Source organism: Nanorana parkeri, unplaced genomic scaffold (genome assembly GCF_000935625.1).
Source record: "Nanorana parkeri isolate BGI_ZX_2015 unplaced genomic scaffold, ASM93562v1 scaffold57, whole genome shotgun sequence".
Taxonomy (NCBI): domain Eukaryota; kingdom Metazoa; phylum Chordata; class Amphibia; order Anura; family Dicroglossidae; genus Nanorana; species Nanorana parkeri.
The window spans coordinates 1,866,807-1,938,895 of NW_017306325.1; positions in this window are offsets into that span (position 1 = coordinate 1,866,807).

Here is a 72,089-nt window from a genome sequence, read left to right on the forward strand (position 1 = left end):
GTCTGTAGCCAGCATTAACACAGATTTTTTTGTTGTTACAGCTGAACTCCAGGGAAAGTTCAAAACTGCACTTGCAGTGGTGACTACCCCAACAGCAAGGGTTAAATGCTTATTTTTGTGTAGGGTACTATTACAAAGCAATCTGCCAAAGGAACGAGGAATAAGGTAAGTAAGACTGTTTTTCAGTGGTAGCCTAGACAAATACGACCATTTAGCCCTTGCAGTTTAGGGGTAGTTGAAATTACCCAAGAACTCAGCTTTGACTCACCCTGTAACAAGTTTCATTACCTGTTGATCACTCCTCTTAGTAGATGTCATGCTTCAATCTGCAGTAAAATCAAACAGGATCAATGTTTAAATTAAATGTTTAAATTCCTAGATTTAGGTGGTGGAGCACAGGACTTTTTTCACTCAAAAGATTGCTATAGTGTTGCATCTCTCTACTACCCAATTAAACCACAAGAGAGTCCCTGGGAGAGCTAGTCTGTATAAAATGAAAATATGAGATTGCCAAGCCATAGGGACCAGTCCATATATGCACATATCCCCCTTCATCTGCACGTATATTTATTGTGCAAGAGGATTCAGGATGGGTGGTTTATCCTGGGTTTTAATTCTTTGTAAGGTATACTTAAATGATAGCCCAGTTAACACCCAAAGCACGTTGGCTGTCAACTCTTGATATCTTTATTGTGACAATTCATATTTAGACAATTGCTATGCCTTGGCACTCATCCTTTCGATCCACACATGCAGTTTTAAAAAAACTTTAAGTTGCAAGGGCAGTAAGGGCAAGGGTAATAAGGGCAAGTAAAATAATAAAAAAGGAATTTATATACTGAATACAGGTAGAGATAAACTAACCATATCTGAGCTCATCTGAACCATGAAAGGAAGCTGTAAGTGCAGCCCAACCAGCTGCAGCCAGGGCATTCCCTGCCTTGCAGCCCCATATATTAAAAAGGGCAGGATGCTGGTGACATCATTGACAATATCATTGACCTAATCATATGACCAGCATCCTGCTGCATTGTTTACATTGGGAATATCACAGCTCAGGTTCAGTCTGAAGCCAAGCATATCCCTAATTACCGGTATTAACCATGTACAGTTCAAATAATGCAATATTGTTCACTATATCATCCTTTAATTGTGACTGGGAGATAAATCCGGGTCCTGAAGCTTCCACAGGGATATAGGATTTAAGGGCCAGCACTGGTACCTGCAGGGAACAGGCAAGAATGGGTTCTACTAAGCCTGCATAAGTCAGAAAAGCTAATGTTTACAATCTGTGAAGAAACTGGAACAGAAAAAAAGGCTGGCTCTTAGAACAAGGAAATGATTTAAAACACACCATAAAAAACTCCTTTAAGAACTGAATGATCATCCTGAGCATCCCAAATGGCCATTAATGCCGTTTCCATCACTTTGCCATTTGAATTTCATAAAACACACATCAATCATTCAGTTGATGAGTAGTGTCTCTTCTCTGCTTTCAGATCAACTTCATACCTGAAAACAGACAATCACTTTGCTGATATGTTACATATTGCTATAATGGGAAGCTGAGAAATGTGCACATCTATTCTTCTGTATCACATGCTCCTCTGTTGCATGATATTGTCCTCTGTTGGAAAGGGTGATAGCAAGGTCAGAATGTGTATTAGATACCTGGTCATAACCGTCACATTTAAACAAATGCTATTCCTTTGCTACGATGGTCTATTGCAGGGGCTCTCAAACTCAATTTAGTCAGGGGCCACTGGACAAATTTTTTAGTCCCGTGGGGGCCGCTACTATATACGGTACCAGTTTTAATGTATGCACATGTTACAAGCGGCAACTGTCACCGATTCAAATTAATGATCGGGTGACAGCTGCTGCATGTAAACGCCTGCACACTGCATGTAATCATATGTGAAAGGATTACATGCAGTTAGGAATCAATCACTATCCCTGGATACACAATTGTGTATCCAGGGATAGTGATTGTTTTTGTAACTGCTTGTAATCATATCACATACGATTACATGCGGTATGCAGGCATGTACATTCAGCGACTGCCACCTGATCATTAACTTGAATGGGTGACAGTTGCTGCATGTAAATGCCAGATTAGGGATTCCTGCTGCAGGAAAACGCATGTTTGTGACACAGGAATCCCTAATCGCACCTGAAATATAGGGGACACCCCTCATTCCAATCCCCCCTGCACACATAATAATACACTCCACCCATTCCAATCTCTCCCCCCCTCCCCGCACACATAATAATACACCCCCGTTCCCATCCCCCCCTCACACATAATAATAAACCCCCCTTCCCATCCCCCCCTCACACATAATAATACACTCCCTCCCCCACCCACACATTTTCCTCCTCCCTCCCAAGCCTCCAGCACACATAATGAACTTTCCCACTCCCTCCTTTCCTTCCAAGCCCCCTCACCTGCTTGCATCTTTGCAGGGAGGAGGCACATCATCATTCCCTGGTGATCCAGTGGTGATTAGTAAGGTCTAGTGCAGACCTTACTAATCATCCATCATTCGGCCAGAGTTCAGAAATGACGGAGCTCCGGCCAGAGCTGACAGGAGCAGCTCAGCGGTCTGCATCTGACAGAGATGCAGACCGTATAGCTGCTCTCGCAAGTCAGGCACGCGGTCCGTGTGCCCGACTTGTCAGCTAGCTGCAGGCCACATAGTACACAAGTCTATTGGCACTTGTATGGTAAGGTAAGGACCTGTCTGTTGATATGCTTTAATGCATGAATGCCACTTAAGTCATTTATATTAGTAATAGGTCATTGTATGCTCTGTGTATTGTGTTCAGAACTTATTATACTGATGGATTTTAGGTGTTTTATTAGATGATACTGTTCACTTTGCAGTTCTGAAAATGAAATACTTGCCATTTGTCTTTCACCGACTTATAGTACATGAATGATTGATTGCTATTAGACAATTAATAACTGCTGTGCTATTAGACAATTTAAATAAGGGTGTCCCTATTTAAAGTACCATAGTACCAGTTCTATCAACACTACACTATGGCCTAAGGACATTAAAGAATCCCCAGTAGATTATCTTTAACTGTTTGATAAACAATGCTCTGCAAAGCAATGAAAACAATGAAGCAGTATCCAAGGGTCTATGGAGAAAATCTGGGAAGATATCAGTGACCCTCTGGGCCAAATTACATAAATGCAACCCCAACAGAACAGGTACCCTCTTTAGCTGTACAGTACATTTGTATAGTCTGGGTGACTGAGGCCAGTTTTGTGTCACTGAAGCTGTCCCAGCAAAATAGTACAGTTAGATAGTCTTCTAAGGTAAACTTGCGTAACATTAGACTATGTTTGTTTGGTATTTTAATATTTTAAAGTGACACTAAAATCAGGAGTTAAATCTTAAAAATGCATTTAAGTACCCTAACTATTAACAAAAATGTATTTTACTCCCATAATAGACTATGATTTCAATACAAATTAGTAAACTAAATGTGAGATTGTAGTCCATCATGGGAGTGAGCTTGGAGCAATGACTACTTTACAAAACACCATGGGCAGCAAAAGTAGCCACCCTCCAGAAGGAAGGGCAGTGCCAGCATCAACTCAGAGATGTTTTGAAGATCTAAAGCTAAGTGATACACAAATAATCTACATTGAGATTGTAGTCCGCCCATCTTGGCAACGAGCTTGGAGTGTGGAAAGAGAGCGCTAGACAGCACAAATTCTGAGATGATGTGAAGATGTACAGCTGAGTGATGCACGAATAAGGTCCAGTACTGTTGATAGATAAAGTACCTAAATACATTCTTAAGATTTAACTCCTCAGTTTTGTGTCACTTTAAGAGAGAGTTTGATTTTTTCCAATTATTCTGAGACTTTTTTTTATTAATTTTTAAACATGATGAATAACTCTTCTCATTACATAAACATAGTCACAAATCCAAACCTGGACATGAGTGTAAGGGACAGGAAACAGATGTTTAGCTAAAATTCTTTCTGCCACATGACTAAAATGACATCATTGAAATGACCTGTGCCATATGTGGATAGTTCACACAAAGTGCATATTCAGAGTTATATATATCATTCCCTGGGTGACAAATGTCTGGTGTGGTAATGTTTCAAAAAAACTATTGTATCAAAATAATACCTATGTTTATGGAAGGCTTTAAAAGTCATTACTGAATTCTGTCACAAGCCAAGCATGAGCTGGTTAAGTGCTAAATTACATACATTTTTAGTTAGCAGTTGCACCAATTCTAGCAGATTATACTGCTGCAAAGTGAAAGTCACCAGTAGCACAGCAAACAACAGAAATATCTGTCTTGCACGAGGATGTCAGAATTCACAAAGAATTAGCAAACTGCTTTTCTATTTGATTCTGCAAAGTCTCTACTTAGTTATTTTTTTCCATTTCAATATGTTTATTAGTTTTTTTTTATTTTTTAATAAAGGGGCACAGCAATGAATTAAGCAACAGTGAAGTACAGTATTATAAAAAAAAGTCACCAAATACAGCAGTCAGAACACATCACTTCAAGGATGCTGTAAATAAATAAACAAAACACTTAAGGCCTTATTCACACAGCTAAGTGTCGGCCTGTACAGATCAGCGCGGCGTGCACGGCCATATCGGGCTGTTTCCGGGAAGCACAGGTGCTTCGTGTGATTGCACGCAGCAGCTTGTTCTTCCCTATGGGAGGACGCGGCCGTACGCCACTGTGAGCTCACCCGAACTGCACATCCATGCGGGTGCGGGTGTCTGTGCTTGGACGCACACAGGATCAATCCTGTCTGTGTACGAGTATGGACACCCCGAACCTGCACGGATGTGCAGCTTGGGTGAGTGTACGGCCGCATACTCCCATAGAGAAGAACAGGCTGCGTACAGTCACACGCAGCACACGTCCTTTCCGAGAACAGCCCTATATAGCCGTGCACGTTGCATGGATCTGTACGGGCCGACTCTAAGCTGTGTGAATGAGGCCTTATTGTTTACTTAATGGGAATGTATTTCATCTTTTACTGCAGTCGTAAAATAGACAGTTGGGGTTTGAACTAAACAGAGAATGTTCTGATAATTTATGTATATTTTCATTAAAGCTCAGATAGGCTTGGCTATGCCAGAAAGTAATACCTACAATAAACTGTAATAAGCTGTTATTTTTAAATCTAAATCACAGTAACAGTGTTTTCCTAATAAGTAGATACAAATAATAACTTTTTAACATTTGCACAGTTTTCTAAATAGAAAATATGCAAAAAAGAAAACAATTCCAAAACAACAAAAGCTGGCCATACACTGTACAAATGTTGTCCTGTTCTTGATAAATTAGCCCTGTCTACACCCTTTTGTCTGGCCTCTTTTGATCAAAAAAATCAAAGGAGAAGGTCAGAAAATGTTCCAGCAGCCAATCAGCTGGGTATTCTGACAAAAGCATGTGTGAGGGAGAGATTTTTCAATCCATGCTGTTTAGTGTGGAAGGAGGAGTCTGTTTTTTTTTTGTTTTGTTCAGCCCACAGGTTAAATGAAAAAAATATAACAGTGTATGGCCAGCTTAATTTTTTTCAATACAAATAACTACTGTAAATACTAAAACAATGTTTTACCTTCTTTAAAATACAAAATATATTGGTAATACTACAAAGATACAAACATCAGCTTATGAGAAGCCTTCTGTTTGAGATGTACCAACAATAAAAGCAATCTTTTTCATTTTTTTCCCACATAATTCACCAGGTCTGCCGTATTTACTTGGGATTAATTCTGAGTAGTAATGAACAGTCATAAACATCAGCAGGGATTCTCTAGAATACTGAAATATCACTGTAAAGTCAAGGCAGCCATTTTATAGGCTAAACATAAATTTATAAATACGTAGGAAGTCAGCTCAGTATGAAAAAAGGGATATCACTGTGTAATGTGCTGTGTATTAATTATAAACCACCTTCCTTACAGTTGCCTCTGATTTCCCAATGTTTTCCATAGTTTTTTAGTTTTGTTCCTTGGATTTGCTTCACTGGTTTTTAAAACTTAAACCATTAAGTTCATATGGTTCGCCATACTACACTGAATCCTTATCACCTTTAAGTTTGTATTGGCTTCAGAAAGTTGATAAAAATCAGTTCAACTCCAAGCGGTGTTTTGCTTTGAGTGGGGAAGGGATAAACCCTCACATTTAATTTTATTGCTATGTGTGGTTTAAATATCCCAGCTGGATGATGTTTCCCAATTAAACAGCATTATCCTTGGCTCATTTTAGGTGTGATAGTATAGAAAATAATGAATAATCAACAGTGTTCATTTGCACCAGCGCTCCTAGGAAAGATTAACTACTCAACATGGAAGGTGCAGAATCAGTACATATGAAAGCAAATCTTACACTGCAGTTCACTCTTTTTACCTCCATTTGCTAAAGGCTAATAGGTTGTTCACTTTGCAAGGGAATTCTTACTTTGTGAGGGAACTTTCCTACATAGAGAATGCGGTGAAAATTCATTTTGCAAAGAAAATAAAAAATAATATTTTTGCAAGCACATGATTGGATGATGGAAGACAGCAGAGCCTTACCTGATTCACTAAGAGAAGGGAAAATGTCCTTGCAAAGTGAACAGCTGATTTGTTTTTACTTTATATCAACTAGGCATGTGCACAACAAAAAAATAGTTTTCAGACGAAACAAATGAAAACGAAAAATGTTTTCATTAGTTTCGTCACAGGAAACTAAATTTTTATGTTTTCGGATTCGGAGGCAATGAGCCTCCAAAGCCGCACACTGAAACCGCAGAACGAGTGGCAGCCGTATCGGCCGCTGGCGCATTCTACGCATGCGCACCACCATTTTGGAGTAGGTATACACCAAGATGGCGGTGCCCGCATGTTCAAGCACCTCCATCTTGGTGTATACCAGAATCTACTCCAAAATGGTGGCGCACATGCGCAGAGCGCAGCGGTGACCGATATGGTCATCACTTGTTCTGCGTATGACGTCACCGTCATGCGACATCGTTTGGTCTGCCTCCAAGATGGTGGCAGCATGCACAAAACGCGCCGGTGGGCCAATATGGCCGCTGGCGTGTTCTGAGAAAGGAATTAAGGAATGCCCAGATATTGTTTTAGTATATTCGGGCATATAATTTCGTTATTTCGGATTCAGACGAACCGCCTAATCAATTGCTTTTTGTTGATTTGCAGGTTCATCCGAATCCGAATGCACATGTCTATTATCAACCCTTATGAGTTATTTGGTACATAAGCAGTTGTTATGGTAACCAGCACGGGTCGCATGGCAAAAACGTTTTTGTGATGCACATTTCTGTGGCATATCTCACAAAGAAAATTAGTCCACTTGTAATCCCAGACTGCTTTGAAATCTTGGAAACACAATAGAAAACAATGGCATTGCCCTTAAACCTAAAGATGTGGATAGTATTTCTTTAGTCCATCATGCAGCAAAAATCTAGGATGCATATATACAGCACCTAACCCCCTTAGCAGCCATGTATTCCACCCTTGACTTAGTCTACTTTCTAACTAAAGTCAATGCTCTGTAGTTTGACAGAGGCCGCTGCACTTGGCCATACAGAAAGACCCTATATAAGCAGAATAAAGTCATGACAAGGTCCAGACAAATGTCCAGACAATGTGTGTATAACATAGCAGCACAATATACTTCATTATTTAACTGTTGTAGGTGGCAGGTGGGAGCAAGGTACATGATGCTTATAGTTCTTAGCAATCCTAGGCATAGATTTAGTAATGCTTTCTCAATAAGATATGCCCCCTTTTTTGGAGCGGCATAAAGGTAGAACCCTGGAATCAAGGTTTTCTTTTTTGGATTTAAAAGTTCTAGTGAGTTTCCAGAATTTCCCATAAACATGATTTCTGAAATGATCTTGGAATGTGTCAAGTTATTGCAAAGAATGTCTGTGCTTTAAAAGCACTGAGATTTTAGGTTGAATGGCAGCAAAGACATCATGTGAACCTGAACAGCCTATATTCCTTACTGCTAAAATAAACTAGAATAGGAATCTTCCAATCTCTATATGAAATACAGTCATGCAATGGTGTAAAGAAAACAGGGGTAATAGCTGGCAGGGAAAGGGAATGAAGCCTACTTTCTGAGCTAGTATACTCATTTTCACCATAACTGTCACACACAAACACAAGGCCTCTCTCTCCTCTTGAAGCAATCCCATCAGATGTGTCCCAGCGGATTGCATCCATGTTTGCAGGATTAAGAAAGATTTGTGCAACAGGTCATGAATGTTCTCTGTTCCATTTAGATGACTTATGATGTCCAAAGGTGGTAAAAACAGTCTGTGAACGGTAGAATTGTACTAACAGGGGATCATAGTGGACAATTCCAAGTGGCTTTGCAATCAGTGACACTGATCAGCCAGCAATTTTATAGATTGTTAATTCCCTTTAGTTGCCCAAATCTATAATCTGTTGACCCCAAAGGCATAGATCAGTTTTACACCAATGTTGCATGAAGATAAATATTTCCAGCTCCAACATGTACAATAATCAAAAAAGACCTATTGATGTTGTCAGAAATTAAGAGTTGTCTTGTGTCCTGTCTATACTACCTGTGTTATCTCAAGGAATCTAATTAGCCCTACTTATCTTGGTATACAGTTTGCAGATTGAACCGTTTAGAGACAACTGGGCAAGGCTGACACCACTCAGTGCAAAAAAATGTTCTGTGTTGTCAGCCCACAACAGAACTTAGGAGCTGAGTGCAGTTCCAGCACATCATAACATGTTCTTCTGTGCTTGCAGGGTCTTTAAAGGGATAAAACATGGGGGGAATGTGCATGTATTGTAGAAAGACACTGCATATCTTTTTTTTATTGCGCCTTGACATGCACTTGAACACAGCTTTTGACTAAACATTAAAATTGTAACACAAACTGACTGTTCACTAACACGTTTATCAGTAATAATATTCTTTTTGTGATAAGTCGTGTAGGGAAATCTCTGTCCCTTGCCACCCCCAACCTCTTCCAGGTATCTCCTCCCATCTATCTAAATCCCCCACATCTTACTATTAGTCAGTAAGTCTCAATTTAACTAATAGAGAGGTGTAGGTGTAGGTGGAGGCAAAGTGCTGATTTACTAGCTTCATTCAGTATATACATAATAGAACATTCCCAGTGTCTGGTCTACCAGTTGCCATCCTTTAACTTTTGCCCTAAGTTGCATCATTCATTTATAGTATAGATCGCTTTAAGACTGTGACTGTCTTTCAGGTTTGATATAAAAACAAAATCGGAATACCTTATTTTAGCATTCCATCCCATTATTTTTGGTTTTGGGAAAGCTAAGCTTAATTAAATTACATGATAAATTATACATTGCTTTATAATTAAAACTAATTTTTAATTTTGATACACAATCTTTCTTTTCTGTTTAATTGCTGGAGTCTACTTTTTTTTCTTCAGTTACATACTGGAACTGAAGATAATTTAACAGCTAGATTTAAAAGCACAGAATACTTTGCAGTTTCATGCGGGAAGTTGACACCTTCTGTTCAGTGAATGTGGCAATTTCTTTTCTTCCATTATTTTTCAAATGAAAAACTGATGGACACACTGGAGTCACACATGTTTATTCCAGTGTCAGAGATTGACTTTATTATTGAACTTTCCTTCTTTCTCCATCAAAAAATGAATGCTGACTGCTGATCCCCTGGTCAGATGAACTTTGTTAATCTAGGGCTTTGCCTTACAAAAATGGTGACATTTCACTACTGAGAAATAGGCTGATGGGCAAATAGATATTTTCTTAGACAGAAATGAGTATTTTAACCAACCTCTTGGTCCCATGTGACATGGGAAGTCATTTTTCTGTAAAAATATTTTTTTTTTTTTGTTGTAAAGTTAATGCAATGGATGTTCTTTTAGACGTGTACTGCCGTTGACCTAATTTGATTGGTTTGCATAAACCATCCTGCATGGAATGTAAAAGCCCCACCTGCTACTAGATGTGTTTAAAGCAAGTGGAGAACAGCGTATTAGATTTGTGCCTAGCACAGTGTACAGAGATGCTGCTGAACAGAGTTTTATACAAATGGATCCATTGCCATAGGTTCCAGTTAACCGTACAAGAACTAAGAGTAATATGTAGTTTCTACTCGTGAAACAGCAATCCACAGCCTTAAGAGAAGGATTATAGAAACATACTGTGCCGCCCCAATGGGGCGTAGACTGTGATATGCATAGCCTCAGTTAATATTTACATTAATATAGATGAGAAGTTATATAGTTATTTCGTTAGATCACTTTTCTATGGATAATTTATGGTTTGTTCATGTGCTGCCATCTAGTGACCTTTTTTGGTAATGCATATGTTTTTCTATATTCCTTTCCTCGCGCGATGACACATTTCCTTTGTATGTAATGCCCCACCCTTCTTCTTGTTGGTCAGTACTTCCTGTGTCATGGCCACAGCTAACAGGCCACATCTAACAAGGACACATGTATTCCACACAGTACGCTAGGGAAGGCATCATCTTTTGATCCGCATAATACTGAAAACCATCCATCTGCTGTATCCTGTTGTCTGATGTTCAGAATAAAGCAACCTTTGTGGATGAACACGGTATTGGTGAGTTCAGCTATCTGACAATGATTGTCCTCAGTGATTGAATCTGCTTATACAGGCCAGGCATAGAGGTCTCACAAGGGATAAATCGCTATCACAACAATCGGAGTCAGAATACATACAGCTTAGAAACATGGAAGACTGATAACAGAATGGTACCAAGTGGCAGAATGAAAAAAAATGCATGTGCCTCCAAGTTTTATTGTGGGGCCTAATCAATAATATGCCCTGACTCCTTTTTTATTACAATTCATTATGAAACTCTGCCTGCATTTCCTGTTGAGAAGACTGACCACTCCAGTCTGCTGCGAGCCGGGCGATGTGTCTCCTCAACACCCCCCATTAATTCTGCAGGGTGCAATTCTGTGATGTTTGATGCCCTGCAAATCCTTCTTCCCTTCATTGCTGGAATAGAAACATTCTAAAGGCAAGTAATGACATCACTCAGATTTCACAGAAGATTTTTTCAGTAAAGGAGTAAGGTAAATGTAAAAAAAATAATGAGGGATTTTTTGAGGGAAACATTAAAAAAAACTTACATGGAGAAGGATCTTAAATTCATTTACTTTTGTTGTTACTACCTCTAGAGGTCTTTCCCAAGTTTTCATTAGGACCTGTTCACACTATATGCATTTTTAAGCAAAAGAACAACACCAGTCACTGCTGGGCACATAGAAAACCATTGTTTACACTCCAATGCGGGTGTGACATGCAGTGCACTGCATAAAAAGACATGCTGCATTTGTTCGCGGCACACAAGACCACACAGTAGTGTGGTGTACTGCGCTGCGGTCCTATTTGCTGCCATACATGTTACAATCCAATTGTACACCTAATATAAAACTTCCCAAGGCAACTTGTAAAGACTCAAATGCATCAAAAATAATTTCACTAAACTAGTGAGTTGATCAATAAATTATCATTTTAGTGGAAAAAAAATATTGGTTTGACCAAATTGACCTTTTTTTGTATCCAATTATCATTTTTGGTTAAAAGATTATTTTAACATGATTAAATGGCTAATCAATCATTTATCTCCATGTGAATATGCAAACAGGTTATCTGTATACAAGATAAATAGTCGGTGCTACTTACCTACCTCATTCCAGCTCCACATCTGTTTCTACAGCACACAACCTCACACATTTCCTGGTTTTACCCTGGGTGTCATGGCCATGTCCAATCAGCACTGCTTCCTTGGACTAAATGGCCTTTTCCTTGTCATAGCCGCATCAGTCAAGGTAGCCTTGATTGCACCAATCCGGGCAGTCTTCTCTGCTTTTGTCATGATAGCAACCAATTAATACAGCCTTCTCCCTCTGACTGGCACATATAAACAAACTCAGCTCACCTTCTGGATTGCTGCCCAAGCAACATTTTTTTAAAAGCTAGCTGTCTCGTGCCACTGGTGAGTAGTTTTCTGTTACCCAGCCTGCCTCATTCTCCTGCTTGATTACTGTTTATTGACCTCTGGTTGTTTCCAGCTGCTTGCCCTGACCCCTGGCTTGCATTCTGGTTACCCACTCTTCTCCAGTGTACCCACAGTCTGCTCCTCTGTTTCAGACCTACTTTCTGGTGTCTTCCTGATTCATATCTACTGTGTTCCATGGTGCCTAAAGTAGAGAGAACCCATAGGTTGCATTGATGGGTCCCTGGTAAATACTGTCTGGCTCCACGCCCCATATTACCAGCTCTCATGTGGGGCCATCCTTGAACTTATTTGCAAGTTCCATTCCATCTTCCAGGTCCTATCTGTTGTGGTCTTTAGTGAGGGGTTGGATACTTCTCAGGTATGCCTATCGCCTCCTCTAGTGTGCCCCATATAGTGTGGCAAGAGGGTCCACATCAACGCTAGTACACCCTGACACTCATAATCAGCATATGTAAGAGCCATCAATTTTCACACTTGATAGATATGAACATAATCATTTAGGCAGGATGGAAGATTTAACCATTTGATGATAGGACTGCTGTACCTGAATGGCTTTCAGTTGATGGTTTCTTCTGCTCTCTGTGCGATATAGATGGTCAGCACTCATCTGAACCACTTACACCTGTGAGATTAGGCTACAGTGGATGGCCACTGTTGATAAGTTTAGTTCACAGGCAAATTTACCCTACTGTCACGTAGCTGTCTGATCAGCTCCTGTTTGGGGTTTGAACCCGGGTCTCTGGCACAGGTTTTTTGTACTGAGAAACTCTCCTTATGGACACTTTGGCTCCACCTGCCAACCAGCTGTAGAAGATCTGTAATTACCTCAGGCTTTAAATACCAGCCACTTCCTGTGCTCTAAGCCTGTTGATTTGGGTTAGTTCCCTGTGTGAGCTGCCTCTGTGTTCTATGCTGCATTTACACTGTGACTCTTGCCTGATTCCTGACTATTCCTCGGCCTGCTGATTTTGTCAAGACCTCAGCCTGCCTCCTGACTACTCTCCTGGATCCCGATTTTGTACCTTGCTGCCAGACTGTTGCCGGCCCTGCCTGCCTGACCACGGCTTCGCCTTATCCTCAGCCTAAGATCCACTTCAGACTCAGCCTACTACAGCGTTTCACCTACACTGATCATATGTATGTGTGCTGGTAGACCTGCATGACCACAATTGCCACCTCTCTCTGATTTACTGACAGTCCTAACATTTTCCTTGTCTCTCAGTTTTAGAGCCGATTGTTTGCATTTTTCCAACAAAGATGTTAAGTACATTGCTGCACTCTGTAGTAGAACATGTCCTTATATGTCCCTGCCTAAATACTCTAATGACAGTGTGGTTCCTGTCACTGAAGACTCAGTACCAATCATTTCCCAGTAGATTCTGCCCATCAGAGATCTAATTCCCTCCCCCTTTTTTTAGTTAACTCCTACTTTTTACTCTTTACATCACCCGTTTCCCCATCTCTCGCTTACCCACCCTTCCCATACATTATATGATCTCCTAATATTTCCTGTAACAAACACCCTCTGACCCAGGATTAGTCAGGGATTGGGAATTCTGCTGCCAAGCTTGTTCTTTCATGGGCTTTAGACGGTAGTATCTAGACGCTGCATCCAAATGTTCCTTATAAAACAGGATGTGCCTTTCCATGGAGTTTTACTAAGGGTTTTTTTTGTGAGCTTGACAGACTGTGTGCAGAGCTGGCCAAAATTGTCAGTCTGTCAGACCTTTTTGTTAAACTTTTTTCCAAATAAATAAAGGTGGTTTGGAAAGCCCTGAAACTGACATGTGCTTAATTGACTGACCTTTTTGTGCCTTTCCATTTGCTGCAAAGCCCTCACATTATCTACATAAAATATCTTTTCAACCCTTGAAAGAAATTCTTGTAAACCCAACCTTACATTTAAATGTCAAGACTTTCTACTTTGTTTGACTTCATTTTGATACTGTTAATATTTCTAAAGAACATTCAATGACATTGTTCTTTTTGTCCAAAATAGTTCAAACAACTTTCTTATTAAACTTATACTTAAATGTATTATTACATGTCACACTTTGTGAATTACTCTTTGTTATTCTTTCACTGTAACATTTAATGTGTTAAGGTGCCCACACACCTTACAATTCATCTGCAGATTTTCTGTGGTCAGATGGAAAAAGTGCAACAGATTGGCCCAGGTGGAGATTACTCCTCCCACACAGTTTAATGTAGATGGAGGAATCTGTTGCACCTTTTCCATCTGACCACAGAAAATCTGCAGATACATTGTAAGGTGTGTGGGCACCTTTACAGTGCAAGAATAACATGCAGCAAACAGAGCACACCTGCTCTGCATGTTATTGATTGATTCAGGTACAGCTGCAGTTTACCAATTCACCCCATTCCATTTAGTCCAATCTGGTGAACCCCCCTTTGCTTGTTTTTTTAAATACAAAATTATTTGGCAAATCAGTCCATGGGATAAGAAAATGTATTGAATGTAGTTGTCAGATGCAACCTTATACACTGTAATATTTGAATGTGTATATTTCTGCAATTTCTTCTTACAGAAGACCTATATCATGAAAACCACGCCCAAAAACATCCAAGGCCAATCTTGTGTCTCTAGCAACCATAATTGCACCAATTCCTGCAGTTTAGCTCCTGTGTGTGGGCTCTTGTGTTTTTCTTAGCATTGTGTAGCCAGACTTTTTGAAAGCAAGTAATAGGAAAAAGGCCTGATACATTTTTCAGCACAGATGGCTCTACTTTAATCCTGGGCTTGATGGAACATTGTATGTATCCGTGAGGCAGCCATGAGGTACATTGACTTAGAAACTTGCCTTTACTGAGGCTAAAGGTGGTGTCTAGGACAACATTCTCACCTTGCCTTATGGTAGAAAGGACCTAGGGTGGTATATTTTAGTAGAATTTAGTAGTCACAGTATTTTTTTTTGTGTGATTTAAATTTTCAGACGTGATAAATTATGGGACCAAAGTTATATGCTTCAAAAATATTGCCTTGCTTTTTAGACTAAAAATAATGTATTAGCGAGGGAGATACTGGAACCATGGAAGACACTTATGATTTAAAATATGTTTGCACAGCTATCCTTTGTACAGAAATTCCTATGCACCCCGCTTGCTTTAAAATTAAATTATTTTATTAACATTGCTATTATTTTCATTATTACTAATACTTTATTAATATTATACTACTACGTATTAATTAATACAGAGCTGCATTCATTTCTTTATATCTGCCAACGTTAAAACCCTTTGGTGCTTTGATAAAAATAGTAATAAAATAAAACCTTTGAGATGTCCCCTAATAGTTCCTGCTGCCGTACCACTAACATTTCAAAGCTTCTAATCCTTGTGTATATTTTCAGTCTGATGAAGGTATGAAGAGTCCTGGAAGAAGGAAGCAAAATAACAGATGGAGAAACAATATGGAATGTTATATTACAGGAGCAAAAACAGCCAGAACCAATGAGTTCAGAAGCAAGAAGAGAATGTCTTTCCAGAATGTAGGTTGTAGGCATGGGTCCAATGTGACAGATGCCATTAAGAGTTACTAAGGACAATGAAGCACAAAACATATGTTTCTAACAGCAAGGTATAAAGCTATTCTTGAAATTATTTACAAAGTAAGTCTTTGTAGTTTAACAGCTATGTTGCACTATTTCTTAAAATATATTTTGAGCATTTTGCAAAGAATTTTAAAAAATTATTTAAACAAAACAATGTTATTTTTCTTCTGCCAAGGCACACTTTTTAAATAATATCTATGGCCAAAAACTAAAAATATGTATTTCTATACTGAATTTCCATACATTCTACCCCACTCCTAATAACCATATAGATCTAGAAGTTTGTAGACTTGCTTCCTAGAAAGTTCAGATGAGACTGATTGATTAGTGCACTCCCTGGGTGGTGTAGCGAATGGTGGCCAGTGTGCTGCTCCTATTCTGATTGGATCGGGGTGTCCAATTGTAAGACCAAACAGCAATAAGAAGAGGGCAGGAGCGCAACAGTCTGGTGCCAGATGTGTGGATGGGGAGTGATGAGTAAATGAGGATGTGTATATCAGGGACATGCGGTCAGGGGAGGCAGAGCCTCGCCTGGTATTATAGAGGAAAAAGCTGTCGGCTTCAAGTCTGAAGCCAACAGCTTTTTCTCCATTCAGATCGGCTTCTATCAGGTTACAGAGCAGGGAAAGCCTCCCCACTATATAACCTGTCATGGACGAAGCGCTGCCTTTTTATTACAGGCAGCGCTGCATCCGGCTATTGATACTGCTTGTGTAACCTAACTATTAAGGCAAGAGCTGTCACAGCCTCTACTCTTTGCTAGAGGCGTGATCTCTGTGGATTGCTTGGACCAATAGCAAAGCACCATTGGTCCAATCTATCCCACCAAAAAAAGAAACACTGAGGCCATCGATCTTGATGCCTCAGCAGTGACGAGCAAGTGAGGGACAGGGAGGCTCCTCCCTGTCTCCTCCATTCCTCCTTCACACTAGCTTGGGGACAGGGGTTCGGCAGGTGGGGGGCTGGGTTTCGGTTAGGATGATTGGCTGCTGGACACCTTCCAGGTTGCGGCCCTCTAGCGCACCAGCACAGACTCAGAAAACTGGTTGCAGCACCAAGGCTCAGGACACAAAGGCAGACAGGGGCAAGACCAGTGCACAAACAGCAGTGCAGGGTAGAGAGGGACACAGGAGCACGAGTCCAAACAACAGTGGGAAGGGAACACAAGGAGACAGCAGAAAGACAGCACAACATGGCTTTCTGGGGATAACAGAGGAGCAGGGCTGCATGGACAAACAGCCACACAGGGAAGATAAACTTACAGGTAAGCAGGATCTCACAGGGAGCACAGGGAATAACAGGAGACACAAGAAACAAAGCAGGTAAATAGCAATCAGCAGGGATCCAGGGCAAATAGTACACATGGGGTATGGTCAAGTGTAAAGGTTGCCGCTCGAACATCAGGCAACAAGTGAGCTGAACGTTTAACACTGAGGTTCAGCCTGGATTGGCAGGAAGCCGAGCACCTGGGACAGGAGGCAAAACCCGGTGCCGGCTCATGGCACAGGGAAGTGTGACAGCAGCAAATTCTACAGCTCCACCAGTTGGCTGAATGTGGTAAATAGAAATATTTATATGCAAAAAAATATATTTACCAAACAAACATTAAATATATTATACAAATATTCAGAAAATGTTAAACCTTTAGTTGTTGACAAAATCATTTGTTTTTGAAAATATATAAAAAAACCGTATACATTCAAGAGCTGGTAAATTCACAAAGTGGTGAGTCACTACTGAACATCAGGCTTTGCAAACTTACTATTATACTATAGCTATTACCAAGACTGAAGATGGTGTCGCACTCCCCAGATAGACTGTAATGCAGTAAAAATAAATCATAATTGGTAGCACAGTTAAAAGCCAGTGACACCATCATTATGACCTTCTGGGAGGTACAGACAAACACATTTCTCTGTAGGAATTTCACCCTTGAATCAGTGACAATGGAGGAGATTCAAGTCACCATGTCCCACCTAAAGCTAAGAGATAAAATGTGGGTAGAGCTGGCCTTTGCTTCATCCCAGCATGGGACAATAATTGGAGTGCTGAGTAACGAAGCACAGATGAGAATCTGCTGTGTAAAATGATGAACTTGAGAATGTGTAATTTAAGTACAAAAAATGTTATTGCGAAAGTAACAATATAGGATATTACAACATACTGTATGTCACAACAGCAAAAACAAGACAAAAAACAATAAGACAATCTAATACAACCATAATAAGAAGAGCTGCAGGGCAACCAGCAGGGATTGTGTACAATAATAAAAGGATAAACACAGAGGAGGAAAAAAGGTAAATATCTGCTCAGGTAAGCCTGCATTGTGCTGCTTTAATGTCTGCTGGGGTAGTGGGATTTGTAGTCCTCTCTAGCTGCTGGTACATTGTGCTGTACCATCAGCTAGAGAGGACTACAAATCCCAGCAATACATTATACACTGTATTAGGGATGCACCGATATTTTTTCGGTATCAAGTACGATACTTATATTTCGGTACTCATCGATACCGAGTACCGACACCGATACCTGCACTTCCGGTAGCATAGAGATGTCTTCCCGGGCAATCAGGAAGCCAGGAAGGCTTCTTGATTGCCCGGGAAGCCAACTCCATTCTGTTTGGCTGGCTGGATGCTGATTGGCCAGGAAGCTGGCTTCCCAGCCAATCGGCATCGAGGCCGGCCAAACAGATCTGACAATATGGTGACACGACCCGCCACCTAATTCCCCTCACATAGATCCGTATCGCATTCATTAACGTACCAGTCCCTCGGCCAGCGCTCTCCAAGTGGGCAGACACCGCTCTCCAAGATCTCCCCACGTCTCCTGTGTACAGCGCCCACGTGATCGGCGCTCAGCCTGCTACTGTGCATGCGCAGACTGCCCAGTGCTCTCATTCAGAAATTCTGTGCATGCACAGTAGCAGGCTGAATGCTGATCACATGAGCTAAGGATCTATGTGAGGGGAATTAGGTACCTGCAGGGTGGGGGTCGTGTCGCTATATTATCAGATTTGTTTGCCCGTCTCCACACTGATTGGTGGGAAGCCGGCTTCCCGGCCAATCAGCATCAAGCCAGCCAAACATCATGGAGCCAGCTTTCCGGCTCCATCTTTCCTCGCGGAACTGCCAGTCAGAGGAAATCTTCCTCTGACCGGAAGTTCTAGTATCGGGAAAGGTATCGGAGCATTTGGGCGAGTATGAGTACTACTAGTAATACTAGTATTGGTATCGGTGCATCCCTACACTGTATGTATAATGTACTATTGCTTGCATTTGTTGCATTCCTATATAGCTGGTGATATTCTAATTGTGCCATATAATCATTATACAGCACACTGCAGAATACCAGCAGCTATATAGGACTACAAATCCTAGCAATAATAAATTATACGGGACAATGGAGAATAATAGCAGCTACAGAGGACTACAAATGCAGCAATAGTACATTATAGTATAATGTACTATTGCTGCAATTTGCTGTATTCTTCTGTAGCTGCCGTTATTCTGTGTTGCGCCGTATAATCATTATACAGCACACTGCAGAATACCAGCAGCTATAGAGGACTACAACTCCCAGCAATAGTACATTATACAGCGCAACACAGAATAACACCAGCTACAGAGGACTACAAATGTATTGTTGTTGCGATTTGCTGTAGTCTTCTATAGCTGGTGTTATTCTGTGGTGTGCCGTATAATCATTATACAGCATACTGCAGAATAACACCAGCTATAGAGGACTACAAATCCCAGCAATAGAACATTATAGTATAATGGACTATTGCTGCAATTTGTTGTATTCCTCTGGGATTCGTTGTCTCCTTTAAGCAGTGGTTCTCAACCTGTGGGTCGCTGTGTGATTTCTGCTGTGCTAGGTGAGAGTCCTCCTCAGCCCTCTCCTAGCACAGCAGTGTCAGTTCTCCCGCCACGCCGCCAGATGTCGCTGCAGTAGCCGCGTCATCCCTAAATTTTACCGTTGGGGTCACCACAACTTGGCAAATGTTACCAAGGGGTCCCGGCCATAGAAAGGTTGAGAAACACAGGTCTAGCGGGTAGCTAAAAAGATAAAGGTGGCCAATTTTCTACTTCTCTTTGAAAGCTCTGTGACAGGTCTACCCAGTAAAAGCCTCCCAGGGGTACTGCACAAAAGAGCAATGTAAAACTGTTCTCAACAAGTTATAGACCCACAGCCACAGCTTTTGCACCTTCAGACATTGCCACCAAAGGTGCCTGAGTGTACCCTGAGCAGGGCATCCACGGAAGCACCGCGGGGAGGCTCTGGGCGCGAACTTGGAGATCCTGTAAGGCATCATATACCAAAAGAATAGCACTTTGTGAGCTTTCTCTTGGGCCAGGATATTGAGAGAACATGTCGCTGCAGAAAGCCAAATACCACCCCAAACTGGCAACTCCGAGGACTCAGATTCAACTCTCAAGCTAAGATGTTTGGAAGCTAGGAAGCCCCCACCGAAGGCACCAAGGCAGTATAAAGCATAGATATGAGCCCAGCTGAATAAGAGTTTGATTTACAGGGTGATTCAAATGAGGTAAGGGTGTGAGGGCAGCCCACCCAATGTTTGAGACATGAGAGAACGTAACTCTGTATCTGAAGGTATTGAAAGTTTTCTGAGACAGGGATCCGCCAATGGGCACGCAGGTAATGAAAAGACTTAAAGTGACATTAAAGGCAAACATGTTTTTGTCTCAAAACAACGTTAATGAAAGCACTTACCTTAAATGATGTCTCTTAATCCGATCATCTTCTTCTTTCCTGTAGTTTTTAGCCTTCTCTCCAGTGCTGGGGCGAGTCTCCGATCCAGCGCTGACTCCTCTGTGATTGCTGGCACTTCTTCTCCCACGGTGTCTGCATGCGGGTGCACGCGTCCATATACTTACCTTGTGTCTCTCCTCGCGTCCCAGCCGAAAATGTGAACTGCGCATGCGCCCGCCCCAAGATGCTTTGTGGCCGCCCGAGCAGTTTCACATTCTCGGGCGGGAGCGCGCAGGGAAGATACAGGTAAGTTTAAACCGCTGTTAAAGCGTTTTTTAAAAACTTTTTGCATAGATCTACTGCTTGCTAGCAGTAGATCTATGCAAAAAAAGCTGAGGGTTTAAAAACCCTTTAATCCCATCCAGGGAAAGCAGGTCATGGACGTATTTTGCCAGGAGGAAAGGAGAGCTGAAAGACCTCTTAGAAGTGGAGGGTAGTTAGCCTAGAACAGGTTATTAAGCGACAAGGTAATCTAAATTACCAGAGAAGGCATCGTCGCGGGCCAGGAGAAGCCATATTTTGTTCAGACCAGGGCAAGCTGTCATGTGGCAACAAGAGATTGAGAGCTTTTGTCTTAGCGTCATTGACCTGAAGAAGGGAGAATGCTTCAATAAGCGAAACAAGTTAGGGAGTGAAATGTGCAATAAAGACAAGGTTAGGAGAATATCATCCACGTAGTTTGAGGTAGGTATCAGCCAAGGCAAATTCGTGGATCGAGGCGTTGGCAGCCCTAACAGCCGCTAACAGCTCCAGAACAAGGATATAGAGGATAGTGGACAACCCTGCCCTGTGCCCCATAATATAGGGAATGGATCTGAGCTAAAGCCGGTGTAGCAAATGGGAGCATACAAGCGATCCAAGCCAGGAAATCTTCACCGAAGCCTCATTTGTGCAAAGCAAAAAACATATACTGCCCTGAAAATGAGTCGAACGCTTTGCGGACATCAAATGAGAGCAACATAGGGGTCTATTCACAAAGCTGCCGAAGGATCTGGCCGTAGATTCGGCCGATCCTTCGGCTGGCTTCGGCCCCAACACAGATCTCGATTGTGCTAAATGTATAAACTTAAGTACCCGACGCACATTGTCCCCAGCCTGCCTGTTGGGCACAAAACCCACCTGATCCCTGTGATCAGGTGTTAATTCTAGAAGCCAAAACCTTGGCCAAGAGTTTCACATTGGTGTTAAGCAACAGAATTGGATGTAAGCTAGACCAGCAATGGGGGTCTAAAGTTTGTTTAGGCAACCTGACAATATGAGCACGCAAAGCCTCAGGGGATTACCCTTTTTGAGGAAACTGAACATGGAGGTCAAGTGGGGAACAAGAATGTCAGAAATGTTTTTATAAAACAGAAAAGAGTAACTACCAGATCTCTTTTGATATTTGAGGGATCTAATGGCCAAACATACCTCAGCCTCAGTAATGGTCCAACGTGATCCTGTGGGAGAACGAGAACGTCGGAAGGCGAAAGCGTTGAACGAAATATTGAGCCTTATTGGATGTAAAGGAAGATGGGGACTCATAAAGCTGAGAAAGGTGGCGACAAAATTCTTCCAGAACTAGTTTGGGGTTAGATGTGAGGATAGAGCCAATAGTATGTAAGGATATCAGGCATTTCACAGACTCGAACCAGAGAAGAGGCATGGGTACATTTCATATATATTATAATACAAATATTACGTGGAGTGTTGAGTAATGAAACACGGATGAGAATCAGCTGTGTAAAATGATGAACATGAGAATATGTAATCTAATAAATAGTATAAGATATTAAGTGGGGTGCAGAGTAATGAAACATGGATGAGAATCTGCTGTGCAAAATTATGAATTTGAGAATGTGTCATCTAATATATAATATAAGATGTAAGGTGGGGTGCTGGGTAATGAAACATGGTTGAGAATCTGCTGTGTAAAATGATGAATTCGAGAATGTGTCATCTAATATATAATATAAGATATAAAAGGGGGTGCTAAGTAACAAAACATGGATAAGAATCTGAAATGTAAAATGATGAAATTGAATATAATAATATAGTACAAGATATAGAACATAATACAATACAAGATAGTATGTAGAGTGTTGAGTAATTAAACACAGATGAGAATCTAATATATAATATAATATAAACTATTAAGTGGAGTGAGTGCTGAGTAATGAAACGAGGATGAGCATCTGCTGTGGAAAATGATACATTTCAGAATGAGTAATCTAAGATATGTAATATAATACAAGATGTTAGGTGGAGTACTGAGTAACAATGTGGATGAGAATCTTCTGTGTAAAATAAAGAACTCTAGAATGTTTAATCCTGCATAGCTTTGAAGACAAATGTAAATAAAATATGCTACAAATATGCGTAAAATAAGTTTGCAATTACAAAACAATACACTCTTGCCAGCCCTTCATTTGCCAGAAAAAAATATTAAAATGTAGAAATGCGAGACATTACAATTCCTATGGGAGCTGTTTGTTTTTTCTATAATATCCATGTTCAGCAAAACATTAGCTTTGGTGGTTCCTGTTTGCATATGAATGCAAATGTTGCTTTTGCCATGATCAAACACCCTGAAGTTAGAGTCAGCTAGTCATATTTCTATGTGCTTTCTATTTCTAAAACACCATAAAAGACCCCTTTGTGCTACATCAGAAGAGAGTGTGCTAATACTGAAAAACAGCTGGATATAACATTTTTCATTTGTCCTGGACCATAATTAATATTCTGACAGTTTGATTTATTATAAGAGCTTGGAAACACAAAGCTCAGATTATAATGTGTATTTGTTATGTTTGCAAACTATGTAAACAGCTGAGGTCAATGTTCCAATGCCAATTCCTATGTAAAGACATTGCACCCATACTGTACTGGGTGTGGGGAAGCTTTGGGGGTAGTGGCATTTAGACATGTGCGATTCGTTTCGTTACGAATCGAAATTCGTACAAATTTTCCTGAAATTCCGAATTTCGGAGCATCCGAAATCAGCATTATATTCTAATAGGTGCACACCCTTACAATATAACAAATAATAAGAAATGTAATATGTACATATTGCGTGTTTAGGAGGCATTGCCCACTGTTGCCTGCCCATAACATTAGCTCTAAATTACTATCATGGATACGCATGTACCTCTGCAACTGTAAACCCAAAGATGCACATTTTTACAACTGAGCAAGACACAAATATCTTTAACTGTGCTATTCCAGACACATCTTTACAACTGTTCTAACCCCACAGACAAACATTGCTACAACTGTGCCAACCCAGAGACAAACATTGCTGCAACTGTGCCAACCCAGAGACAAACATTGCTACAACTGTGCCAACCCCTCTGCAATAAGGTTCAGATTAGCGGTGAATTCACAGTTAGTGAATTGCTTACTTTTGGGCAAAATGTTTGCAGGTTTGCCATCAGTAATTTAGTGTATATCCTTTACCCCCAATCAGCTAACTCACAGAAGCCAATAATGTAGAGGAATGGATAACCAAGCACTCTTTCTATATAAGGGTGGGCTCTCAGCAGCCATATTGATAGTGTCTTTTGGAGACCTGGCAGTTCTGTATAGGGAGAGATACTGTTGTTTTTTTTTTCTTTTTTGCCAATGGTACATGTCCTCCATGCAGTGCTCAATAGCTTATTGTTAAACAAAAGGCATGGAAAGTTGAGCACTGCATGGAGGACATGTACCATTGGCAAAATAAAAAGCCCTGTAAATGTCCATAACTGAATAACAGGATTCAGCTCTCATAGTGAGGTTTGCAGCAACGTTTGAAAACACATACAAATAATCTTGTATTGCCCGGGTGCCCCATGTGTTGTCAGTCCGCCCATGCTCTATACACGGGTATAAGAGCATAAATGACAGTAGTGGCATTTACATGAACATACTCATGGGTGTAAGTTCCCAAACATGCAAGTCTCATGTTTGAGGACTTACTCTTGTGCCCGTGTAATCACTTGGACCAGCATTTAAGCCCATATACCAGCACACACTGTTTCCTGTCCTATTCATATGGGAAAAATGCAGCAGCTGGGGCTCTTAGGCCCCACAAATATAGAAGTATTTTATGCTGTATGCCAATATGTCTGTATTGCCTCAATTTGCCCCCAGCATTTTAGCAGTATGTAGCTAATGTACAGTGTATTAAAATTGTTCTGTTTTAAATGCCAATATATACAATGACACTCCTCCTTAGACTTAGTCTGTGCAGACAGTATGTGCTTTTGCTGACTTGACAGAATCCACAAACAACTTAACTCTTTAATAAGACACAGAGGCTGAAACCAATGTAGTTTTACTTCAGATTAGTACAGTAAACGGGATGTTATTTTACAGGCTTTTGATGTGTAAAATGGATGGATACGCAAAAATAATAGTAATGTTTGTTCCTATCAAAAACCTGACTAAACATAACCCTGGTAAATGTAAGCACATATAATCATCTTTTGCATTCCTGTCTATAATATTATCAACCTACAATCAGTTAATTCTTTGAGACCGATGCCAGGCCAGGGACTTCTGCTTTCCTTCATGGTCCCCTGTGCTGCACACAATAAATCTGGATCATAGTCTTCTCAGGAGAGCCCATTGGTGAGGGCTCAGTTGGCCTCAGCATCAGAATCCAGGGACTGACAGACACAGTATTATTATAAACTGGGCTGAGCATGATGCTGATTATGGCAACATGTGCACCTGTCCTTTGGCAATTTCATGCTTCTGTGCGCAATACATTTACCTTGGTTTTACAGAAAAAAATGTATGTGCATTTGTAAAGTAAAACCTGTTAACTGTCAAAGGCAAAGAAAAAGGCAAAGAAAATAAAGTGAAATTAGGGGGTAAATATAAATATTTCATGAGCAAGCCTACACCATTGTTTAAGACAATATATTCAGATTCTTTATTTTTCAAGTGAGATTTTTATTTGGTGTTCTCATATAACAAGGAACATGCAAGAAAAAACAAACAAACACAAGAAAACATCAGATAACCAGGCAAATAGAAAAGAAAAAAAAACTCAGTAGATTTGACTGCAGCTGCATAAATCATTGCATGCTTAATCATAACAAAATAAAATGACAGTGTTTATAGAGGATAACCATTTAACCCAGATCTTGTTAAATTAGGAGAATAGCCATGGGCTTTATATTTTGTACTGTATTTAGGAATTACAGAACCAATCACATTTTTCCATTCATCCAAAAAAGGCACTATAGAATGATATTGATATTATTGCATAAACCCAGCTGTGGCTAGTATTCTTCAATTGATTTTAACTGTCATGTTGATCAGTATTGCTTCTGACCTGAAGAAGAGAGGTTCACTCTCGAAAGCTTGTCTTTTATATATTTTGTACATCACATGCTGCATATTTGATCCAGGCCGGTGACTCAGAATTTATTGTAGCCAGAGGACTCACAAGGAAAGCAGGCAAATTAGCATTTTCACATTGAAGTCAGCAATGGGAGCTCATTTATTTTTAACATATCAGGTATCCTGTAATAAAAACTATGAGGTGCATATTTAATAGTGCATTACAATGTGGTCTTTATTGACTTTTTGTCATTTGCAAATTCCCCATCTACCATTTACTTTACTTTTAGACACAAGCATAGTTACAGGACAATATATATCAAAGCGGCAGCCTAGGGAGTAACATTACAGATCTTGGACAGCCTGCAAAGGGGATGACTAGCGACAACAATTCTGAAGTCTCCTCCTGTGTGCCTCTGACATCAGATGTTCTTGATTGGAAATGTTGCAGGGGGTACAGGGTCAGTGTCAACAGCAATCTCTGTAGTCCCTAATGATACTGTGTTTGTGCACCACTGTTAACAACCTTCTACAATTTTATCATATATAAAAGTGTGGCAATATTATTACCCTCTCAACAAAAGTCTTCTAAAATGTCATATGCAAAAACAAAACATAAATAAAACATTTGAAAATTTTAGATAAAATGCAACTTTTGCAATTGCCAGGTGCAAAACAGTGCATAAAATGTACTAATCATATCTGAGGGCTGGTTCCAATATCTGAGTTAAGCCTGCGCTTTTTTTTCAAGCACAATCTGAACACAAGACAAGGCAAATTGCCTTGTCATGAATGGGCTCGGTTCACACCACCTCATTCTGGAGGTGTGTGCTTAAAAAAAATCTATGACATGTAGTAGTACTTTTGTAAAGAGTAATTCCACTTTTCCAGGTGAATTCGTGAAAATGGATTTAGCCCCTAGAATTAACCCCCCCCCCTGACTATTCTTACTTTCGGCCGAATGCTCCTTTTCCTCCTCCGCTGCCAGTGTACTATTCATAATCCATAAACGACAGTGCAGCCCTGCTCTCTACCCTGTATTTTGAATTTCACTTGCAAATGGTGAGCACTCATTGGTAACCGTGCTGACCAATGAGAAGCACTTTGTGCTTAGAGCATTTGGCCAAAGGTAAGTATAGTGCAGTGGGGGAAGAGGAGGGCCAGATTGCATTGGGTAATTCAATTTTCCAAAATTCACCTGGGAAAGTGAAATTACCCTTTAAGGGCACTGCAGTGAGATGCGGTACAACCGCATCCCACTGTCACTTATGATATTTCAATCAAGTTCTACAAAAAAGCACATCGGTACTGTTCGGGGACAGCTCTACAGTTGAGTGCGGCTGCTGGTGTGAACGTACCCTTATAAACAAACCGTAAATGTGCAAATATTATTATAAGCAATAAGTGTTCTGAGCTTCTAAGTGCATGCAGACTTTGCACAAAAAAATGTGTTATGCAAACGCACAGCAATAAACTCCAAAGCCTGCTATCCACAATCCAAATTTGATTAAATGTAAGTGTCCAAAATCCTCCAGGGGGGAATATTCTCGATTTCCAGTTTATCCACACATCCACGTCGTGACACCTCTGTATATAAAAATGTGTTTCACCCTTATTGGAATGCTTCTGGCCTTTTTAAATGGACCTTATCTATTAGAGATTAGGTCAACCATGCTTTTGTAGAATGTATCACGACCAGCATATTCACCTCCGCTCTCCTCCAAAGTAATGTAGTGGTTGGGTAAGCTCAAAAATAAATGGATACAAACATAGTGCAATCTGTATACAATATATTTTATTGAAAGTGATATTAAAGTCAGGATTTTACGCTATTTCAAATGCTGATGAAATCACTTACAATGAATGCTGCTCCTTGATGTTTAAGGACTTGTTCACACCAAGCGCGTTCCAGGAGCAGAGCAGAACAGTTACAGACCGTATCAAAACTGCGTCCAATGTATTCCAGTGGTATTTTGGGCTCTAGTTCACAGCGTTCAGTTCCAGAGCATCTAAAAAAACTGCAGTAAGCCCTATTTAAACTGCTCTGGGACACTCTGGAACGCATGCAAATGCATCAAAAATGCATGCAAACTCCCTGGAACGCACTGAAAGCCCATTCTAAACTAAAACAAAAAAAACAACATTTTTTTTAACCAAAAACGGCCCGGAACGCGGCAAACAAACGCGGCACACTGCGTGTACAGAAACTCATGCAGATCTGGTCTGCATTTGGTGTGAACAAGCCTTAAAAGATTTAGTTTCCTCAGAATTTTCTGGTCCCATAAGCACTGGTCCTAATATCCTGTTTTAGCATGACTCCTTTCTCAAGCAAAGTGCTATGCAGTTACCCTTGTGTGTGCTAGTAAGCTGTGTGTGTCTCCGCAAACACAAATACATAGCAACATCAGCAATAAACTCTTTACGGTAACCTCCATAACAAATACTAGAGGCCACCACCTAAAACTAGTGGAGAAAAAATGTAAGCACAAAGGGCGAAGGGGCTTCTTCACAGTAAGAGCGGTCAGGGTATGGAACTCGCTGCCACAAGCAGTGATTTCAGGTAAGAGTGTTGAATCATTCAAAAAGCATTTGGGCGATTTCCTCAGAGACCATAACATACAGGGGTACAGGTACACTTAAGAAGAAGATGACACATGGACTCATCCAAACTCATACACATGTAGATTCACATGCATACACACTATAGGTTGGACTTGATGGACCCAGGTCTTTTTTGAACCTCAAATACTATGTAACTATGTAACAGCAAATCAAGCTACTCTCTCACCTGACCCCCTCTTCTCCCTCCTTCCTTCTGCAAGCTATTAGATGATCAGTTGCTGGAGTTTGCACTGTCCTCTGTGATGTTGTACGGGGCAGGAAGTTTAGGGAAGCAGAGCTGAGAGACTTGGAAGCAGCTGTTCAAAACATGATGATTGTAAGTGTTTGGGCAAAAATGTAAAGAAAGTTAAAAACACGTCTGCAGTGCACACTCTTGTGCAGGCGGATACAGACAAAAAAGATTAAAAACACACTCCTTTTCTTTCTTAACTCTGAAAATACACTGGGGACACTAACATAGCAGTTCACTTCACAATCCCTCCCAGCATGCTGATGCCACTGACTTCATCCTACACGTTTCATCCTACAACTTTGTCAGGGGCTGCATAACACATTTTTTGTACAGATTCTGCATGCACTTTGAAGCACAGGACACATATTGTTTATTGTGATGTGTATATAAGGGATGATTGCGGTATTCTATGTATAACTTACACTTTATTGATATTTGCTCATTTATGTTTATACAATTGCAAAAGTTGCACTTTATTGTAAATTTGCACATTTTTCATTTATTTATGTTTTATTTTTGCATATGACACTTTAGAAGAGTTTTGTTGAGAGCTTAATAATAGCACTGCAGTTTTATATGTAATATATCTGTATAAGTATATGGTACTTTTAAGTGTTGGCAGTCTTAATTGCCAGTGTAGGTAAGTGGGGCAATATGGACATCTATTATCATGGATGTGAGACCATAGTTACATAAAAAATGAAGGTTTATCTTATGGCTTGTTCACACCCTGGTCCATGGGATGTCACACATTACCACGCTATGGTATATAGTGCAGTGTATGTCCATTGCCGTGCATTGCCGTTCATTCTTAATTGCAATCCAATGCACATATGCAGTGTGCTACAGCATTCTCATGCTATAGCTTACCACAACACTCAGATGTGAGTTCTCTGTGCACTGTGATACATTTGAATAAAAGTAATGCAGGTAGTATTTTTGTGCATTTGGGGCTTAATTATAAATTTTGGGCTCCCTTAAAGTGACACTAAACTCAGGAGTTAAATCTTAGAAATGCATTCAAATACCTTAACTATTAACATAAATGTGTCTTATTTGTGTATCACTCGGCTGTAGATCCTCAAATCGTCTCTGAATTGGTGCTGACACTGTCCTTCCTTCTGGAGGGTGGCTACTTATGTTCCCCTTGGTCCATTGTAAAGTAGCCACCGCTCCAAGCTTCTCCCATGATAAACTACAATCTAATTACAAAGTAGCTAACTAAATGTGAGATTGTAGTCCATCATTGGACAACACACACAGGGTTCATGACGGGCAAAAGTATGCCACCCTCCAGAAGGAAGGACAGTGTCAGCACCAATGCAGAGAGGATTTGAGGATCTACAGCTGAGTGATAAAAAAAAAGATTTAACTATTGAATTTAGTGTCACTTTAAGGCAACAAGACCTGAGTCACAAATTGTTTTCAGTTCTGTACCCTCCTTGCAGCTGCTATAAAAAAAAAATGTCCACCTGTCTCTTGAAACAGTGTCCCCTGCCTGGAGTCCATGTGACCATAGCCTTACTTCCCCTTCTATCTGAAAGTTGCAATGAAGGATCAGATCCATTTGTGGCAATGAATGTGAATAGTGTTCTCTGCCTGAGTAGCCAGTCAGGGCCTCTGTCTCCCACAGATCCCTCTTTTGCCTTTGGCTAACAGTTAATCATTTTTATGGGGTGGACTTTTTTTAAAAGTGACACAAAATTAAAACAATGCATTTAAGTACCCTATTAACAAAAATGTATGTTATTTGTGGATCAATCGGCTGTAGATCCTCAAATTACCTCTGAATTGGTCCTTCCTTCTGGAGGGTGGCTACTTTTGTTCCCATGGTCCCTGTGTGTGTTGTAAAGTAGCCACCGCTCCAATCTCGCTCCCATGATAGACTAAAATGTCAATACAAATTAGTGAACTAAACATGAGATTCTAGTTCATCACAGGAGTGAGCTTGGAGCAGTGACTGCTTTATAACACACACAGGGACCATGGGGGACAAAAGTAGCCACCCTCCAGAAGGAAGGACAGTGTCAGCACCAATTCAGAAATGATTTGAGGATCTACAGCCGAGTGATACACAAATAAGGTCCAGTATTGTAAATAGTTAAGGTACTTGAATGCATTTTTAAGATTTAACTCCTGGAGTTCAGTGTCACTTTAATAACAGCTGCAAACAGACAATAGTGACTTTAGGCCCTATTTAAAGTAAAACTCTCTGAAATGTAGTGCTCAGTACCCATCTTCAGACCCAAGTACTGTCACATAAGGGTGAGAAGAAGGTCATTAACCCTACCTAATCTCCAACACAGACCAAGACTGAGTTTACACACACATTTATCAAGAGAACTTGTTATTTTATTCTGAATGGGCAAAGTGACAGGTTCACTAAAGATGAAATGCCATCATTTAATCTGGTTGTTCTCTAGTTAGGAGCTCAATGTTGTAAAATTCAATAAGGCATAACAAATTACAACACTTTTCCTGAAGTAAAAAGCTCAAACTGCAGCCTTTACAATGTGGTACAGCCTGTAGATAAAACATGACAATTCTGTAGTCATTTATTAATTAACCAGCTTGTGTTTAATGCTTTATTAGCTAAACTTAGATATGAGCTCTACTTGTGTACGGTGACCTTTGTTCTTTTGGTTTGCCTTATTGAGGATAAACAGATGTTTATGACTGAAGTTTGAAAAAAGGCCACAAGATGGCAGTCAGTAAAACAAATGTTATCAATACACAAAACAAATCAGAGACAGAACAAAATTACTTTAGCTCCCGTCGTAATCCAGAGATACTTAGTCCGGATACACACATATATAGCCAGGAACTAGAATGTGAAGGACAGGGAACTCCTCCTGAGCCCATGAACTTTGGTTGAGGTGTGTCACACATAACTACCACTTCTTATTTACTCAAAACAGCCTCTGGTCAAAATAAATTAGAGACCATGTACCTTGTACTGCCTGTACTCTGAAGCTGAAGCTTAATTAAGTACAATTAAGAAACATTTCCCTGCCCTTTACACCCTCCATTCAATCTGTTGTTTAAACCTCTACAATGTTTTGTTAGGTTTACAGAAAAAATAAACTTTATAGCATTTAATTTAAAATAAACTCAAAGGCATACTGATACCCTGTTATTTTTTGATAATGGGTTTTAGTTTTTTTTTCATTATGACCTTCATAGGCAATGACAAAGTACCTGTTGCCCAGTCACGTGGGTCACAATTATCTCCAGAATACTGCTTTTGTCACTCTAAAAATACACTATGCGATCTCCATAAGACAAGTTACTCTGTATTAACCTAAACATTGCTAATTCAAACCCCATTAAGATAGCTGTTAAAATATCAACACAACAGGTAAAGATGGAGGTAATGAAAGCGGTGGAGTCTAATGACTTGAATATAGCTATAAGTTGTAAAGAACTTAAAAAAACTACAGTATTGATAGGAAAAAGTCCTTTGTTGTGTCCCATGTTCAGATTGTGTTGTGCTTATCAAAATATTTGCCTTGATCAATTGGATTTTCAGCTTTGTACACACCAGAACTGATGTCCCCATTGGAAAATATACCCTCTGATGCCATTCAAGTGACAGCAGTAAACTTTTCAGTTTCCCTGCTCCCATTTTCAATAGTACCCAGTAAAGGACACTCAGTACAAATAAAATGCTGCTACAAGTTCTAACCCTCCCTTTAAAGAATAGTCCCACACCTGTTGTCACCATGGGAGTGCTGTTGTCACTCAGCCTTCAAAGACTGGGCAAATATAAGGGAGTCACTTACAAGAGTGGTGCATGGTGTGTGGTGGCTGCATAGGAACAGTTTTTTTTTGTATCATTGTGTCAGTAGGTCATGTTTTTGAAAGCAGCAGCCTGCATGGCAGAAGGACATACAGTACTTCAATAACGTTTTTGTGATGGTGTGTAGCATGCCCAGTGTCCACACATGTAGATGTAAACAAGATTATTCTTGTTTACATCTACATAAGAGTGAATAACAGAGTAGCAGCTGGGTAATTAATACAAGGAGGTCCTCTCTCCTCCTATGTGTACTCTCTCATTGATTCCAGCTAGGAAGACAGTGTTCGGTCACCAGAGCCACTTCTGACTCTCCACCAATCATTATAGCAACTTGAACCCTTGAAATGCCTGTTAACAAAGGCACTAATTTATTTGATCCGTACTTGACTCAAGAATAAGATAATTAAAAACAGAGACTTGTGAAGAATTTTAATAATCCCATATCAGCATTCCTGTTAGCAGCTTCACAGATAAAAAAAAAAAGAAGAAAAGAAAGGGGCTAATTTACGAAAGAGAAAATTGAGGTGAAGGGAACAGTCAGTCCGTTTATAATTTCAGCTCTCCCTGCACATGGCTAGATGTTTGATGTCAACACAGGTTCAGCTCATCTCACTTTCCACTTTAGTAAATCAAGCCTGAGTTCACTTCAACCTAGGTTCACACTTTACTAGCTTAGACCCAGGTTCACTTCATCTTATTACATCTCACTTCACACTTTAGTAAATTAGGGCCAGGTCCACTTCACCTCACTTTACCTCACCGTACTTCACAATCCACTAAAATAGGCCTGGGTTCACTTTAACTCATTTGACATCACTTCATACTGTAGTAAATTAGACCCAGTTTTTCACTTAACACATAAGGAAATTTAGGTGAAAGTGTGTAATAAATTAATAGAAATCAATGAATAAAAACACTATAAACATCATATAGAGTACTCAGCCAGCATGTATACATGTGAATCTTCAACAAGAGTGGGTTATTGTTCAATAATCCACATTATTCATGTTTTGTTGTACATAAAATATGTTGAGTAGTTACGAAGACTAAATCAATTAATGTTTTTTTTTCCAATCCCTGTTTCTTCCTGGAAACACAACAGGAAGCTAAAGGAAATCTCTCCAAAATCCAACAGCATAATGTGATGTGAAAAGGTGCCACTTGAACATGTGTCCTCATTGGAATTCTGGTGAAATCTTTATAATTTTAGATTAGGGATGCTCAGATACCGAGTACCGTGCTCAGTACAAGTGCAAGTACAGAAGCTTTTCCAGCTCCAAGACTAGACTAAATAAAAATTCAAAAAAGTTAGGAGGCAGCTGTCATTTTTACAGAGCATTACAGGGCTCCTGGGATTTGTACATCCCAGTTTTATTGTATGATTTTTTTAAAATTAATATACACTATGTTGCCAAAAGTATTGGGACACCGCTCCAAATCATTGGATTCAGGTGTTCCAATCACTTCCATGGCCACAGGTGTGTAAAAGCAAGCCACTAGGCATGCAGACGCTTCTACAAACGTTTGTGAAAGAATGGGTCGCTCTCAGGAGCTCAGTGAATTCAAGCGTGGTACAGTGATAGATTGCCACTTGTGCAATAAGTCCATCCGTGAAATTTCCTTGCTACTACATATTCTGAGGTCAACTGTTAGTGGTAATATAACAAAGTGGAAGCAACTGGGAACAACAGCAACTCTGCCACGAAGTGGTAGGTCACGTAAAATGACAGAGTGGGGTCAGCACATGCAGAAGTACACAGTGCACAGAAGTCTCAAACTGTCTGCAGAGTCAATAGCTACAGACCTTCAAGCTTTGTGTAGCCTTCAGATTGGCACAATAACAGTGGGTAGAGAGCTTCACAGAATGGGTTTCCATGGCCAAGCAGCTGCATCCAAGCTTTACATCAACAAGTGCAATGCAAAGCGTCAGATGCAGTGGTGCAAAGCACGCCACCACTGGACTCTAGAGAAGTGGAGACGTGTTCTCTGGAGTGACGAATCACGCTTCTCTGTTTTGCAATCTGATAGATGTGTCTGGGTTTGGCGGTTGCAGGGAGAATGGTACTTGCCTGACTGCATTACGACAAGTGTAAAGTTTAGTGGAGGGGGATTATGGTGTTGGGTTGTTTTTCAGGAGTTGGGCTTGGCCCCTTAGTTCCAGTGAAGGGAACTCCTAAGGCATTCCAGGACATTTTGGATAATTTCATGGTCCCAACTTTGTGGGAATAGTTTGGGGATGGTCCCTTCCTGTTCCAAGATGACTGCGCACCAGTGCTCAAAGCAAGGTCCATAAAGACACGGATGAGTGAGTTTGGGGTGGAGGAACTTGACTGGCCTGCACAGAGTCCTGACCTCAACCCAATAGAACACCTTTGGGATGAATTAGAGCGGAGACTGCGAGCCAGGCCTTCTCATCCAACATCAGTACCTGACCTCACAAATGCGCTTCTGGAAGAATGGTCAAACATTCCCATAGACACACTCCTAAACCTTGTGAACAGCCTTGCCAGAAGAGTTTAAGCTGTTATAGCTGCAAAGGGTGGGCCAACTCAATATTGAACCATACCGACTAAGACTGGGATGCCATTAAAGTTCATGTGCGTGTAAAGGCAGGCGTCCCCCTTTTGGCAATGTAGTGTATATAAGGGATGCACCGGTACCATTTTTTCAAGTTCAAGTACTGATACTTGTACAAGTACTCACAGATACAAGTACTGATACATTTTTGTTTATTGTCATGTTTTTGTAAAACAATACAGACTAATGATTTCAGGACAGTGGTGGAGTGCAAGAGTGGAGTACCAGCTGCAACCACTGCAACGTTGGTAGTTCTCGTGAAAATGACAAGTATCGGCACTGGCATCTGAACTGGTACCTGAACATCCCTATTTTAGATTTTCCATCACTTTCTGTCCTGGGGGCAATGGTCACAGTGAAGGGTCACAGATAGCTGTAAAATACTAACAGTGATTTTAAAGTAGAAAGTAAAACCGGACTGCATTGTCATTTTGTTAAAATGTCCCCTGTTTTGTTCATATTTTTTTTCCCTGCGCACATCCTCTATACTCTTTTCACTAGTTTCCTGTGGATTTGTGCATGCTCAAGCAGAAGCTGCATGTCACAATTCTACTACAGTGACTACAGCAGAATGTGCTAGTGCACTGTGCACTGTGTACAACTGCTTGTGTTCCAAATCATGAGCCAGCAGAACGATTGCTGACGGTCAGCTGGCGCGGTAGATCTCGACAGTATTGTCAGGATCCATCTCGGCTGTGATGCTCTCAGCATATAGCGGGCAATAGTCTGCTATATACTGAATTTTGGGTCATGGGAGGACCTTAGTATATATCCTTCCGTGACCCTAAAGAGAACTATGGGAAAAAAAGGTTACCCCATAGTTCTCTTTTAAGTGTTGTCACCCTAGGAGAGAAAGTGTCTGTGGATAAACCTTGTATAAGCTCACTGCAAACTAGGCATATAAAAAGGAAACCTATGGACATTGCAGGAACTTGGCCATAATGTATTTGGTTTAAGTGTTCTGAGTTTAGATACATTTCTACCATTCCCTACTTTAGCCAAAACAAAACTTTTTGGTTTAAGAAAGGCTTTAAATTTATATTACAAAATCAATATATCATTACATAGTTTAAAATAAAAAAAGTAATAAAAAAATGTTATTTTCTTCTATAAGTCTCATGGGCATCTCCTGCCTAGGGACAAGGCCTCACAGGCATCTTTGTGGAGTCATTGCAGAAGTGCGGCCACCATACAGAAGATCTTCAAAAAGTATTTAAATGAATGCCAAACGATTCAGGTAAGTATGCATGGTTTTATACGTTCGAACAAAGTGATATCCTTTAACTGATCTAAACTATTAATACATTTTGGATTTGTAAGCTATAAAAATGCATTTTTTTTTAAACTTGTGTATACACATTATGAAACACCCTTTGCTTTCCATAGACTCCTTTTTAAATGTTTCAATCTTAATCAATCCCCATAATTTCCTTCATGCAATGCACACTGCTTTAATGATCCGTTTAAATGCTGAATTGCTAAATAATATTTGCCTGTATTTCACACTCAGCTATGAATATGAGCATGTCAGGAGGTCAGTGTTTCCCCAGGGTAATAATGGAGAAAGGGTCATATTTAGTCACTGGCGCTAAGCCACAATTAAAGGGAGATTGTTCTGAGGCAGTAGTGTTTCTAATTAAACATTACCGTTGTGATAGAGTCATCTGGGATGCCCATAACATGGGGTCAGCTTCTATAGAGGCCTTCTCAGAGTAAATGAGCTGGTCTGACCCTTTTTGCTCACCTAATGATCAAAGAACTTATGTTCATGTGAGTGTCTATTCTGTCAGAGGACCTTGAGGACCTGACAGAGGAGTAACTCTAATAGATTAACATGACCAGTTTGACTTTGGCCTACATTGCATTTTTACCTAACAGCTTAGGAACACAGCAGTTAGAGCGGTCAAGAGATAGCGTATTGACAGACTGTAGGCAAAGACCTGGGGTTTGTGCTATTTCAGCCGATACACTTTAACAGACTCAATGTGAATCTCTTCTTTGTTATACTGAATAAAAAGCAGTTAAATAGCATTACTGTGTTCATATATTCTTTTTTATAACTGTAAGGGAATCAATTTTTGTTTTTAAGAAATGTACATAGCAGACACAGTTTTGTTGTTTCTTTTGTTATATTGTTTAATCAATCAGAAAATCAGAAAAAAAAAGATGAGTATTTACGGCGCCCAGCCAATGGGAGCTTGCAGTCCGTCTGTTTTTTTACAACGGGCGGACGGCAAGCAGTTAAAGAAATACATGTGAAAAAGAATAGATATATGTATATATTTACTGGAAATAGCTATTTGTCAATTTTACACTGTAGATATACTGTGGTTATATACAGTAATTAGTTACGGGGGAGTGGGAGGGCTGTGCTAGGCAATGAAATCTTCTTGGAGTAGACAAATTTAATATCAAGTACAAAGTTACATAACAAGTGAATACAAAATTATGTATGGAAAGGGAAAATGCTGCAAGTTTGGATTTAAAATCCTTTTTTTGTGTTTTTACCTGTAATGTTTTAAATTGGTAACAGGGTCTCCTAAAAGAAACAATTTTGAAGAATTCTCCCACTATTTATAATATGCAACTGAGGTCAGATATCAAACATCCTCTTCACCTCCTGTCCAAGTGGCTTCCAGTAGAAATAGGAGAATTATTCTGTATGTCTTAATGCCAGTCAAGCTGGCAGCGATTAAGGTGCTCCATTACCAAGCAGGAGAACAGTGGGGCAACATGAAGAATGTCTACTGCGTCTCACCAGCCCTAAAGCTGAGCAGTGCTCAGGTCACAGGGACAGTGGGAGGAAGTACCTGCCATTCTATATGTGCAAATATGTTTCTAAATCCCAGAGAACCCTTGCACAATTTTCACCAATGGTATGTCCATCCCTCATAACAATCAGTCAATTACCATTTGCAGATGGTCAACAATGTTTCCCTAATGCCAGGTTTACTGCAAGGATGATCTCTGGTCTCAGGGTCAGAGCTAAGAAATCAACAGAGGTCATGTAAAGTAGTTGCTGCCCTGTTAAAATGGATGTAAAACTAGTTGAAAAATATACAAGCCCCCGTCCACAGTATGCACAACATATTAGTACATTATGGCTGACTTATCTGCCAAACCAATCCTTGCCAGCACTACACTCCTCCCTCTTTGGCATTTTCATGCTCAGCTTGGTCTTCTTCCGGGTTTCGAGTCTTCATCTGCTTGATTAGCTGGGCTCCGATAAAGTTACTTCATCCCAGCATGCCGGGTCTATGTGCTGATCTGCGCATGCACGGCTCAGCATACAGTAAAACAAATTTGCCAAATGGTAAAAATAAGCTTTTATGACTTTGGGGTAAAAAGAAAATACTTTGGGGGTTATTCACCATGCTGCCGAAGGCAGCTGAGTGAATGACCACAGCCGAAGTGAAGTGAGCCGAACGCTGTTCGGCTATTCACTTCTGACTTGTACGGCTTATTTCAGCTGTACATTGGCTAAAATCAGCTGTACATCGGCTGCCTTCGGTCAGCCGAACATGCTCTGCATGTTTGGCTGAGCCGGAGTGCAGAAGGACTTCGACTCAGCCGATCCAACATCTGGATCAGCTGAGTTGAAGCTCCGGCAGCTCACTCGCTGACGTTCGCCCCTATTCCCATAGGGGCTGAACAGCAGTGAGTGAATAGCCGAATGCCACTGAGTGGCATTCGGCTCGGCTATTATGCTCAGTACCTCCGAGGTACCTCGGAGATACCGAGCAGAATAGAAAAGAAGTGTAAACAAATATGAACAAAAAGGTTGAAAAATAATTTTAGAAATAACAAATTGGAAAATGAAAAAATATACATTTTAATGAAAAGAAAAATACATTTTTAAAAAAACAATTGGGCGGGGCTAGCAGTGACAGCTAGCTCCGGCCAACTGTTTCCTATTGGCTGGCACCTGCCAGAGTCTTCTATCAGGTCCTGGCCAATGAATGACAACTGGGAGGAGCAGGCCATGACGTCACAGTTGTTGTTGTTTAATGACAGATCAGCGTCCCCAGGTCATGTGGGGACGCTTATCTGTCATTACAACTGGGCGGAGTGAGTGGTGAGATCATGGCTGGCTCCACCTTGCTGTCATTTGCGGGTCGAATGGTTGGCCCTTTGGCAGGCCGCTCTCCCCGCTTTGGCTGTCACTTCAGCTCAGTCGAGCCAAAGCATATGCCTTCGGCTCATCTGAGCCGCTCGGCCACCATTGGCAATAGCCCTTTCAGTACGCCTGCACCGAAGGGCTTCGACGGCCGAAGAAAGCCAAAGGATCAGCCAAAGCTACGGCTGTATGCTTCGGCTCTTTAGTGAATAACCCCGTAAGTCTCTCCTGCCACAGAAAGTACCCCAATCTGCATTTTCTTCCCCTTCCACTTGAACTGCCCAGTGTCAGACTTTTAGCATTGAGTGTCCACTTCAGACAAAGTAACACTAAATAAAGTGAAAACATAAATCTTTTGTAAGTCCAACTACAGATTTGTTTGCCATTTTGGATTAAGTGGTTAGAACACCTTTATTGCTGGGCATCTGGCGGCATATAACTTAAATGGTGTATTTTCTTGCCCAGGAACCACAACGTACAGCCATTGGTTTGTATGGAAGACTATATGCACCACCTGTGGCTCCCAGGGGGGTAAATATGCCTGAATTTACATTCTAGGGCCCCAGGTGTCCATGTTCATGAACTCTAAGAGAGTGTTCACTTCCTGTCCTTGTGACCGAAGAACAAGAATTCAGGGGAGCAGTTGGCAAAGCCATTAATAATAATCTGACAGAGGTTCTAACCCTTCTCCATTTTGCAGAAAAAAATTGATTGTTGCAATTTGTGTCCCCACTACAGAGATTTCTCATCAATTCATGTACCAGCAACAAATGTGGAAATTGCTCCACTGTAGTCATAGGCTGTAAATACTTGTTAGAGCTTCTATCCCTACCCCACTATGTCTAAAACAACACAAATGCTTTGACTGGTGTTGGGTTTTCTTAAATAGATGTCTGCAGAGGGCTGGAGGGGGTTAAACACTAAACATGTTGTTAGAATCCATTTCTGGTTAACATTCTGCTGCACAGGCTATACCTATTTCAGGGCTGCAGAATTTTGGAACATACAGTTTATTCTTTAAAGCATTACACATTCTCTGCTGAGCCAGAACATCTACTTGTTAAAAGAAAAGGCTCAGCCTAATAGGCCTCATTAGCACTGGATTGGTAGCCAGCATGTGAAGTGCTATGGATGTGACTTTAGTGGAATATTAAAGCCTGGCTCCAGTCAAAGCATTTTCTTTTTCTTTGTTTTTTTCATTTTTAGTTTTAGTGTAAGAAAGGCTTAAAGTATATCTCAAACCAATCAGGAAAAGCTTATATAATCTTTAGGGTAATGTACTTTTAAAAAGTCATTTTCAATCTTTTTAAATGTGCATGTGTCATAGAAATAAAAGCTGCCATGAAGGTCCTTGTTCAGACACTTCCTGTTAAAAAGTGACAATGCCCTGTTTATGTCTCCCAGTTCTCCTATATAGTTAGCCTGCCACATGGGTTTCGGACGGAAACCATGAGTGGCCGGTCCAATACAAATTACACAGGCATGATTCGCCGTTATCACCATAAGGAAGCCCACTCTGAGAAATGCCATGCAGCCATCATTGGAGTGCATGCATTTAGACAGACAGTAGCTGCAAAGAGGCTGCAGGAGAACTTTGAAGCAAAACATGATGAGAAAGGTGAAAACTGTAATTTCTAAAAAAATAAATAAATGGGGTAATTGTTTGTGATTCAAAGTGCAATACACAGTGATTTAGAAAAATAAGTGTCCTCTTATTAGCATTTACAGTAGATTTACTTAAAACCTCTGCCAACTTTTTTTTCTGTCTGTGTCCCTATTTGGAAAATTTCTCTTTACTCCATGTCTATTGAATGAGTGTCAGACAGAATTAGATGTAAGAAGAAATTCCAGTAGGGACACAGAGTGCCTTTGCAACCTGCAAGTGGTTCTAACACTTTCTCAATCTCTCCCCAAAAAATTGGCTTGAGTTATTTTTTTAATGAAAGAAATTAACAATTAAAGTGATGTTATGATGAAATCACTTACAGTGAATGATGTTCCTTGATGTTTAAAAGTTTTACTTTTTTTGTGCATACTAGTAAGCTGTGTGTGCACAAGTTGTGCAACTAAAACCTCTGTGTTTAACCTTAGCAGTTGGGCAGTGTGCTTTTTTTGCATGCTGGCTGGTGATTGTGCTGGGGAATCTTTGTTTTTGTACTGTGTAAAGCCCTTTCATGTGCACCTTGCTTTAAAGCTAGTTATAAATTGATGAGTGCATTTACCATTCATTTCACTTGTTGGATTTGGTGTGAGGACACACTGGGGGCTTCATCTACCGTTGTGATGTGTGGGGCTTCTAGTGTATCTCTGTGCCTTTTAAGGAGATTGGGCTACCTCCTTGCAAACCTGCACTCAATTCATCCTTTGTTATAAATATGATCCAAAATGGAGGCTCTCATAGATTAGAGTTAAGACCACACTATACAGAGGGGCCTTCACGTGGCAGAGTGGCTTTCACATGTTTTGTAAAAGTTGTGAAACTAAAACCTCTATTTTTAACCTTAGTAGTTAGACTGTGTACTTTTTTTGCAGGCTGACTGGTGAGTGTGCTAGGAAATGTTTTTTGTTCCACAAACACACAGGGCAAGATGCTTCCTTGCTTCCTGCTCTATGCTCCTCCTCCCTCCCTTCTAAAAGCAAGTAGATGGGCAGCTACTGGAGACTGCACAATACCTTGTGACCTTGTACTGGACAGGAAGTTCAGAAAATCAGAGCTGAGTGGGTTGGAGCTGTTCGGAAACATCATGACTATAGGTGCTTGGCCAAAAATACCAAAAATAAAAAAAACTTTTGCTGGCCAATGTTTATTTGTTTGATCTGGATTCATTATTGAAAAAAGATTTGGATAGAGTGGTGAAGGGTTAGAATCATGGTCATGTTTTTATTGCAGTCTTGAAGATTCACTCTCTTGATGTCCTGTTCACCAGTGTAACCAGGAATAAGAGTGAGGGTAAATCCCAAAATTTGAGTTGGCACCAAAATTGGAATGTGGGAAATCTTCCAATGGGGACACTTGTTCCTGTGACTACTGCCTAAGGGGATTTACCATCACATTGGAAAGAGTCTAACTGACAGAAAGTTAAGGGAAATCTCCCTTATAAACCATAGAAGGTAAAAATAAATTGACAGTGGTTTTATCCTTCCCCTTTTCTTTTCAAAATAAAAAAAAAATGTTTCTACTAATAAATAAATTAATATTCACATGCAATGAACAGTTTCCATGTTTTGCCTATAAATGACTATATTAAATGAACGTTGTATCACCTAAAACTGCAATAAATTGTTCACGGAACATTCTCAGCTGCAGCATATGTTTTCACAGCCAATTGCGTCATCGTCTTACCCAAACTGTTAGCATTTCAATTAGAGCCATTTGTTAAAGCTAATTCACAGAGTATGGAGAGATGCAGTAATGCTTTGAAGTTAATTTTCAGCTTCAAAACAAGTTAGTGAAAAGTCACCTGTTCACCTCATTCTCTCCTGGGCATTTCCAGAGTAAAAAAAATATTCGCAACAGTACCTTGTTTATTTTATGATCGTTGAGCAGCCTGCAACTGCTGACCTTGTGAGCCGAATCCAGGCTTTCAAAGTCTCTGACCTTGCAGTCATTAAAATCTAATCACACGCCAGGCAGGCTTCCATATTCATTAGGATAAGAAGAAGATAGATTTGAACACGCTTTTGAAGTGACCAATACATTCATCAGCCAATTCCTTTCCTTCTCAACAATCCTAGCCTAGTTAAGAATATTAATTGATTAATTGATACTGAAAGTCTTTTGTGCAAAAACATTAGCATAACAATATTAAACAGATGCAATGCACTTTGCATGAAAATGGAGGTTTTTTTTTTTTTTTTTTTTTTTTTATTACAAAACAAATAGTTCATTAAGCAAACATGCTTGTAGCACTAGGGAAATGCCATCCCTCAGAAAGTTTGTCTTTAGAGATATGCAGACTTTTGAAAACCTGTTCCACCACTAATTCAAATAGTTCATTAAGCAAACATGCTTGTAGCACTAGGGAAATGCCATCCCTCAGTGCCTACTGGTTCTATGACAAATTGGCCAGGTAATACAGTGGGTTTCTAAGACATATGGGTTGCAGCCTGAGTTTTAATAGATCTTTTGGGTCTTTGGTAGGATAAAACAAAGTGATGCCATTCAGAGGGATGTTGGCATGTGGAGCGTTGGGTTGGGAAAGGTCTAGGGACCTTTCTACACTAGAGAGAGCTGTAAACAAGCTTTCATTCATATCGGACTGTTAGACATGGCAATTGGTAGGTGCACAATGGGAAAACAAGCCAAAGGGCAATACTACTAGGTGCTGGAGCCAATGGGCCACAGAAGTTGCATGTGGCCAGCACGACAAGCTGGTCAACATGTGCTTGGCTGATAAAGTCAAACTGTTTGACCTGTATATATAAACACTATGACAGCTAAAACCCTTTAAAATGAATGTGTCCTTATAGCACTTGATTTCAGCAGCGGTTTTAGCTTTGAAATAAAGTCATGACTAGAGATGTCCAGTTCATGAACGAATCGTTCTTTTGAATCGATTCTATTCACTGAACTGGTGGAGTCGATTCAGCTGAGTGAGCTGATCCGTTTGCAGCAGCTCAGTCTGATGTGTGTGACGTATGGCAGAGACTCTAGCTAGCTAGCTTGTAATATGATCCTAGAGCAGTGATGGCGAACCTTTTTGAGCCGTAGTGCCCAAACTGGATCACTAAACCAACTTATGTATCTCAAAGTGCGAACCCTTCAATCAGACCTGAATACTCTCAGGGGACTCTGCAGTTCTGAGGTGGTCTGTACGGCTCTCAAGTGGGCTCTGTGGGGTTTCTGGTGGTCTGTACATGCTCTCAGGGGAGCTGTGCAGCTCTCAGATGGTCTATTATGGCTTTTGGGTGGGCTTTGTTGTCCCTCTGGTGGTATGTATAAGTAAACTCTTTTCGATTCTTTGAGTTAGTTAAACAATACATGGAATCAATTAGCAGGTTGCAGCAGTGATAAGCGACAGAGAGAGTTTAATATTTTTTAAATAAACAATTTTTGGTTAAGTTTTTATTTATTTTATTATTTTTCACTTAACATATTTTTTCACTTAAATGTATTAATAGCGTTAGGATCAATGTTCCCCAGGAGCTGCCTGACACCCTTCTCTGAATCAGAGTCCTCTATGATGGTTCAGACTGCTCCTGAACTTCGGTTCACTTGCTTGTCAGCCGACTCAGCAAGGGAATCGAAGATTCGATTCATGAATCGGTTGAATGAAGTCTTCAGTCATTCAAATGAACCGATTCATTTAAAAGATCCGAACTTCCCATCTCTAGTAATGACTGCATTCACCTGTGGTGGTATTCACAAGTATGTATGCACTTGTATGGGTTGCCTTTGTTTTTTGTTTTTCAGCGGCATAGTCACTTTAATAGAACGCTCATTTATCATTAGTAACCATTTTTACTCCGTTCACACAGTTCTTTACACCTGCTTACATCCTTCTGGTCTTGCATCTGTCAATGACATATTAGGCCTGATTAATCTAGCTGTGATGGCACTTATTGCTTGTTAAATTTGGCCTCACAAGTGCTATTTCATGTAATAATATGTCTTTATTGATGAAACAGAGAAAAGCTTTAGGTGTTCTTAAAGAGAATCTAAAGTGCATTCATACATATTTGCTTTCTTAATCTATTGCAGGCATATGTGTGCACCTTTATTTTGGTATGTATGATTTTCCTTGCTGTGGATGTGGATTTAGGATTTAGACTGTGTTGAATGTGTCTATGTATTTTATTGTTTTTGTGCTTAACTGTAACTGAGTTTAAATTTGGTATTAAAGTGAATCTACAATCCCTTGTTAACTTTATAAAGTAAAAGTCCTGCCTTAGAGTGAACAAAGTGATTAAGACAGTTGTCCATTTACAGGACAGAAAATGTTTGGAACAGCTGGATATGTAAAAAAAAAGGTAGTAGTCAGAACAGCTGTCATGTAAAAAAAGACTTACTTATTTCTGCAGCTTTGTCAAAATAGGCAATTCTTTAAGAATCATTTTATGTTTCATTATTTTTTGCTTACTCATTAGGTCAACTAATATCCCCAAAAGAAAGAATTTTAAATTTGATAACCCAATTTTGCCTTATTGCCCACCTGGTATATTCTTTTTATTAGTCAGGCAGTGCGGTGCTATCTGCACCTCATCACTCCAAACCCCTCTTAAAAAATGTTTACCTCTTTTTTTGTTGTAACTTTTTTTTGTTGTCTTTATTGCAACATGTTGCACTATGATGAAGATCTTTGTATTAGAAGGAATTTTTCTCTTGTGTATCATTGTGTCAATAATTCAATAAAACACCATTTACAAAAGTAAAAGTAAATGCATGGGGTGCCTGTTTTGCTGATGGGACTATTAGAGATGGGGGTCACACAGCCTTACAGCAATATGTTTACTCTTCTCTTCCTGCAGTAGATGCTCCTGGGCACCACAAGAGAGAGTTGTAGTGAAAAGAAGATACATATAGATACACAAGACTTATGCTGGGATAAATGAGCACCTGTCTCTCTTCTACCCTTTAGCCCCCTCTAATGCTAACATCAATCAGTTTCTGTTGAACAAGATGAAAACACACTTATTGCAGTGCTAAAAGTAAACTCATCCTATAAATGTATGTAAACCATACACTGAACTCTTCTTATTTGCTACCTTTTGGTCTACTAAATATACAATTGAAAGTGAAATAATAACAAATGGGGAAAGGAGAAGCGCCTCAAGTAACAATAAAGTGGACAAAAAACTCCTGGGTTCCAGCGTCAATCTATAATAAGCAAGGTTCCCCGAAAAAAACGGAATCCCAAAATAGGAGCTGTCTATAATAATCAAACAGGTAATGATAATGTAACAAATTTTTATGAGAATTAATAATAAAGTAGAAAAACATATAAATACACCTACTGACAAAAAACATCTAAAATCAATTAAAATGACAAACAAGTCCTCCCTGATATAGCCCAGTGTTGATTGATATAGATGAGAATCTAGTGACCGTTAATGGTGGTCACTAAGAGTCACTGATATTGGACACAAGCGCTGTGTTAGGCAAGCAAATACTCAGTATCAAAGAAGAGAAAAAGAAGGACTTACTCACTTCTGATGTGGTTTAGGTGGTAAGACAGTTCTTAACAAAAAAAGACTTCAAGCATGCATGAGGTAATGGTCACAATGGCACGGGGAACCTTGCTTATTATACAATTGAAAGTGTTTTGTTATATAGGTTTGATAAGTGCAACAAAATATCATATCAGGAATTCAGAGCTGCCCTATGCCTTGTGTGCACTTCCTTTGTTATTTCAAGGAGTCCAGTTAGCTCTTCTAGTTGTTATCTTGAGAATAGAGAATGATTAGTCTCTATGTTGTGGAAAGTAGGGTAGGGAGTCGGTTTCAATAGTTTAGCAAAACACAAAAAATTAAAAAACATAGTGCATCCTGAATCCGGAGAAAATGTAGATGCAATGCTATGTAATGTGTATTACACTGAGCAGCTTCACTAATGATCTTTAGTGAATCAAGCACACTGCAGTATACAAAAAACACACAAGTCAGACACAGGGCAGCAGTGAGCAGCTACAGGATCAAATTCTCTTTATTGTCCATTCACCATTCACAGAACAAACAAAGCATTTTTAATTTTTTTAAATCAATAATAATAAATACTAAGTATGCCCTTTTCACTTCACGTATTATACTGAGATTTATTGTTATGTGAAATCACGAGTTAGAAAAACTGTGTATTTATCCTGTCACAACCCTATTAAAACTGGAAATCACCTTTAAGCAAACACTGCACAGCTTTCATGTGATTTATTTTTTATTGTGTAAGAATGACATAAACAATGGTATCAATAGAATTTAAATAATTTGACATTTCCCACAAGCAATACTTTGTATAACAAAACACACTACAATGGTGGAAGTAGATGATATAAATATACCTTGTAGGCTCTGGCTGCATGCAAATCATTCCCTCAATGCTTGAATCTAATTGCACTGTCAGTATTTAAAAGTAACTATGCTTTGTTACTCCTAAGTCATGTAGTCTACCTATTTCCGATACAAATTATTTTGCAGCCCTGTGTGGATTATAGGACAAATGGAAATGAAAACATAAATTCACAAAATATATCTGAAAGTGCCTTTTCATGTACAGAATAATAAATGCTCAGAACAGCCTCTAGGCAAAGTTATTGAGGCAAAAAAGTACTGGTGTCATTGAAGGAACAATTAGAATCCTTCCTTGGGGAAATGAAGTGCGCAAAGGATGTGTCTTGATAGACCAAATGACCTTTACTTACTCTCTGAAAAAGCACTCATGTTCTTTATTATTCTGTGGAATAATGTTTTTTAGATTGTCCTTAAGCAATGTAGAGTTGTACCTGAATTTATCCTCATCACTCTCTTACTACCAAAGCTGATTACATAATTTAATGCTTGCAACACAAATCTCTGGTTCTAAATACACCGCATCATTGATGCTGTAACATTAGTATAATTTTTTTGTGTTACATGTCTGTCTTTGATAAAACTGGGCATGCATTGTTAGAATTGGTCACATGATATCAGTGGTTTGGTGATCTTATAAAGCAGCATTTCCCAACCTTTTTTTTTTTCAGTCACTGTGCCCTTTAAAAGTTTCCAAATTCTGAGGGTACCCCAGTCTAAAATGTAAAACTCTAAATGTAAAAAATGACTTGTGGTCCCTCGAAAATCCATACCAAACCCTTATACGAGATAGGGGTTTGATATGGATGGGCCACCCTCAAGAACACACATAAAAAGTGTGATTTTTGTTTTGCTCTTCACATTTAAGTCCCCTTAACATCACAGCCCCCCTTTTACATCAGAAACCCCCCTTCAAATCAGAGTCCGATTTTTCACATCAGGAGCCTTTTCCCCATCAAGGCATGACTTGGAAAGTTTGAGGCATCCCTGAGGAAGCCAGGAAGAACACCAGGGTGCCACGGCACCCTGGTTGAGAAAGGCTGCACAGAGGGTAGAACACTAAGAACAAAGTAAATCAGGCAGATACTTAGGACCAAATTACATTCTTGACATCTTTGATAATGATGCTCCTTCTCTAAAAGTATGCGTACTGTTAAAATAATATTGTTGGACTTTTTAGGTACTCATATATATACTTCTATGATAAAGTTAATAGCATTCGATAAAGGATATACATTTTCCAATTTCTATCAATATTTGCCTGATTTACACAAAAGAACCCAGGTACACAAATACACCTTTCTGTTACACCACCTCAGAGTAATCTATCCTTAAAACGTAAGTAACCCCCCCCCCCAAAAAAAAAGGGCCTCCAGAAGCTATTAGCCATAATGTGCTAGTATGCACAGCATATAAGCACATTATGGTAGACTTACCTGCCAAAACGATCCAGTACGGTGTCACACTCCTCCCCCTCTGGTGCTCCCATCTTTATCTCCAACCACTCTTAGGTTTTTAGTCTTCAGTCATTTGATTGTCACAGCTTTTATTTTATTTACAGATTATTTTTCAGACTATCAGTACAAGTAATGGAATACATTGCTCTTGGGAGTGGGTTTGGGGGCTACCAAACTTGTAAAGCTAGTTAGTTTATGATGAGTTGGGTCAAAATGAACCAAACAATTATTGTTCTACAGTACTGTAAAAATACAATATACCATCTTCAAACAAAAGAAATTTACATTGACTCCAACTAAAAACTATTTTAAATTGGATAAGATCTGAAAACATTACCAGCCTTAAGAAACTAAAAAAGTATTAAAAAAAAGTACAGCAGAGGGGCTTCCAGGGATGGAGAAAGCACTGAGGGGGAGCCGAGATTTGCGCTTAAAGTGCCAATCTCACAGAAATAAAGACTAGGAAATAGGGACTTCAATTGCAGCTGGAACCTTGCTGTATTATATTTGCAGTATCAGGTGATTTGTCTGACTTCATGCAAAGTATGAAACACGTGAATCTATGAACTGGGGTTTGGAGGGTACCAAACATATTTAAGAATAGACAAGCATGCATAATTTGAGTTTTCATTCAATGTATTTATTATTTAGAATGTCAACCAAGTCTAAATACTAAATGTATTCTTCCTTCACTCTTGTCTCAGCTTTTAAAAAAAATATCAAAGGTACATTTTCGAGCTGAAAACCTTCATTGGTATTCCAGCAATATAACATAGCATAATCTCCAGCTGAAGTGATTCACATTTAACAATAATAAAATCTTCTATTTGTACTCTTTTTGGCCTCTTGCTAAAATGTGAAATAATTAATTAATAAGGAAAGGAAATGTTGCATTTATTCCATTTCAATTTCAATTCATGAATCAAAGTTTATTTAACCAAGGGCAGATACATTTTATAAACACCCAGAAGAATAGGAAGCTATTTACCATTTTCAATATAAATGAGATGTTGGAACTGCTTTACAATTATAGGCACATACAGAGTGTTCTGCAATAGGAGTTTACAACTGATTAAATGGCAAGTATATCAAGATTTTTTATGATAATTATATTGACCTTGGGAGGATATCAATGACCTCTACACTTTGCTATTTGAACTTAGTCACCAAAAACAAATATTGAAATATATTCAGAAGCATAAACAACTTTTCAAAAGTAAAATATAGTGTAGTAGTCACGGTCAGTAAGGGTTGCAAACGCATGATAAGCAGGTTAACTAATTGAAATGTATCACATATCAAATGCACATGCAGAATAGAGGTGGGCATAATTTAAAAGAGCATCTATCACTTTGAAAAATATATCAATCAGTCAAAGCAAACTATGACATTTTTTATCAGGTGATGATGCACATTTTAAGTGTTGCTTTAACATACTTCTGTTATGCATCAATCTTCCTTGTGACTTCTCTCATTCTTTCCAGTAAACCCTATGTTAAAGTATAAGTGCACTTTCAAACAAAGTGGACTTAACTCTTTTTTGAAGGTATCTGAGCATTACTTTCACTACCCCTGCTTAGATACCTGCCTCTACCCTATGTCTACACAATCCAGAAAAAGGGAATCCAGGGCACTCATGGCTAATCACTCTTCTGTATTATATATAAACAGTAAAAACCATCTGGCCAAAAAAGTTTTTAATGTTTGAAGTCTTTGCTAAGATTTTTTTGATATAATAAAGATGAGTGATTTGCTGAGAGTGCCCTGGATTCCCTTTTTCTGGATTGTGTGGACTTAGTTACCTTGGCTAGCAGCACCAAGACCTACTACTGTGATTACACAGAAGAATACGTGTGGTATCTTCAAGTGCAACCTCTTCGATATGCACTCCCTCCAGGGATGGACATTAACAGCGATTACCACATATCATTTTAAAAATATATACTACCTCCATCCTATTTTGTGGCCCCCGCAGTGTTACATTTTTCATGGAAAATCTTTAAGATTCTCCATGGAAGGTCAGAGCCTAAGACTGTCTCATAGCTTTTGAGAAGCACAGCCAATGCAGAGAAGAATTTCCATAAATGACTAAAACATTTCAGGAGGCTGCGACTACAGGATGGAGGTAACTATGCATAAGGAGAGTTGCGGGATGGGGGTATGAGTCATGGGGAAGCAATGTGAATAAGTGGGTTGTTTTGAAAGTGCACATATTCTGTAAGAAGACTTATGTAGAAAATAAAAACATAGGAGTGATAGCCCTGGATTGACCCCATTGCCTAACTACTTACAGTAATTATTAGAATTTTCTCCTTGACTCTCCATACCATTGGTAAAGACAAGCATCCTTCAAAATAACTATCAAATCAATAGTTACAAAATAAAACTGTACGTCATAAGCTTTCCAATGCTGGAGTTCATAGAAAGGCTGTAACTTGTCATCGACTTGTATCCAAGAACAATGCACAAAGATGTATGATCTGATAAGTAGCATGTGGATCCCTGAGCAATGAAAGTAGTAAGTAAATATATATATTTTTTTAAAGGGAGTTTCCTTAAAGTACTAACAAGAAAACATAGAAGAAAAAGAACATGTATTAAAAATAAAATGTATCTATTCATCCAATAAAATAATGGTACAAATGTTTTTCTTACTTTAAAAACATCACAAATACCGTAAGTGTATATAGGACAATACTTTTTTCACTAAAGTTTTGACAATATATACAAATTTTACGCAATTTTAAAAGACACAAATCAATGCGTTTTACAAAATTATTCCACTTCTTCAGGACCAATGTGGAAGGTATTCTATGTGGTATGATGTTGAACAGTCTATAAACTTATAAAGGTTTGTTCTTGTAAGAGAGGGAATAGCAATCATTGCCTTTAGAAGCCCAATACCTCTATTATACAGGTACAAAAGTACCTCGGACAATGATTGTGGGTCAGTACACATCCACCTTTGATACACACCGGCACAGGTTATCCTCCTCTGGTCTAGATTTAGCACTTACAAGTACAATCTTTATAAGGCTGTAAAACGCGTAGACCTGTGTCTGTGAAATAGTTTAAAATATGTATATGTCCTGTATATCATTGACACTTAAATGGTCAAAGTATTGTTCAATAAACATTTCAAATACTTGTAATATTTTAAAAGTAAAATATATATATATATAATGATGGCACTCTAAGAATAGTAAATTATTTATCAGGGTTAGTAAGTTATTTATCTGGGTCCACCCCACTGTAGTAGTTTGCAATTCAATTATGTCATCAGTCATCTTTTACATTGCTTCAAACATTCAGATGTGTTTACATTTACAGTAAGCCAAGAAAACTTCAGCTGATTGTTAAATATTGAAGGGAAGCCATAAATGTCTAGGCAGACTTCTCCTAAGTCATTAGGTACTGTATGTCAGTTACTGTGATATTATGGCCAAGGAATATGAAGGCATTACACAGGACCAGGTGCGAGCAAATATTCACTATGGTGTTCCCTTTTCTACAATGATATGGACCCTATTCACACAAGTAAAAAAAGAAGAATGATTTTACAAGCAGCAAGATGAAATCGAATATGTTTCTTGGCCTACCCAATCTCCAGGTCTCAACGTTATGGAACCCTTATACCAAATTCTGGAGCACAAAAATGAAATTATTTTTCCATTCCTCAAAGAACTGAGGATGTTCCCACCAGGGTTTGTGTTACAGCATAGTAAGAAAAACTGAAACTGTCTATTGGTTTGTAGACAATGGGTGTTACTCCATATTTGGCCTTTGATATTGCTGAAGTATTTCCATTATTTTGTCCATGCCTGTAGAAAACTGTGACTATCTAAAACTTTACTTTCACTGCAGGTAGATAAAAACACTCTATATGTCCCATTTTCACAAATGGTTATTTTTATGAAAACAAAAACACTGGAAACATTGATACATGATTGCAAAATCTGCAACATTGAGTGTTTTCAAGAGTTGCATACTCTCTTTATTGAACCCTTTAAAAACTCTACACAACATTATATAATAATTGCAAACAACGGTTGAATTTTGTGCACTGTTTTCAAGATTGTGCATGGCATGGACACTTACCTATTGCACAATTAATTCTCAGAATTCCTACCTGATCGAGGTCTATGGACAGTGGACATGGGGTCAATGGACTTGCGTCTGTTTATATTCTTTTGTCTTTTGTCCATCACATTTACGTCCAAAAAAAAGGAAAATGATGCATAGATGGACTCGGAGATTAATCCAATGTAAACAGACATCTGTCTACCAAAAGACTAACATTGAGCTTCCAATAAGATCCACCTGAAAAACTGAATGGAGGATCTGATCTGAATGTCCATGTGAAAGGGGCCAAAAGCCTCTATCTCGTATCATTTGTCACATCTGCAAGACTAAGGGGGTTAATTCTACAGAGCTGAAGGATTTAGCCGAACGTTCGGCTAATCCCTCGGCTCACTTCAGCTGCAGAAACCCTTTGGTTGAGCTGATGTAAGGGCTGCTCTATGCGCTATTGTCAATTCTCAAGAATGAACAGGCTTCGTCTGGGCAAAGCCGACCAAACAGCCGGGGCAAGAAAAAAGTGGGCCGAATGCCTGAATGTTGCTAAAAATAAAAAAAATAGAAACCACAATAAAAGCATGGGGTTTCCCTTCAATGTCATACCAGACCCTCAAGGTCTGGTAAGAATTTTAAGGGGACCCCAAGGTCCCCCCCAAAAAAAATTCCATACCAGACCCTTATTTCAAGCATTGGCCTGGCAGAGGAAAGAGGAGGTTGATCATGTAATCCCCCCCTTTTACACCATACAAGGCCACATGGCCATGACATTGTCAATGAGGATAATGGCCTCTTGCCCACAACCATGGCCCTGTGGTTGTGGGGGTCTGTGGGCAGAGGTGCTTATCTGCATCTGGGTGTTACCCCTATTCATTCACCAAATAGTACACAAAATAATAAATAAACACACTACACCTTGAAAGTCCTTTATTAAAACAAAAAAACAAGTCAGTTTTGACAATTCCTAATTAGTAAAAAAAATGTAATCCAAAGGTCAATCACCTTATCCAGCTATGTAGATTCTCGTCAATCATGATGAACGATGCACACCGACTTGCTGAAATGAAAAAAGATCCGCCAACCTATCTGCGCCAAACTCCCGCTGCAAAATGGCAGGTCTGGCCCTATTGTAAACAAATTGGTGCAGCGAGTCATGACATCACAACTCACAACTCGCACTGCCCATTTGATTGCCCATTTGATTTCATTCCATGCCAGCTCTCTGTCCTCAAATGGCATGTAAACAAATGGGTGGAGCACCCAGATGCAGATAAGCCCTTCTTACCCACAGACCCCCGCAACCACCAGGCCAGGGTTGAGAGGTAGAGGCGCATGTTCTCCTTGACATGGGGAAAAGGTGCTTTTCCAGGGGTGCCCCTGGAAAAGCACCCTCCCAATGTCAAGGGCATGTGGCCTGGTATGGTGCAGAAGGGGCTGCATGCTTATTCCCCCCTTTCCTGCTCTGCCAGGCCACTGCTTGGATTAAGGGTCTGGTTGGAAATTTTAGGGGGGACCCCACTTTTTTGGCGTTGTAGTCGCCCTTAAAGGAGAATTATAAAAACGCTCATCCCCATAGATTTAAGTCAACCTGTGACACTGAAGCTGTCACAGGTCAGCTCTCTTATTTGGGAAGTCAGAGAACACATACCATGAGCACTGACTTCCCAATCCTCTCCCTGCAGGGAGAGGTGACAGATGGTCATCGCTCCCCACAGGGATTCCTCCCCTCTCCGTTTCTCTAGTGCTGACTGGAGGAATTGATGGGGGAAGGCACAGCTGGCTCTGCTTCTGGAGAGGCAAAGCCAGCTCCCAATCAGCCAAAGAGGGTGGATCTCAACAGTATTGTCGGGATCCGTCCCAGTTGCGCCTTGCATTTGCACTCTTGGCATATGGCGGGCAATAGCCCGCTATATACTGAGTTTTGGTTCACCAGAGGACATTAGTATATGTTCTCCTGTGACCCTGAAGAGAACTATGACCAAAACGGGTTAGGCTATAGTTCTTCTTTAAAATTCCTACCAGATCTAAAGGGTCTGGTATGACTCTGTAGGGAAACCACATGCTTTTGGTTTTTTTTTTATATATCAGGTCTGGTATGATTTTGCCAAGCTGAAGGGACATGAATTGAGCTGAATGCAGCCGATGTACAGCTAAAAATAACCATACATGGCTGCAGTGAATGGCTGGACAGTTTAACTCAAGAACGTAGTTGATATCTGTACATTGTCTACTGACTGTTGGCTGTACACCGGAATGATTCTGGCAGCTAAGCTGCTGCCAGATTGCTTCCAGGGGCCAGTGTAGTGTGCCCCCCCACCTGACAACCCTGCCTTGCTTCCCAGGCTCCGCTGCCCCTCCTGCATGTCCCAGGACTGGCATCATGGGTGTTGGTGGGAAGCGGAGAAGGAGACCGATGAAAAGATGTAATTGTAATAATTATTCAGATAGGCAAATTAGCCAAAGAGTTATAGTAAATTAACCAAATCATACTGACATTGCTAAATTTCTATGCATTAATGACCCTTTGTAATAAAAGGGTTAAAAAGCAGTTAAGAATATATCAGTGAATCAGAATGTATCTTTGATTGCTGCAGTAATCAGTAATCTTCAATCCAATTGCGTGCTATGGATTATGGCATGTTGCACTTCATTATCTCTCTTTACATCTTTGCACTGCTTTATTGGATAAGTCTAACAGTGTTATACCCAACTAAACGACAGCTTTGCCTAATACTGTAATAAATATGTCAGACAATCCCAAATATTTATAAAGTATCTCACTTTCGTTAGTCAAAATAGTACATCAAACCTTAAAATGGGAAACACGCTTAAATCAAATGAATACCTTCCCTGCAACATCTTATAAATAAACCTATTTCTTAGACATAGTCCAAGATTGCTGCAAAAGATGCATTATGGGAGTCTTGTGAAACAGGAAAATGCTGTGTGACCTTGAGAAATTCTATGTGCTCCATTCTGTGAAATCATACAGTAAGATTAGATATCTCTGTATCTTAATATAAAACACTGCATAAAATAACCTCATTGTCAGAAAGACCACACAAAGAACATCATACATGAAAAAAAAACAACCCTGAGATTTATTCCTGAATATTTTTTTTTTTTTCACTGCAGATTTCAATACCAACACTGAAAAGTGAAATGCCTCTACCTGTACAACAGATTGAATTTGCAATTTCCCCGTCTAGAGAATAGTTGTTTTTTTTCTCCAGCACCTTAGGGCATTTGTAACAGATCATCATCTTCTTGCTTTTCTTTGCAGAATTTAAGTTCAAGAATTGATGTGTTTGCAGTAATTTATTTGTGTAAAACGTACTTTATGCATTCTCTGTGAGGAGAGAAGAAATGAAGTTGTTACAGCAATAACAACAACAAACTCGTAACCATTTCTATAACTTTTCACCCTTTACTGGTAGGAATTTTAATAACTGCCAGCTACCAATAGAACTTCTGCATAGCAGTCACTGAGCACCAAAGATAATGATGTGTGATAAAAGAAGTTAACACAGACTGTGTTTTGTCACATCATGTTGTCTGTTTTTTTCCTGGCACCAGCCTTTCACTGGTAATTTAGCAATGATGGCAGGTGCCTGATGGTCTGGAGTATCTGACACAGCACTTTAATTTTTAGTGGGGCAAGACTTGGCATAATAACGTTTGGCTCTGCATTTTTAGTGCTGGAAAAAAGTAAAAATAAAACCACCAACCTCAGATCCCAATGTAAAGGTGGATGTGCAACCAAAAGTTGTTTCTTAGTTTTGGATAGAGCCGGCAAAGGCTATAACCCCTGTCAGGTTTCTACTACTATCCCGGGCTCCTTTAAAGAAAGTCACCTTCATTTCCTACCCTGGTGAAAAAGCTTTACCAGCCAGGAAGTGTGGGGTAAACAAAAAACAATAAAGAAAACCACTGTTTTTTTTATAGTAAAGTAGGGGAAGGCTAGAACCCCCGTTAGATTTGTATTGCTGTCTATGTCCTTTTACATATTTGCCATTATTTATTGTCTGGTGAATTCATTGTCAGCAGGACAGTAAATGAGGGTAAATGTCTCCAATGAAGCTCGGGATAGCAGGGAAAACTCAAGCCAAAACTAGAAGAAAAGTTTCTGGGTTGAAATACACTTTAGGCATTATCTAACACTTAAACCTTTCCCTATCTCAACCTTAATGCTTAAAGAGGAACTGTATCCTTATCTTTAAAAAACACCTTAAGAAATGTTTAGTAATGGCAATCTACAAACAGATACTTATAGACATTTGCCGGCTTTTTATTCTTTGCATACCATATTTCTCTTTTTCTCCCAATTCTTCTCACAGTGGCCATATTTTGCTAAGGACAGATAATCCTTCTGCCGTTATGTCCTTGAACTCTGGCACATGTGACTAGGACATGTGACCATGCACATCATCTCAGAAGCAAAAATGTCTTTCCCTTAGAGCTCACAAGATTTTACAGTTTACAGATGAGATTTCCCAGCAATCCACTGTGATGTAACCTCCCAGGATGCATCTCATGGGCTACATCACTAATGCCCAAGAGGACCAGAAAGTGGAAAAGCAGTAATTGTAAGTAAAAGAAAAAAATTGTTTATTTAACTAATAAATGTAAGATGATTTCATATCAGCATGCAGAGCTGCACAATAATGTGATTTTTAGTGAAAGGGGGGAAAGGTCCACTTTAACTTACCCCTAAAATAAACCCTTAATGCTTAACCTGCAGCCTAACACTTAATCCTAACTCTGAACAATTAATCATCCCTCTAATCCTCACTCTAATACTTAATGCTAACCTCTACCCTAACACTTAAACCCTAACCTTAATCTCTGACCCTTGATCTTTAAACTAACCTGCACTAACACCTACAACATAATAATTACATTAACAGGCACCAGAAGATCTACATCACAGATATAGGATGACAACTTTTATTTAAGGACCCTTTAAACCTTTGGTTCTCAAAAATTGGTTGCGACCCCGTGTTCAGTGGGTCGTCGCATGCCTACAACTTTTCTAGGTGAGAGGCTTCTCAGCCTCCCCCTAGCGCAGCACTGTTAGTTCTCCCACCAAGCAGCCATTCATATGCTGCTCCGTGCCGAGTGTCAGTTTAATGTAGAGTGGGCTGGAGCTATGGCCGCAAGGGAGCTTTATCCATACATACATTGCTTACAGCTTCCTCGCATGTCCTGTAGAGGTGCCTGGACCAAAGTGATGTCATGTTCTGGCACCCAGCATCTCTACAGGGCGTGCAATGGGGTGAAACAAGCAATGCACACATGGATGGAGCTCCGTCACAGCACAGCAGCCCACACTGGACCCCAGGCTGAGGATCCTCTCCAGTTCTTGTAAGGTAGGAAGACTGAGTTGACCTTAAAAAAAAAAGAAAAACATTTACTTGGAGGGTATATGTGTGTGTGTGAGATTGTGTCTGTAGCTGTGTGCGTCTATCAGTGTTTTTGAGGGCCCGTTCACACTAGTACAGTGCGTTAATCGAATAACCCTGTGCGATTAACGCACTGTACCATGAAATTGCACCTACTACATGGTCTGGTGTGGGATGAGCATTGCATTGCCATTTATTTGAATGCCACCCCAAACACACCTCCTGCCCACAATTTAATCACCCGCTGCGGAATGCGCTTGGGTCACAACTTAATGACCAAGGACAAATGTGGGTCCTGAGGTTACACAGGTTGAGAACCACTGCTTTAAACCATGTCATACTAGATTTCCCTTTCAGTCTACAGCCCTTTAACTTTTCTATAGCATATGGGAACAGACTATACCCTCAGAGTTATTTAATCAGAATTTCCAAGAATTATCTTCCCTTTGCTCCTGTAGTTCTCTTTCTCTCCCCCAGCACTGTGCATATAGCCTAATGTTCACATGTATGAAATAAGAAAACTTCTACCCGTGTATGTGAAAGGAGGTCAAGCATGACCTACTACATTAGATCTTTGCTTGCACTGGGTCCATTTTTTACTCTAATACTGTATATAAAGTTATATATATTATACCATTGAAAAAGTATGTTAAGGTTAAACACAATAATATGACATATATATGAGCTGTATTGGTATCACAGCACTGGTAACATTTTACAGTTTTACATATTGTATGACATGAAAGGCTTTCAGTTTTTAGACAGATTAACGTAAAGCAGAATGAAGTCAAGAGGAGCTAATGCAAAGTCCAATGTTAATAAGTTGGATATCTATAGACAGATCGCCTAAAGCACCAGCTGACGTCCCAGCTGCTTCCTATGATAAGTCAAATGGATGTGACCTATGCAAAGTGAGAGGCTTTCACTATTCATACAGCCAACATAAAATCCCCCATATACAGGAAAGAAGCGATTTTCAGTTTAAAAAACAGATTACATAGACAATGTACTGTATAATTGGTGATCTAAAGTTAAAGTAATGAATAATGTTTTGTTTACACTAAAGTCTGTAAAAAGAAGAATTTAGAGTTCACAAATGCAGATAATATCCCAGTTTTTAAAGGCTCTCCCAATTTTGTCCCACCATTTTGGTCTCATATTGTAATCTGTTTACTCAGCGAAGGACTGTACAATCCATGAGCACATTAGTGAATCTAAGTTGAGGACTCTTGGGGAAAGTCAAAGTGTATATAAACTGAAAAACAAAAATCTAATATATTACAGTTTACCAGTCCATAGATGTGGTGGGCAAGTGTTTTTTTAATGCAATGTTTCCTTTTACGTTTCCCATATGATCCTGCCAGTAACACATCTTTAAAGTAGAATAATAATGCTGACTTGTGGCACTGAATCTGTGGAGGATCACCAAAGGCGGCTCCCCAGATTGGGACTGCAAGCACCTCCCCCTCTCTTCATCTCCATTAAATAGGGAGAAGGTGTCCAGTAGTTCACAGAACATAGCTGGGAATGCTGATAAAATTGTTTGATATTTCAGTTCGGTACACAGGAAGTTACAAGGACACAAGTTTTTTGGAGAGATCAACAGATATTTTTCTGTACTTGGAGAAAATATACTTGAACTGCCATCACATCTAAGAACTGGTTAGCTGCAATATATTACATATTTGTTTTTGGGTTTAGACATTATTTAAGATTACATTAATGGTTAGGTATAGTCTGTGCTCTCCTTGTCTCTCCAACACTCTGCCTTGTGGACTGTTCATCTACGTACTCAGATATAATGTAGTGCTATTGGCCCTACACTGCACTTGTTGATGTCAGCAGGCCTCTGACCACCAGAGCACAGGCGGAAGAGGCTGCAGGTGTCAGTCATGGAGCCCGCAGAAGCGGAACCCAGGCAAGTGAAAGTTATTTTCCTAGTTACCTAGACCTAAACAAGCCCTACTGCAAGGGGAGTTTTTCCTAGGCTTTAAGGTTAAGTGTTAACCATCGCAAATAGAGAGGGTGAATCTTCACAGAGACAGACAACAATAAAAATCTGAGATTAACCTTTTCATGTTTTAAATATGTTTTAGCCACAAATCTGAATCTGAACTGTCACTTACAGTCCTGCATGTATTTGCAGACCTTTTACTCCTGATGTCCCAGGCATGCAGGCCTGTTCTGTTGCTAGTAGTCCTACAAACATGTGTTCTGTTCCTGCCTTATTGCTGTACTGGTTTGGCTGCTTTAGGCATTGCAACATCTTAATGGTTTGCTACATGACCAGTTCCTGCCCAGCCTCCCAGTTTACCTTTCTATTTAAGCTATAATCAGATTAGCACTCCCTGTCTAAACAATAGTGTTTTCCTATTCCAAGGCCTTAATTCCTGTGTTTAAAGCTCCTAAGATCCCTGTGTTTTGAGAACATTTCTTAGTTCCACAAATACCCTTTTTTACAGAGTATTCCTTGTTCCAGTAAGTGCAAGTTCCTGAGATCCCACTGTACTCCAGTGACCCATGCTTTCATGTTACCACATTGTCTCCTGTGTGTTCCCTGTGCTCCTTGAGTTGTCTAGAAGGTTGGTTAGGCTCCCTGTTGCTTGGACAGGAGTGGTGGTTCTGATGATTAACCAGATGAGGGCAATGAGGTAGAGGGGGTAGAGGTGACTGAGTTATCACCAAATTGCACAACAGAGTACAGCACCACCAGCCACAGTGGTGTGCCTATCTTGCATCATTCCCAATTGCCAGTAAATTTACCCAGTGCACTGTGAAGCATAAGTAGCATCCCTGCACATGCTTGCTGAACCAAATAGCTGTGGTCACGTGAAACCTGCTGCTTACCACATGTTCTATTGACATAAAGACATTACATTCCACATGGTAGAGAGTAGGGATGGCCTTTTGGGTGAAAAAAATGGAACCTGGGATTAGTTTGGATGCCATGGACAAAACAAACAATTCCTGTTAACCTTTTTAAGACGCCAAAGCCTATTCAATGTGTTATGCCCCTAAAAACCAAAATGGCCTATCTATGTGAATGTTTGTGGTTGTCATATTCCCATATACAGTATATCGGTATCTGCATCAAATAAATCCATGTATTCCACCAACTGTAACAGCACATATGAAAAAATATTGGGTATAAATGAATTCCGGTTTTATTCTGTACAAAATGCTGTCTAGAGACAGCTGTTACATAAAGAGGTACTGTCACACCTGCACCCTCACAACCCTTATCACATTTGCCTCTTGTGTTCAATCTTCATCGTTTTGTTAAGTTTTACTAAGTAATCATTATTGAATTATCTACACAATAACATTGTCTGATAAGCTAATGCACTAAATTATTCTTCAGTTACTTTAAAACAAGAGATAATTTCCAGGCTGCAGAGGGCAGCATATGATAGCTTGAAAAGATGATGTCTTATGACTTGTAATCTTAACAAAAATACTGGACCTCTAATATGACACTTGGAGGAAATTCAAGTAGAAGTGGTTCCATTAAAAGCCTGTCTTGAAGTATCACTGCTTCTATTGCAGACTGGAGAACATTTGATGCTTTGTTATAGGCAAAACCTCTAGTTTTCCTTTCCTCCAGTCTTATATATAAGGTCCAACATATACTATTGTGTACATCACACTTGGTTCATAGCTGAGTTCTGCAGAAGACTGTATAACTAACAAAGAGGATTTCCAAGAAATGGTAAAACCACTGTGTGATCAGGAACCACTGTATCCTCATAACAGCCAAAGGCATAATATTTTTCTACAATCCAGAGACAAGTTATGTTGTTGTTTGCAATATTTATTGGATTGGAATCAAACAACACAAATAGTTATTGTAACGGATCCCTGCCATCTGCGCATGCGCAACCTGCACATTCCCGCACTGTTCGGGAAGGCGCCATCCCGCGAATGTGCAGAAGCGGTACATTACCAGCACGAAAACGTGCCATAGCCGCGCACAGGAAGTGACATCACTGGCCCTATATAAACCCAGCAGCAGTACCACCATGTTGCTGTTTTATCGTCAGCTAATCCTTGTTCCAGTGTTTTGTGATATCTTGCTTGATCCTTGTGACCCGAACTTCCTCGACAAACCTTGAATTCTGCCTGCCTTGACCTCGGAACCATTCTTCAGCCTAACCCATTTTGTACTGGAATTGCCCGCTTGGAACTTGACCTCGGCTCGTCTCATAGGGTTACGGCTTGCACGGTGCTCAACACCACTGGCACTCCTGCCACTTGTTGTCCCGCTGGGCACATTTTTACGGTTGTGGTGGGGTTTTTGGTGGGGTTTTTGAAGTTTGTGGATCTTCTTTTTTTGGCATTTTTGCTGTTTTTCCCGCCTCTGGTTCTCTTCTGGTTTTTTCTTTTGGTTTTTGGAGTGTGTAGTGGGCCCTCCTCTAAAAAAGACGGTTTTACCATCGTAGAGGACTCATTTGGTTGAACCAGAAGTCCTGTGGTTTCGCTGGATGGATTTACCATGTGGGTGGTATCTGATGATGTGTGCACTTGTGTGGGAGTAATTGCTGGGTCGGGAAGAGAGGTGGTGGACAGGGGGCAGGGATTCTAAGTTGGGTGAATTGGCTGGATCTACAGGAAGGTTCTCAGGTGTGCCCTTAGGACCCTGGACTGGTCCGAGATGGTATTTTAGGGAGATGTCATCCCATACCAGGTTATTCCCATCATCAGTCTCCCAGGACACAGGGCGCAAGGGAAGCGTTCTCTCACATCTGGTCTCCCAGAAGGTACGTAACAGTTATCCTTTGGAATAATTTTCTAAAAGGGACAATAAAAAGTAAAATCTAATCACTGTGGCAACCAATCAAAATAAGCTTTCATTAGAGTAAATACACAACAATAATAAAAGTTTCTGTCTCATTTGCTGAAATGGTAAATGGTTGTAATAAATAACCCAATAATTACAACTTTTCCCTTGAATTTTAATAATAGGGCTAGTAACCAATGCCTTAGGTAATCCACAGGACTCACGGCTCCAATTCTGCAGTTGGATTCCTGTGATGAAAATCTTCCAGGAGCTGGCAAAAAAGGTCAGTTTCCACCTCTTGTAATGCTGATTCAAAAAGAGCCACACTCATTGAATCTTCCACACAAATCCAAACTTTATTTTAACCTATGAAACTGTATACAACAGATAGCGCTCCCCATATGGATGTATGGATTAAAATAAAGTTTGGATTTGTGAGGAAGATCTGGTGAGTGGGGCTCTTTTTGAATCAGACATGCTTTTGGTAGTTGGATGCGTTCCTTATCGCACATAGAAATATTATGACATTTTATCTTTGGCCAGGATTCCACTGTCCTCTCATCAGCAGGCTGTAGAGTATGGGAAGGAGAATCTTTTCTCTCTGTGTTGGAATTCCTGCAGCTGTCACAATAAAGAGGAAATCTGGTATGGGGCATGTGCTATTTTCTTTTACTCTTCACACAATTTAACAAAGTGAATTGTTAAGGGGCCTAAAGACATTACTAGTTTACCAAATAAGGAGTTCATAACTACTTATGACCCCGTTCTACAATGCCCACCACCCTCTTCAGGGAAAGAGCTTGGTGCCCATTGACATCACGCAATTGTGCTTTGGGAAGAGTAACCCTCTTTTTAGGAACCCCTCTCAAAGCATCCCTAAATAGTAAAAAGGAAGGGGGCTATTGAGTCATTTTCTACTTGCCATTCCTGGTTTAATAGGCTGCTAGACATTCCAGGTTATCCCAGGTGGAGAGCCTATCTCTTTTTTATATTAAAGTAACACTAAAGTCAGGACTTACACCTTAAAAATGCATTTATGTGCCCTAACTATTAAGAAAAATTTAGCTTATGTGTGTATCATTCAGTTGTAGATCCTCAAATCATCTCTGAATTGGTACTGACACTGTCCTTCATTCTAGAGAGTGGTAAATTTTGTTACCCCATAATCCCTGTGTGTGTTGTAAAGTAAACACAACTCCAAGGTCGCTCCCAGGATGGACTACAATCACAATACAAATTAGTAAACTAAACGTGAGATTGTAGTCCATCACGGGAGTGAGCTTGGAGCGGTGGCTACTTTACAACACACACACAGGTATCACGTAGAACAAACATAGCCACCCTCCAGAAGGAAGGACAATGATAGCATGAATTCAGAGTTGATTTGAGGAGCTACAGCCAATTGATACATAAATAAGATACATTTTTGTTAATAGTTATGGCATTTCTATTTTTTTAAGATTTAACTCCGGAGTTTAGTGTTACTTTCATTTGTGAAGCTCAAAAGAACTCTTGTAGTACGGTAGCAGGTGCAATGATAATGCAATATTAAAGTAAATCTAAATCCTAACTGGATTATGTTTAACTTACTAAAACAATGTGTACGATAAACATTGGCATACTTTTTTTTTCTCAAAAGGGTGAGCCGAGCTGCTGAGAAAATGAATTAAACGTCTTCAGTGCTTCTGCTGCGAATATTGAATATGAATTGCTCCACATTGCTTGCAGCTACAAAGGTCAGTGAGTGCTTGTTGTATCTAAAGCCATATTTTTTATAGTTTTGGATATGGAAGTGAGAGGCTAGAACCCATTTCAGGTTTCTGTCCTTGTCCCTATTAGGTATTATAACTCTCTCTGTTTGTCCTGGTGACCACTGTCACTGGGGCTGAAAATTATTGTTGAGTGAGTTCATGAGTTGTCACCAAAAAAAGAGTTGACATTTTCTCATGGGGATGTTTTCTGGTATCATCTGTTAAGGGGGGATTTTCTCAAATTTCATGTTGTGTGTACAGAACAGTAAATGGAGGAAAAAAGCCACAAGGTGCAAAGAAGGTTTTAACCTTCCCCTACTCTATTCAAATTGAAAAAAAGTTTCAGGTTTCCATAATTTTCGATACTTTAAAGCATATAAAAATAATTTACGAATAATCATAGAATGGCTGCAAGTTCCCCTTCGAATAATTTTTTTAATGTTTGGTTGGTGAATGTCTACTACGTCTAGAAATAAAAGCATTTTCAAAATCTAAAATTCACACCAGTTGACCATTTTATTCCTTGCATTGTTTCTATATTGATGGACAACAAAGTTCCTAAGCTGCATTCATCCTGTAACTTAAAAATGAGTTTGTGTGATTTTCGTACACTTACAGGGAAGGTTTTTATACACATCCTGCCTTATGTCTCAGAAAACTAATGCATACAAAGTAGCTATCTAAAACACTCTCATCTAATCGGATGATATTACTGATAAGCCAGAAACAAGTTGGGAGCCATAATGTCTTTATCTCCAAAAATCAATGCTTAAGACATACTATCTAAAATATTACAGAAGATTAAAAGTAATTTCAATATCATCAGTTTGCAGACTAAGGAGCAATTAATTTTGGGTGCACAAATGAAATGCGGGAAAGTTAAAGGGAAAAATAAAATACACAGGATTTTTTGTGCATGTATGAAAATCTAACCATTTTCTATTATGCAGTTCTCTGAAAAATTGGAATAAAATAATACTATTTGTGTGCTACGCTAAATTCTTTTATATATTCATCAGAGTAACATTTTTATGCTTGCTGTTAGAGAACTCGGGTTAGATCTTTTAGTTTGTGCTATTTCATCAGGTATCCAGTATTCAGGAAGTATGTATGCCGTCCTAAAAGCATTCCTAACTCGCCCCCCGGTTTCTTGATTGGCCGGAAAGCTGGCTCTATGCTTCCTCATCACATGTAGTTGGCTTCTCAGCTAATCCTTAATGGGACTTCCGGCATTAGTATTCGGTATCAGCGAGCACCGAAAAAAAATATTGGTACTCCTACTCAATACCGAAAAACCATTACCGGTGCATCCCTAATTATAATGATGTGATGCGGCACTGAGACTTCTTTGCCCCACACTGCTTTGATGAATCTGGGTGTCAGTTGCCTGTCGAACGTCTTAAGTGCCTGTTAACTGAGACTTGTAATTCCTCGAGGTAAAGAGAGGAGTTTTAACAACTGAACCATGTGAGTTTCAAATGACAGCTTTTATACCTTGCCATAATTATTCCAAGAGACCTAAGTTATATTATCTATATAATGTTTCTCTAAAGTGTTTCAGAGGTTGACATACTGGTATAAGATACCTCAATAAACCTCTGTCTAAAATGGACCTTTTAAAAATGGCTATCCATACCTCAATCAACATACAATCTTGTGATGATACCTAAAATTCTTCCTGATACTAGAAAGAGCTTTCTAAGCATATTTTATATCTGTCACCTGGAATGGGTGGATTATGGTTATAACATAGCATTTTATTATTGCAGTTTTAAAATGCAGTTATACTTAAATAGACACTGTCACTTTGCCCATGTAGGCCAAAGTGACAGTATCTCTGCCAAGGGTCCCCCCAACCCTTTGTGTCAGCTAGCAACAATACCCAACATTTCCATGTAAGGAGGAGTATATGACCTATTTGCAGCTGGTGAGCATGTCACACCAGTGATATTGGTGCCACCTAAAGCAGAGAAAGGACCAGCGAAGGAGAAGAGGCAAAGTAAGTATACCACAATGGGGAAGAAGTATTCGAATAGATACTGTCACTTTGCTCTGCATGAAAAGTATCCAGACTGGTTGGTGTATGTACAGTAGATTTTGCTTTTATTGCTAAGGTAAGGCCATTGATTGTTGGGTTCAATGTTTGACAGCCTTCATATAGCAATTAATGGAGAATACACTGCACATGTGGGACCTGTCTGGGCTACTTTCCATGGGAAGTCTATTCAGCAGATATCTATGGATTGTGAGCAGGTAAGTTGCAGAGTTAGATGCTCTTCTTTTATAATCTATTCTAAGTGACCCTGTGGCGACTTTGATATTCATATTTATTGTAATTCATAAAGCAGTTAAGCTTGAAAAATTTGACATGTGCTCTAAAACAAGCTGCCTATTGTTAATTGATTTGCAGGAAATAGTAGCTAAGTGGTTTTGTTTGGGAGAAGGTCAGGGGGAAATATTGGGGAGGTTGAGGGAAACTAAGGAAGGATGTGCATTGTACAACCACGGTCAATTGTTCTTACAGTTAGCAAACCCACCCTGAAGAATGACATGCAGTACTAAAGAAGAAGTATTGGAAAAAAAGCTGCAGGAAGTCAGCAGCACTGAGATGCAGCAAATAATGAAGAATGGTGAATTTTAAAAATGTCAACTGATTCTAAAAAATAATGCTTTCACAAGCTAAATTTAATTTAATTTGGGTTTACATGTACTTCAAAATGGTACTACCTTTAAATGACTCATTTTATCTAATGTTTAAACTTAACTCTTAAAGTGGGATTCAGTTATTATTTTTTTGCACCCCTCCCAACCTGTATTGAAAAAAATGTGCCAAAGCTGTACTTAGCCTCCCCACCCTCCAGCACTGTCGCCCAGCTCCCTACTTCATTATTGTTTGACCACTGCTCAGTCCAGGAAGAATGCCCACCCCCTGCCACTAAGAAAAAAGTGAAAGCCCCTGTGACATCACCAGAATGAGTGCACTAAACAGGAATGTATAGGGTTTAAAAATAAGACCTGGAGGGGGACTTTAGGAGGTTAGGCAGTTGCCAGGCTAGGCACTTAAAGATGAAGTTCCACTTTAACTGTTATTCTGCTCCCGACTACTTAACCTATTAACTAAATCCTGAAAAATAACATTCATCACTTAACCTAACACAGCTACAGTTCGCGGTATACTGAGCCTAGAGTGACGGGAGGGCGCTAGTTTGTGTCCTCCCGTTACCCCAAGGAGAACTATGGGGAAAAGCCTTAACCCCATAGTTCTCCTTTAACCTAACTGTTCAAATGCCCAAATCATAGTGTGCTCTATCCTTCTTCTTTCACATGACAACAAAGTGAGGCTGATTTTACTAAAAGGATTTGAGAATATTTACACAAATGTGTAAAGATTTACTTAAATGATTTAATCATGTAACATTAAAATCCTTGTTTTCTTCTTTAATCTGAATATATATGGGCAATTGAAGTGAATCTTTACTCATTTATTGTGTGAACGTTCTTCAGTGCTCTCGTAAGTCAGCCTCAGTGTCATTGGTGATCTGAAATCCTGAGCACATGGTGTCCGCCCTGCCTACTTCATTTCTGATGGATTACAAAGGACACATTTCTCTCTTTATCACCTCCCCCTTCCCCATCTTTATAACCCTGCCTTGTGCACAGGACATTTTCAGCTCACATGCTTTCTGGCAGAATCAACAGGTTTTTTTTTTACAAAGCGCTTTTAACAATATATTTAGTAGACTAAATGGAGCAAATAGAAGAAGTTTATTGTTAGGGTTTACATACACTTTAAGGATTAGGTTAAGGATTATTTTTCTGTACTTGCAGTATGTTTACATGGATAAAAATTAGGATGTGTATGTATTGTAGAGACATTATATACATTATACTTTTGCTTTGGCGTATGGTTTAAAATCTCTGCAACCCTTGACACTGAGTCTAAACATAAATCCAGACTTAATCTACCCCCAAGTATTGGGTTGACCCTTGAATCTCTGTACTTATCTGTACTTATAGATGTTAAAACCTAACATTCCTAAGTTGTAAGGGGTTAGTAGGAGAGGGGTCACTCTGATGGTAACAGTGGTTCCTCTGTTCACTGATATAAGACCTATGTGGCTGGAACACTTATCATTTCCAGTCCCCAATTATTTTGATGAATGCCAGTGTGTCAGTGTTTGTGAGTGGTGAGTTTTGTTGTTATTTACCAAAGATAAAAATAATTTACTTACAGAGAATGTACAGAAACAAATAAAAAAATTGTCATCCTAACCTCTAATTGCATGGTACATTTTTCTCTGCCTCTGCCTACCAACATAGCTTTATAGCTGCTGCCTGTTTAACCAACAATAGATCTGTTTGGCACATGGCTTAAAATGTTTTACAAAATACATTTTAAAACAACACATGAAAACAATTCTCATCACTGCTATTCAATGTTAAGATTGTGATAGAACAAATTCCTAAAACTTTGTAAGAAGACCACACTAAACATGGTTCTATTGCTCTAAACAAGTTAAGGTATGAAGAGGTCAAAGAGACTATACACAAAAGGCTAGGCAATAAAGTACATTTTATGTTTTTTTTACTTTTATTCAAGGGTTATATGTGATAGAAAAGCAATAGTACTGTTATTCTGGTTGACTTGAAATTATGTTTTAAGCCAACCACTAAAATATTTTATAAACATAATTAATGTAACGTGTTAATGTAATTTCAAAAGTTTTTTGTTTTGTTTTTTTAAGATCTGCAGCTTTTTAATAATATCTGGTGATTTCAACATTAAGGTCCTTATTCAGCACCTTCCTCCTATACGGTGACCATGCCATTTTCCTATCTCTCAACTATCCCAACTGTGCTCCTGCATTGCCTCCATGTCACACAGGCTTCCATTGGAAAATACAACTGTAAATAAACATTACTTGGGCATGGTCCATTGTTGTCACCATCAAGAAACCACCATGAGAAATGCCATGCAGTCATTGCTGGAGAGCATGCATATAGACTGAAAGTGGTTGCAGGTGATTACAACATTAGGGTGCAACAAAGGATAAAGAAGATGAAACAAGTATTGTATTTTTTTTTTGTTCTGTGTTGCTCTTTTGTGTGGCCACTAAACAATTGTAGTACATATACTTCGGATTTGGCATTGATTCATCCCTTCTTTGATGTATGTAAGGCTGGTCACACAACCAGACTTTTCTCTTGCGATGGTTGTAAGGTAATTTAAAAAAACGTAGGATCTTCCTATCTTGGACAGGCAGATCGTACTTGCAATTATCGCAAGCCACGCCCCCCTGAGGGGCGGGGTTCCGATGACCGCAATGCCGAACGGGCAGTGTGCGCTTGCGCACACCGGCCCGTCCGGCTTTTATCTTACGAACATACTACACACCCGCCGAACATCGTACAATGCTCGGCGGGTTTTCGAACATGTTCCTAAGATAAAAGTAGTGCGACCTGACAGTAGTAGAGGTCGCACGGCTTCCACACACCTTACGATAATCGTACGATCGCGGTATTTCCTGCGATTATCGTACGATTATCGCAAGGTGTGTGGGCACCTTAAGTCCAGGTACAACTGTGAACAGATTAGTACTGTCTATGTCTTATAATGCTAACTGTTATATGCCTTTCATATAATGAATCTAGATTTTTTGAATATAGCTGTGTAGTATTCTGAAAGTTAAATCTTAAAAATGCATTCAAATACCTTAACTATTATCATAAATGTAGTTCTTTGTGTATCACTCAGCTTTAGATCCTCAAATCATCTCTGAATTGGTGCCAACACTGTCCTTCCTTCTGGAGGGTTGCTACTTTCGTTTCCCCATGGTCCACGTGTGTGTTGTAAAGAAGCCACCACTCCAAACTCGCCCCCATGATGGACTACAACAGGGGTGCCCACAATTTTTTGTGTTAAGATCTACTTTTCAAATGACGAGCTACATGAGATCTACCAACGAAAAAAAAAACCTCCCTCGCTCTTTCTCTCCTGACTGTCTCTCCTCGCTCTCTCTCCTGGCTGTCTCTCCTTGCTCATCCTCCTGGCCATCTCTCCTCTCTCTCCTGGCTGTCTTTCCTCGCTCTCTCTCTCCTGGCTGTCTTTCCTCTCTCTCTCTCTCCTGATTGTCATTCCCCGTTTTCTCTCCTGACTGTCTCTCCTTGCTCTCTTTCCTGGCTGTCTCTCCTCTCTCTCTTTCCTGGCTGTCTCTCCTCGTTCTCTCTTTCCTGGCTGTCTCTCCTTGCTCTCTCTTTCCTGACTCTCTCCTTGCTCTCTCTTCTGGCTGTCTCTCCTTGCTCTCTCTCCTGGCTCACCTTGCTGTATTATGCAAACAGTGTAGTGCAACAGGCTGTGTAAACTAATATTCTTTGATGTAATACATAGCACTTCAACCACCAGAAAGGTGTCAGGGAGCTTGGCTCAGCAGACTCAGGCTAATAGGTAATCATGTGTGCACAGCAAAATAAATATACCAAAATGGAATAAAGGGGCCACCATTCACACCCTTTGTGATCTACTAGCATCAGCTTTGAGAGCTACTGGTAGATCACGATCTACCTAATGGGCACCCCTGGACTACAATCTCATATTGTTGTCAGCAACAATACAGAGATGATTTGAGGATCTACAGCAGAGTGATACACAAATAAGCTAAATGTTTGTTAATAGGTAAGGTACTTAAATGCATTTATAAGATTTATCTCCTGAGTTTAATGCCACTTGAAATCATGTAATTTATTTCTTTTAGCATACATTGACTTACATGCTTTCTGGTTATTAAAAGAGAAATATGGGATGAGTGAAATATCATCCCAATAGTTAGAGCTGATGTGTGACATTGCAGCTGTCAAACGTCGGCTCTATTGAACCGAGCAGTCAAATACAGCAGATCACTCAGTTCCCGATCTTCTCCCTGCAGAGGACGGTGACTGTCATTCACCACACCCCACAGGTATCCCCCCTCCCTTCTTCGTTCCTCCAGTGCTGACTGTAGCGCTGGAGGAACGGACTGAGGAGGGGGTGTGCACAGCTGTAGTGGACTGAGGAGGGGGCGGGCACAGCTGGCTCTGGCTCTAGACACCGCTGTCAAGCAGGCAGTGGGTGGATGCTGAGAATATTGTCTGGATCCATTACAGATGCAGCACGGCTCTGCATTCTCAGCATATAGCAGTAGCCTGCTATATGCTGAGTTTTGGGTCACAGGAGGACATTATCCTGTGATCCTAAAGAGAAATACATTAAAAAAAGGTTTGGTCATAGTTCTCTTTTAATGTAAATGTAAAATTTTGGAACCAAATTCCCCCAGCCCTATTTTCCTACTTAACTGTTCCTCTTTTTTCTGTGTGATATATATCGACTGCTATAAGAAATTGTTTAACTGCGAAAAGCCTTAAACTGCACTGAACCTTCCACCCAGACTCTAAAATATTGTTTTTGTAATTTTGGAAATCTAGTATACAGGAAAACTAGTGGGGAAAAAAACAAATGTGGGCCTATCCAATATTATAATATTTTTTTAAAATATATTTGCTTTACAACAAGGACATGGTAAGGGTGTATCCTTTGCCTACACACT